Below are 72,089 nucleotides of genomic sequence, written 5' to 3'. Positions count from 1 at the left end.
AAGAAGGTGCAGCAGTGCTTCTTCAACCTCAGGAGGCTGAAGAAATTCGTCTTGTCACCAAAAGCACTCACAAACTTATTATTCTTTAAAAATGCTTTCCTCACAATCTTAAATAAGCATGCCCTATTAAAAATAAATCCATACCTGACTGCCCTTGACCAGCACAAAAACATAATGTGACGTATTGCATTAGCATCGAACATCCCCCGCGATATGCAACTTTTCAGGGAAGTTAGGAACCAATATACACAGGCAGTTAGGAAAGTAAAGGCTAGCTTTTTCAAACAGAAATTTGCATCCTGTAGCACAAACTCCAAAAAGTTCTGGGACACTGTAAAGCCCATGGATAATAAGAGCACCTCCTCCCAGCTGCCCACTGCACTGAGGCTAGGAAATACTGTCACCCCCTAAAATCTACGATAATTGATAATTTCAACAAGCATTATTCTACGGCTGGCCATGCTTTCCACCTGGCTACCCCTAACCCCGTCAACAGCTCTGCACCCCCCACAGAAACTTGCCCAAGCCTCCCCATTTCTCCTTCACCCAAATCCAGATAGCTGATGTTCTGAAAGAGCTGCAAAATCTGGACCAATACATATCAGCTGGCCTAGAGAATCTGGACCCTCTCTTTTCTAACATTATCCGCAGCAATTGTTGCAACCCCTATTACTAGCCTGTTCAACCTCTCTTTTGTATCATCTGAGATCCTTAAAGGTTGGAAAGCTGCCGCGGTCATCTCCCTCTTTAAGGGGGGGACATTCTAGACCCAAAATGTTACAGACCTATCTATCCTACACTGCATTTCTAAAGTCTTTGAAAGCCAAGTTAACAAACAGATCACAGGCCATTTCGAATCCCACTTTACCTTCCCCGCTATGCAATCTGGTTTCTGACCTTCAGCCACGCTCAAGGTCCTAAAATATATCATAACTGCCATCGATAATAGACAGTACTGTGCAGCCGTCTTCATCAACCTGGCCAAGGCTTTCGACTCTGTCAATCACCACATTCTTATCGGCAGACTCAACAGCCTTGGTTTCTCAAATGATTGCCTCGCCTGGTTCACCAACTACTTCTCAGATAGAGTTCAGTGTGTCAACTCAGAGGGTCTGTTGTCCGGACCTTTGGCAGTCTCTATGGGGGTGCCACAGGTATCAATTCTCGGGCCGACTCTTTTCTCTGTATACATCAATGATGTCGCTCTTGCTGCAGACGACACCCTTCTGTATACTTCTGGCCTTTCTTTGGACACTGTGTTAACAAACCTCCAGACAAGCTTCAATGCCATGCAACACTCCTTCCGTGGTCTCCAAATGCTCTTAAATGCAAGCAACACTAACTGCATGCTCTTCAACCAATCGCTGCCCTCATGCACCCGCCCTTCTAGCATCACTACTGTGGACGGTTCTGACTTAGAATATGTGGACAATTGTGGACTATGTGGACTATTCAGTAAATTGGATGTAGTCTATCACAGTGCCATCCGTTTTGTTACCAAAGCCCCATATACTACCCACCACTGCGACCTGTATGCTCTCGTTGGCTGGCCCTCACTTCATTTTCGTCGCCAAACCCACTGGCTCCAGGTCATCCATAAGTCTTTGCTAGGTAAAGCCCCACCTTATCTCAGCTCACAGGTCACCAAAGCAGCACCCACCCGTAGCACGCACTCCAGCAGGTATATTTCACTGGTCACCCCCAAAGCCAACTCCTCCTTTGGCCGTCTTTCCTTCCAGTTCTCTGCCCGCCAATGACTGGAACGAATTGCAAAAATCACTGAAGCTGGAGACTTATATCTCCCTCTCTAACTTTAAGCATCAGCTGTCAGAGCAGCTCACTGATCACTGTACCTGTACAAGGCCAATCTGTAAATAACACACCCAACTACCTCATCCCCATATAGTTATTGATATTTTTGCTCTTTTGCACCCCAGTATCTCTACTTGCACATCATCATCTGCACATCTATCACTCCAGTGTTAATGCTAAATTGCAATTATTTCGCCTCTATGGCCTATTTATTGCCTTACCTCCCTAATCTTACTACATTTGCACACAGTGTATATTGACTTGTCTATTGTGTTATTGACTGTACGTTTGTTTATCTCATGTGTAACTCTGTGTTGTTTGTGTCGCAGGTCGCAGTTGGCCAGGTCGCAGTTGTAAATGAGAACTTGTTCTCAACCTGGTTAAATAAAGGTTAAATAAAATAAATAAATAAATTGCTGCAGTCAATTAAACATTCTTTAATGAATTTGCCCTCAGCGAATGGCTTGTTATGTTTAGCAATTTTGTGGAACAGTACATAGCTAGCTCTCGCAATTCCGTTGTTTGCTGAATGCAGTTTTGTGAAAAGTCAACTGAGAAACTGAAAAGTCATCTTTTGCAACTGAGAAAGCAACTCTTTTGATGCACCTGCCCTCTGCTCAGAAGATATATTCCTATATTTCTCTACATGTTTCATCTGGAAGCGTCAGGACAAGTTGTAAACAGCGATGCTCTCTCTGCACACTAAGCACACAGCTTTCCCTGATACCTCAATAAAGAAGTATGTCAATGTCCACTCTTGCTGGAACATCCTACATTCATTGTCTACTTTCCTTTTCTTAGAAATCTTTGAATTTTTGCACAATTTCTAACTAGCTACTATTTGTAACTGTGTAACTTGTACCTGTCAGTTAGTCTGTCCTCGTGCAGTTATTATTTATATGTGTCTTCATAATGAACGTCCCACTAGCGGTGGGAGTTAAATCATTACACATAGGGGAGTATTCATTGGGCTTTTGATTTGAAGAACAAATACCTTTTTCAAAACTTTACTATCGCAAATTCTTATGTGATCTGAGCATGATTCCGCGGGCCGTATTGATTCAGGTTGCGGGCCGCATATGGCCCATGGGCCCCCATTTGCCCAGGCCTGATCTAGCTAGTCTTTCTCTGTGTTGCTGTGTCCAATGGGCCTGTAACAATGCATGCCGTTGGACTCAAGCCAGACCTAGGTGAAAATACATAGTTATTTAATTATTTTTTATATTAAACATATTTGATGTATTTTCAAATAATTTGGCCAAATCAGCTTATTCTAAATCTTCCGATAAATACATTATTTCAAATACCCCTAGGACCAACCAGACCTTGGTTCAAATGCATATTTGGTTCAAATAAGTATTTGAAATTACAGTTGTTGGTGTATTGTATTTTCAAATAGATTCCAATACTTTCCAAGTGTATTTCCAAAAACTTTCCAATATTGTACTTGTATTTCCATAGAAAAAATATCCAAATACTTATTTCGAAATGTTTTGAAAGTAATTGAAATACCCTAAATAGTATTTAAACCAATGTCTGCTTCAAACCTATATCTGCACATGAATCAAATGTGTATTTAGACTTTTAAACTCATGCAATCTAGCTCGGGAAAATCAATTGTGCAATAGACTTGAACATATCTTGTGGGTTTTTGGGGTCACACTTCAGTGCTACCACAGATGTATTATGTATTGTACTCTTTTCATTTACATGGTTGTGTTTTCTTGGACCTCCTCTTTTGTATTCTTAATTTTAATTAATTGTTAATGTCTGTGCTTTAGCTATTCCACTATACAGTCACTTGCTACAGTACAGTGCCACTGTAATTATGCATAACATAACACCTTATCTGAGTGCGAAACTGGGGCAGAGCACTCACACACTCATGCCACAAACGTGTCATCACACAATTATGTACTTATGATTCTTTGAGATCCTTATAAATACTTTAAAAATACCCTTTTGATCAATCCAATCACTGTGCTCTCCAGAGGGGCAATGCAGGGCATGCCAACGATGACAGGAAAATAAAATATATTTTGATGTTATTAGAGGATGATCACAAGAGATTAGTTGGGGCTACAGGGCTAGTGTATTGTGTAACTCCCTTGATGTGGCTACTGGCTAGTGTTTTGTACATATTCTGAGGAAATTTCTTGCAATGACCTAGTCTGCATCCTAAAAGGCACCCTATTCCCTACATAGTGCACTGCATTAATAATGGATGGAAGCCTATTTGCGTGTGATTTCTGTCACAAATGGTTCTATCTCAGAAGGTTCTATCCCAGTGGGTTATATCCAAAAGGGCTCATTATAATTAAGGGTTGCACTGCAAGGCTCCCTTGAAAAGACACCTTGGTCTCAATTGGGGAAAATAAATAAAAATACAATGCCTTCGGAAAGTATTCAGACCCCTTGACTTTTTTCCACATTTTGTTACGATACAAGCTTATTCCAAAACGGATTACATGTTTTTGAATCAGCAATCAACAGACAATACCCCATATTGATGAAGTGAAAACATTTTTTTTAAACATTTTTGCAAATGTCTAAAAAAAAGATACCTTATTTAGATATGTATTCAGACCCTTTGCTATGAGACTCAAAATTGAGCTCAGATGCATTATGTTTATATTGATCATCCTTGAGATGTGTCTACAACTTCATTGGAGTCCACCTGTGGTAAATTCATTTGATTGGACATGATTTGGAAAGGACCCTCCCAGAAGAACAACCATCTATGCAGCACTCCACCAAAAGGGCCTTTATGGTAGAGTGACCAGACGGAAGCTACTCCTCAGTAAAAGGCACATGACAGCCCGCTTGGAGTTTTCCAAAAGACACCTAAAGACTCTCAGACCATGAGAAACAAAATGTTATGGTCTGATGAAACCAAGATTTAACTATTTGGCCTGAATGCCAAGCGTCAATTCTGGAGGAAACATGGCACCATCCCTACGGTGAAGCATGGTGATGACAACATCATGCTGTGGGTATTTTTTCAGCGGCATGGACTGGGAGACTAGTCAGGATCGAGGCAAAGATGAATGGAGCAAAGTACAGAGAGATCTTTGAAGAAAACCTGCTCCAGAGCGCTCAGGACCTCAGACTTGGGTGAATGTTCACCTTCCAACTGTCACGGTTGTCATATGGAGGAGACCAAGGCGCAGCGTGGTAAGCGTACATACTTCTTTAATAAAGAAAGAACACTGAACAAACTATACAAAACAACAAAACGTGAAGCTAATATGGCTAGTGCAGACAGGCAACTAAACATAGAATAAGAACCCACAAACTACCCAAGGAATATGGCTACCTAAATATGGTCCCCAATCAGAGACAATGATAAACAGCTGCCTCTGATTGAGAACCAATCTAGGCAACCATAGACATATAAACACCTAGACTTACAAAAACCCCTAGACATACAAAACACCTAGACAATTCAAAAACTAAACAAACCACCCTCGTCACACCCTGACCTAACCAAAATAATAAAGAAAACAAAGATAACTAAGGTCAGGGCGTGACAGTACCCACCCCAAAGGTGCAGACTCCCGGCCGCAAACCTAAACCTATATGGTTGGGTCTCGGTGGGCATCTAACTTCGGTGGCGGCTTTGGTTCTGGATGCCGCCCCCCTTCTTTACACTGATCCCGCCGCCCTTGTAGCACTGACTCGTGGATCATCGCCGGAGGCTCTGGACTGCGGATCCTCGCCGTAGGCCCCGGGCTGGGGACCCTCACTGCGTGGATCATCGCCGAAGGATCTGGACTTGGGACCGTCGCTGGAGGCCCCGGGCTGGGGACCGTCGCTGGAGGCCCCGGGCTGGGGATCGTCGCTGGAGGCTCTGGGCTGGGGATCGTCGCTGGAGGTTCCGGACTGTGGCCCATCGTTGGATGTTCCGGACTCTGGCCTGTCGTTGGAGGTTCCGGTCTGTGAACTGTCGCCGGAAGCTCTGGACTGGGTACTGTCGCCAGATGCTCTGGACTGGGTACTGTCGCCGGATGCTCTGGACTGGGTACTGTCGCCAGATGCTCTGGACTGGGTACTGTCGCCGGACGCTCTGGACTGGTTACTGTCGCCAGACGCTCTGGACTGGGTACTGTCGCCAGATGCTCTGGACTGGGTACTGTCACCGGATGCTCTGGACTGGGTACTGTCGCCGGACGCTCTGGACTGGGTACTGTCGCCAGACGCTCTGGACTGGGTACTGTCGCCAGACGCTCTGGACTGGGTACTGTCGCCGGACGCTCTGGACTGCCGAGGCGCACTGTAGGACTGGTGCATGGTGCCGGCACTGGTGGTACCGGGCTGGGGACATGCACCTCAGGGCGAGTGCGAGGAGCAGGAACAGGGCATGCTGGACTGCCGAGGCGCACTGTAGGCCTGGTGCGTGGTGCCGGCACTGGTGGTACTGGTCTGTTGACACGCACCTCAGGGCGAGTGCGGGGAACATAGAATAACTAAACATAGAATAAGAACCCACAAACTACCCAAGGAATATGGGTACCTAAATATGGTCCCCAATCAGAGACAACGATAAACAGCTGCCTCGGATTGAGAACTAATCTAGGCAACCATAGACATATAAATACCTAGACTTACAAAAAACCCTAGACAATACAAAAACTAAAGAAACCACCCTCGTCACACCCGGACCTAACAGAAATAATAAAGAAAACAAAGATAACTAAGGTCAGGGAGTGACCCCAACAGGACAACGACATTAAGCACACAGTCAAGACAACACAGGAGTGGCTTCGGAATAAGTCTCTGAGCCCGGACTTGAACCCGATCGATGTGTGTAGATTGATGAGGATAATTTTATTTTTGAATGCACTGTTTATACTGTATAGGGAATAGGGTGCCATTCAGGACACAACCCTGAAATAGGATGAACATTTTGGGATAGAACCCTTTGAGACCGGAATCACACATGCAAATAGGCTTATAGTCATCCATTATTAATGACTCTAATATAGAGGAAAACACTGAACTTTGACCCAGTTGATGATTACATTACATAAAGGCCAGAACAATAATGAGCGTTTTTCCCCCTCTGGAATTCTGTGACTAGGAATAGAATGGAAAGAGACATTCTGTTCTCTTTCCTGGAACAGCTGATGGGTTAAACAAGGCCAGTACAAAGGGCATAGTAAAAGGCAAGGAGAAAATGCCTTCATCCCAAATGGAACCCTATTCCCTATATAGTGCACATAGAGCTCTGGTCAAAAGTAGTGCACTACAGTATATAGGGAATAGGGTGCCATTTGGGATGTAGGCTATGGTTTGATATAAAAGTCTTGAAAATGGTGAATAATAATTAGAGACTAATGAGTATCAGAGTTGTTACAGCATACATACATGATATACTGAATATACACACACACACTGCATAATCACACCGTTAATTCCTCCCACGTCTGCAACCAGACTTTACAGTAAAGAATGCTGTAGTAATTGTTTTCCCTGGTATAGACCAGTGGCGTTCGGTGCCGTTTAAGATGAGGGAGGATTATCATTTTTTTATGAGCATGGCCTTATTTCTATTACAGCATATTGGATGACTGTCATTCATATTCTATACACCCAGCTCAATGTAACATCGATAGGTTTAGGCTACGACATGATACTAGAATTTTCCCTATACAAATCAAGAGGTTGCTACAACCTAGCCTAAGGAAAGAAAGTTTACTACGTAGGTGCACAGGTCGAGAGAATAATGTAAGTAATCAAGGGGTGTGTTTGTAAATTCACTCTGGCTATCTACTCTGATTTCAGAGCACTCGTCTGTGTGCCAGAGCGCAGAATAACTGATGAATTTATGAATGTGCAACACCGTTGAATATGGGGAGGTGTCAGTAAACATTGACAAAGAAAATTTATTAAATTGTTGACAGCAGCACAGTTACATTCACTAAGGCTCTTGATAATATGCTAGGGCGAGTAAAATGGTCAGAGTGAGTTGTTCTCTCATTTGTGTCTGGAAGTAGCTACCCAACTTTAGCCAATTAGCTTGGGTGCTTGTCTGCCAGCTTACCATGACTTGGAAGAGTTCCAGTGTTGGATAGCCATAGCCAGCTAGCTAACATAGCATCCCTCTCTGTTTGAGCCTGGTGTTTGAACAGGCTAAACTAGCTAGCTGCATTTGATACTAGCTGGGTAAGTGAAAGTGAAACAAATATATACAGTGGCTTGCGAAAGTATTCACCCCCCTTGGCATTTTTCCTATTATGTTGCCTTACAACCTGGAAGTAAAATTGATTTTTGGGGGTGTGTATCATTTGATTTACACAACATGCTTACGACTTTGAAGATGAAAAAAACAAGAAATAAGACAACAACAAAAAATTTGAGAGTGCATAACTATTCACCTCCCAAAGTCAATACTTTGTAGAACCACCTTCGCCAACAATTACACCTGCAAGTCTCTTGGGGTATGTCTCTATAAGCTTGGCACATCTAGCCACTGAGATTTTTGCCCATTCTTCAAGGCAAAAGTGCTCCAGCTCCTTCAAGTTGGAGTAGTTCCGCTGGTGTACAGCAATCTTTAAGTCATACCACAGAATCTCAATTGGATTGAGGTCTGGGCTTTGACTAGGCCATTCCAAGACATTTGAATGTTTCCCATTAAACCACTCGAGTGTTGCTTTAGCAGCTTTAGCAACCTCTGTCCCAGTCTCAAATCTCTGGAAGACTGAAACAGTTTTCTCTCAGGAATTTCCCTGTATTTAGCACCATTCATCATTCCTTCAATTCTGAACTGTTTCTCAGTCCCTGCCGTTGAAAAACATCCCCACAGCATGATGCTGCCACCACAATGCTTCACTGTGGAAATGGTGTTCTTGGGGTGACGAGAGGTTTTGTGTTTACGCCAGACATAGTGTTTTCCTTGATGGCCAAAAAGCAACATTTTTGTCTCATCTGGCCAGAGTACATTCTTCCATATGTTTGGGTAGTCTCCCACATGCCTGTTGGCGAACACCAAACGTATTTGCTTAATTTTTCTTTAAGCAATGGCTTTTTCCTGGCCACTCTTCCGTAAAGCCCAGCTCTGTGGAGTATACGGCTTAAAGTGGTCCTATGGACAGATACTCCAATCTCCGCTGTGGAGCTTTGCAGCTCCTTCAGGGTTACAGTGGGGCAAAAAAGTATTTCGTCAGCCACCAATTGTGCAAGTTCTCCCACTTAAAAAGATGAGAGAGGCCTGTAATTTTCATCATAGGTACACTTCAACTATGACAGACAAAATTAGAAAAAAACATCCAGAAAATGGTTGCACCAGTACTTATTTAGGGGCTTCATAACAAAGGGGTTAAATATATATGCATGCACCACTTTTCCGTTTTTAATTGTTTTGTAAATGTTTTGAAACAAGTTCTTTTTTTCATTACACTTCATAAATTTTGACTATTTTGTGTATGTCAATTATATGAAATATCAAATAAAAATCCATTTAAATTACAGGTTGTAATGCAACAAAATAGGAAAAACGTCAAGGGGGATGAATACTTTTGCAAGGCACTGTATGTCTCTCTCTCTCTCTCTCTCTCTCCCACACTCTCTCGCTCCCTCTCTCTCTCTCTCTCTCTCTCTTGCTTCTCTTTCATTTTGGAAGAAATTAATATTTAATAACTATTCAACTATTGTCTTTCTCTCTATTTGAGTCAACTACTCACCACATTTTTATGCACTGCTGTGCTAGCTAGCTGTAGCTTATGCTTTCAGTACTATATTAATTATCTGATCCTTTGATTGGGTGGACATCATGTCAGTTAACACTTGTTATGGCTGGGGGCAGTATTTAGTAGCTTGGATGAATAAGGTACCCAGAGTAAACTGCCTGCTACTCAGGCCCAGTTGCTAATATATGCATAGTATTAGTAGATTTGGATAGAAAACACTCTGAAGTTTCTAAAACTGTTTGAATGATGTCTAACATAACTCATATGGCAGGCAAAAAACCTGAGAAAAAATCCAACCAGGAAGTGGGAAATCTGAGGTTTGTAGTTTTTCAACTAATTCCCTATCGAATGCACAGTGTCTATGGGGTGAAATTGCACTTCCTAAGGCTTCCAGTAGATGTCAACAGTCGTTAAAACCTTGTTTGATGCTTCTACTGTGAAGTGGGAGCGAATGAGAGGGGAATGAGTCAGAGGTCTGCCAGAGAGCCACGAGCTGGCCATGCTCGTTCACGTGAGAGTTAGCTTGAGTTCCATTGCATTTCTGAAGACAAAATAATTCTCTGGTTGGAACATTATTGAAGATTTATGTTAAAAACATCCTAAAGATTGATTCTATACATCGTTTGACATGTTTCTACGGACTGTAACAGAACTTTTTGACTTTTCGTCTGGACCTAGTTAGAAATAGCATTATAAATATGCACTTACCTTTGATGATCTTCATCAAAATGCACTCCCAGGAATCCCAGTTTCACAATAAATGTTTGTTTTGTTCGATAATGTCCATCATTTGTGTCCAAATACCTCCTTTTTGTTTGCGCTTTTAGCCCAGTAATCCAAATTCATACGATTTTTTACAATATTGCGGACATGCATTGATGCAGAGAATTACGTTATGTTTCTTCTAAGTAACTTTGGGTTACGACTAAGTCATCATCTCCAACCTTGTGACCTACCATCATAAAGCTTCGCTTTAGTGTGGATCGAGGACTATACTTGGTGTCGGCAGGTAGCCTAGTGGTTAGAGTGTTGGGCCAGTAACCGAAAGGTTACTAGTTTGAATCCCTGAGCTGACAAGGTAAAAATCTGTTATTCTGTCCCTGAACAAGGCAGTTAACCCACTGTTCCCTGGTAGGCTGTCATTGTAAATAAGAGTTTGTTCTTAACTGATTTGCCTAGTTAAATAAAGGTTAAATGTAAAAAGATATATAGATACTGTATCTTCATGTCAGTCACCTCTCCTTATTTCTATTGTGATAGTGTTTCTGTGCACCAATGGAAAGTCTACAAAACAACCAGCAAAGCAGCCTTTGTATTGAATACATGGAATTGGATTGTGATGATACCGATGATGAATCCTTATTTATTTTAAAATCAGGAATAATATTTGACATGTATGAAATTATTTGTTGAAATAGGCCTATAATTCTGCTCTTTTGGATAGTACTCCCAATTATTATCATCATGATTTAGTGACTGCTCTACTGGGATTTTTAAAAGACAATTCTAACTTTCTGTTTTGTCTGCTTGGACGCAAAATATGGTTTTATTATGCAGTATGGATTATGCATTAATCTTTTGCAGGCCGTTGTGTTCTTTTGTGGAATCTATTTGCAATTTTGACAGTACAATATTGTTTTGAGAAGGCAACTACATTTTGAAAACACATTGTGAAAGTGATTCTCGATCCGTCTCTCTAGAGAAACCATCCAAGCTCATTAAAATGTGATCTAACCAGGACTGGGTTCAAACTATTTGAAATCATTTCAAATACTTCTGCTGCTCTTGAATGAGCTTGCCAGTTACGCTGCAACCAATAGAAAAGTCCCAAAAGTGTAATCCTTGCATGCCGGGCACTCTAAAGCAAAAACTCAAAGTATTTGAAAGATGTTGAATGGTATTTGAACACCGGTGTGTATGCTGTGCGCTCTAACCAGGAAGTGTAGCTACAGATTGTAACACGAGATGTGATTTAACCAAAACAATTTGGACCATTATACTGGTAGTTACAGATGTGGCTATACAAAAAGTTTGCAGAGATTTGTCAACTAGCCTGGTATAGGGTACGGTGCCATCTTGTCTATTTCAAGTCTTCTCTCATTGATCGAGACAGGTGTCTGACATCATGACATGCGGCAATTTGGAATGGACTGACCTGTCTCGAGAGATTTGAAAAAGACAAGAGGCGGTGTATGCATTGTTGGATTACTTCTTGGACTAACACATTTACTTTAATAAGGGAGCATTTTCTAAATTCAAACTGAGCCCCTTCAACTGGACACAGACTTGAAACTCCCATTTCCACGAATTGAAGACAAATAACAGGTTGGTTGAAAAATCTCTGGCAACATTTTGTATAGCCACATCTGTAACTACCAGTATAATGATCCAAAATGTATTAGTTAAATCACATTGTCTGGTGTTACAATCTGTAGCTAATGGAAGTGTAAGCCATTAGGCTACAAGAAAGCAGGCAGTCTATGGAAAATTACAGAGGAAGATGGCACCATGTGGTTCTCAGAAACATTTAGGATTCTGTCACGAGGTGGAAAAGTGACAAGTTCTTTAGAATCTGGGTTGAACAGACAGCGTGAAGTAGAGGCAGACAAAGGAACAGTTTGCATCATTTTAGGGCATGGTTCTTTCCCTAACATTTTAGGGCATGGTTCTTTCCATAACATTTTAGGGCATGGTTCTTTCCATAACATTTTAGGGCATGGTTCTTTCCATAACATTTTAGGGCATGGTTCTTTCCATAACATTTTAGGGCATGGTTCTTTCCTTAACATTTTAGGGCATGGTTCTTTCCATAACATTTTAGGGCATGGTTCTTTCCTTAACATTTTAGGGCATGGTTATTTCCATAACATTTTAGGGCATGGTTCTTTCCATAACATTTTAGGGCATGGTTATTTCCATAACATTTGAGTGCATGGTTCTTTCCATAACATTGCACTTTTAAGTTGTACCCATAAATTATACTGAACAAAAATAAAGATTTTACTGAGTTACAGTTTATAAGGAAATCAGTCAATTGAAATACATTAGTTAGGCTCTAATCTATGGATTTCACTTTGCTAAGCAGGCGCGCAGAATCAGAATGAGCTTTTCCCCACAAAAGGGCTTAATTACAGAAGGAAATACTAATTTCATCAGCTGTCTGGGGGACTGGTTTCAGACGATCCCGCAGGTGAAGAAGCTGAATGTGGAGATCCTGGGCTGACATGGTTACACATGGTCTGCGGTTGTTAGGCCAGTTGGATGTCCAGCCAAATTATCTCAAATTACGTTGGAGGCGGCTTATGGTAGTGAAATTGCCATGTCATTCTGGCAACAGCTCTGGCAAACATTCCTGCAGTCAGAATGCCAATTGTACACTCCCTCAAAATTGAGACATCTGTGGCATTGTGTTGTGACAAAACTGCACATTTAAGAGTGGCCTTTTATTGTCCACAGCACAAGGTGCACCTGTGTAATGATCATGCTCTTTAATCAACTTCTTGATACACCACTTGTCAGGTGGATGAATTATCTTGGCAAAGTAGAAATGCCCAATAACAGGGATGTAAACAATTGTGGGCACAAAATAAGAAATAATTTGTGTGTATGGAACCTTATTTCTGCTCATGAAACCAACACTTTACAAGTTGCGTTTATATTTTTCTTCAGTATACTTAAAAAACCATGCAAGATAAACACAAAACATACCATAAGGGAGAAAAGAAACAAGCACAGGAAGCGATGCAGCCCAGGAGGCAGGTATTAATTTTCTATAAGCTTCTATTGTCCTCTAAACCCAAATCTCACACATGGCCCAGGAAGCCTCCACGGCTCTGGACTGCATCAATTCCCATGCGCAGCCCCCTAGAACACTTCTTCAGTGAGGTTTAACAGCAGTTGTCATCCAATATGTTGCATTACCGCCCCCAACTCAACTATAGATCTATTACAATTTGACACAAAATTGGAAAGGGGAACCAGGAAAACTAAAAATACATACATTTGAATTACCCTATCAATTAACCCTATACTCATTAAAACCTATCACCTTATTCCATTATTTTAACCCCATCTGATCCTACCCCAGGCCAACAGCCTGAGAGGACGGGACACTACCACTCAACACACCTTGTAACTTCTGAAGTCAAATCTCATAACCCCAAGTACTTCTCTGCAGCTTCCACCACATCTCTTTTCTGTGATTTACTTTAAATTTCTGCAGTACAGTTGATAACCATTGCTGTGAACACTAAGAAGCCAACCTTACCGAAGCATATCACTCATTGGCCTAGACCTCTGCAACATGTGCACCCCTACAGTTGACAACTTTATCCACCGAAACTACACAATCCTCTATCCCAAGCCCTCCTGCACACTTCCCACATCTTGGAATCTCCCTCCTACACTGCTGCGATCTGACCGTAAAGTTGCACTTGAAACAGCGTGGTGGACTCGCTCTAACAGGATAAATGATATCCTAACAAGACCTTGTCAGGTAAAGACTGACTCAAAAGGACTGATGTGATGCCGTTTCACCACACTCACCACCGGCTCTGTGTCGCACTAAACAGCAGGCGTCACAAACACCAGGGATCTTCAACGGCTCCACCTCCACACCTCCACAGAAATCACTCCTTTCAAAAGTGCCCTGTTTTTAAGAGCAAAGCAAGAAACAGATCTTGACCCAAGTTGCATGACACGGAGCGTCCACTCCCTCTGCTCAGAAGAAACAATCACAAGTCCACTACAGGTTACCTTCACTGATTCAACTCCTTTCACACCCACCCTGAAAAGATCCACCAAAAGGCAAGGATCCACTTTCTCAAAAAATATCACTCATACTGGACCAAACGCAACTTTATCATAACCATGTCCATCAACGGCTCAGGCTCCAAGCTCCTCACAACACTTTCTACCACCACCAGTTCACCTCCAGAACTCAAACTGGCATCTGGCTCACACTGAATTTGACACCAATCTTCCTCGACATACCTTCTCCCTTGTTATTGCTAGCTTCAACAGATTCAAACCATCATCTGCCTCCCTCCGTCTTTTCAACCCCCTCTTTTTCCCTCCAGTCCTCCTTCCTTAACCAATTACCCAACTCCTTCTGAACATATTCAACTTTTCCAAACATAAATCTCTTTTAAGCCTCCTCAAGAGACATGCTAAGAACTACTCCCTCCACTTCAACCTCCACCAGCTCCTGGCTTGGCTAGAACTCCCTTTGTAAAGCTCTGGATAAATCCTTATCACATTTTTTTATGAATTAAAATCCATACAGAGCAATAAGCATGAACTCGAAGACAGATACTGTGAGATGCCAAAAAGTCGATATTTACCGGATTTGCTTTTGTATGGAGCTAGATATGACAATTTCATTTTAATTGGAGGCATTTAATTGAATTACAGCACCACCACCACCCACGCAGTTGGTGTGATCTCGTCACCTTTGCTCTCCTCTATAATTCCCTCTTTGAGCAACCTCTTGTTGCGCGAGAAACAGTGGGGCGTTGGGTGGCACGCACTTTACTTACCCGCCCTGCGCGCCTCCTCCCACCCCATTCAATGTATCTTGCGCTTGTTAGTGGATTTAGCTATTTGTGCCAAAGCGCGTGGAGCAACAGCACTCTGTCCGTGTCTGTCCTCTCGGTCGTTGCGATGTAGGCTACGGAGCATCTTCACAGCAACGCTTTCTCATTAACAAGTGGCGCACATACATCTCTTTGGACTTTTGAGTCTTCCATATTCACATTTTGGAAGGAAATATAAATTGGACATCTTTTTCAAGTTACTCAAGGTAAGATCTTTCTTGTTTTTCTTTTTTGAAGGTTTTGCTGATTGAATAATAATACAAAATCTTATAACAACAAAAGCATATTTTAGGAGTGAATGTGAGCAGAAATTGTAATAGCTTAATAATTACATGAAGTATGTTAGAAAATAATAATCAATCATCAATGATTTCGCCTACCTATTGAAAAAGACTTTGCCTTTATTTACTTTGAAATGCATACAGATTGCATCGCCTCTTCAAATCAAGAGAACGACTCTGTTCCGTGGTCAATAATCAACCTAATTATTGACCGTGCTTGATTGCAACTGCAAATTAAAATATTCGTGTCATTTGCTCAACTCTTGCAGAGTTGACTGACGGAGCTCAGTGAGCAGAGGGCTGGCCTACAGTGTATAGTACTGATATTTCTGAACAATGGTAGATGGTATAGCAGTATACACTCTCCCATCCACATCATTTAATGCTAGTTAATAGTTAGTTAGTTTATAGTTAGCTAGTTCAGGAACTGAAATTGAGTTTCTGTGTATGTAATTAAATATGGACATTTAATTACATATCGAATTAACATGTACATGAGTAGAATTTGAATTATTTCCATAACTGTCGTTATCCATTGACCTATGGTGCTGAAGGTTGGAACCTCCGAACGCCGCTATCCCGCTGTCCATGGTTCTGAAATGAAATCTCTCTGGATTTGTTCACATCTGACATTCTGTATACGTGCAGAGGGAGGGTGACTTACTTCTGTTCAGTCATCCTGCTTCTTTACCTTAATATCTCGGTCTTGGTTTTGTCTAGTTGTTGACTGGAGGTTGAAGAGGTTTACGGACAACCTAAGCTCCAATAAAACGCCAACCCGTGCAGAAACATAATTACGCCATGGCTGGACATTGTGGTGCCATATTTTAGCTGTCACAAAATTACGCCATGGCTTGACGTTTTAATTATGCCACGTGGTGCCATATCTTAGCTGTCAGCCAAGCTGTCAGTATACTCTAATTATGGCAAAACATTTCCAAACGGCCCGTCCAGCGAAGGAAAGGCTCCCTGTGTGAAACATTCTATCAGAATTATATATATTTTTATTTTACCTTTATTTAACTAGGCAAGCCAGTTAAGAACACAGTTAGGAACACACTCCGGCCAAACCCGGACGACGCTGGGCCAATTTTGCGCTACCCTATGGGACTCCGAATCACAGCTGAATGTGATACATTATACAATAGCCTGGAATCAAACCAGGGACTGTAGTGATGCCTCTTGCACTGCGTGCAGCGCCTTAGACCGCTGCGCCACTCAGGAGCCCAGCCCGCTGAGAAAGAGTGACACAATCTGAATGACCTAAAATAAAAAATCACAAATTGGTATTTCAGTCAGGCCAAACCAAGCTGTACTGTGCAAGTAGATTAATAGTAGGCCGACTATTGAAACAGAAAATGTAGGCTTTAAACTGAGTCAGAAATTCAGATTTCCGATTTCGCTCTCAATGTCACACTTAAAAAAAAAACAGAAATACAACACAATTGTATATTATAATACCATGACAATGCTTGAACAACATCAGCAGACCACTTTTGAGGTCTCTGAAAAAAATCTAAGAATTCTCTATATTTTTATTTAATTGCCTTTTAATTCAATTGTGCAGGCACCTAGCACTGTTGTTTGATTAGCAGTGTTTCTTTTGAACATGAGAAGGAGTTGAAAAGAAATGGCCACTGGATTGATGCAAATTATATTCTGACAGGTAGGCTTTGTAGCTAGGTAACATTTAAAAGGCACGTTTTTGGGAAAGCCTTGCCATCTACCAGAAAACAGTCAGGTCTATCATTAACGTGGCTATATTTGTCCTGTTCCTTAATTGTTTGACACCTGGATGATTTACTTGATATTATGAGTCATGTCTTGCCTTGCGTCAAAATAGCCCATAGCCAAAATCTCCTGTTTTAATGGTTTTCTTTAAACTTTCTTTCATTGTCTAGCAGCCAAAGGCATTATCCTAAACATATTGGCAACCCATCATAGTTGATACATCTTTAAATACCCCCTCTTCCTAAATTTCTAACGGATATTTCCATCTCTGTCCATGAAACCGCTCGCATGCACATTTGCAAATGCATTTTGAAACGTTCACGCATAGGCCTACTGCCGTGTGTACATTTCTGCGCCTAAAATGTGAAGAAATAATAGTGTATCAACATTTTAAGCTAAACATTCTGATCTGTTCCATCATCCTTAATTGATATGACATATACTTCCACTACTCCACTTTGTGTGAGGATTAAGAAGTGAGCATATGAAAAATAGTGGGTATATGACGCATACCTGCGTATATTCCCATTACACCACTCGGTTAAAGTTAGGGATAGGGTTAAACTTAAGTTTAGGCATTAATTCCGAGTGGTTGAGTTAAGGGTGAAGGTTTGGGAAAGGCTTAAAACAAAAAACAAGTGCCTAGCACTGGGATTGAACATCTGGACCCAGATCTGAGCAGGAGACATCCCTGGAGAATAGGCTGATTGAAATTCTAAATGATTACTAGAGTACATTTGATCAGCAGATCTCTCACCTGTATTTTGAGTTATGAGGTGTTGCAGGTGCACTGACCCTGGAAATGAGCTGCTCATTTCCCAGGTTGGTTTTTATTCACCATCCAATTAAAATTCCTCGCTTACAGTACTTCGGACTTCAAAACAACTTGTCAATTTTGTCAATGTTTCACATGTGAAAGTTAATTAACAAAAGCCCAAGGGAGCTTAGGCCACTTATCAATCATTGGCAGGTTAGAAACTTCAGAGAGAAAGGAGCTTGAAGTCAATAGTTATTCTCTCCAGTTGAGAAGAAACTTTGACCGTTTTTGAGGCAGAGCTGATGTGATTGATGAATAACGTTTTGATGCCATGGTGCTCAGCAGGGTACCAGCACACCAGCAGAATATAATCACTAGCAAAAATACCTTGACATTTTTCACTTCGCTCATTCTTTTGTCACCTGTGTTTGAGTGTGTGTTTGAGTGAGGGAGTGAGTGTGTGTGTGAGAGACGGCATATAGTTGACTGAATCATCACACAATCATCAAGGCAGAAAAATGGTTGTTATGGATTTCTGGAGACTATGTTGTGTTTTATATGTAATAACCAATCAATATCCACTTCCTGTGAGTGTGGTGTTGCCTGTTATTACCTAGGTATTGTAAAGGCTCTAATCTGTCTAAGTATGGGCTCTCTTGATTGGGTGACTTTGTCAAGGGGATGTTTCTAACAAGGTCTCAGCACACGGTCATGGTAATTGAAATCTTATTGATGTGAATGGAAAGGTTATACCTCCACCCATCCACTGTTGCACACACACACACACACACACACACACACACACACACACACACACACACACACACACACACACACACACACACACACACACACACACACACACACACACACACACATACACACACACACACACACACACTATGTACATACATTAGAAGATTATTCACATAAGGTGCACTGTTTGTCAATGGACAGTGCCTTCAAGGTTCCACCCCACCATAGAAAGATGGCTTTTAAAGTAGAAAAAGAAAAAGAAAATAACCAGAAGGTAGCACACCATCTCAGCCAGAACTTCTATTTTGTGAATGACTAAATCAAATCAAATCAAATTTTATTTGTCACATACACATGGTTAGCAGATGTTAATGCGAGTGTAGCGAAATGCTTGTGCTTCTAGTTCAGACAAGGCAGTAATAACCAACAACTAATCTAACCTAACAGTTCCACAACTACTACCTTATACACACAAGTGTAAAGGGATAAAGAATATGTACATACAGATATATGAATGGGTGATGGTACAGAACGGCATAGGCAAGATGCAGTAGATGGTATCGAGTACAGTATATACATATGAGATGAGTAATGTAGGGTATGTAAACATAAAAGTGGCATAGTTTAAAGTGGCTAGTGAATCATGTATTACATAAATATGGCAAGATGCAGTAGACGATATAGACTACAATATATTCTAGAGGTGTCCAATGTGACAAATAATTCACTGCGTGAAAACCACAAAGAAACCCACAAACTAAAACTACCGTATCTCCTCTCTCTCTCTCTCTCTCTCTCTCTCTCTCTCTCTCTCTTTCTCTCTCTCTCTCTCTCTCTCTCTCTCTCTCTCTCTCTCTCTCTCTCTCTCTCTCTCTGTCCTCAGATTCCACCATGACGCACGCTCTGGATCCCATCAGCTCCAACAGCACAGAAGACTGGAACACCACTTTCTTCACCTCTTCCAGGGACCTCCAGCACCCCCCATACCCATATTACCAACAGAACATCACCTACGTGGACCTCTACCTCCACAAGCCCTCGGTAGTGGTAGTCTTCATTGTGTCTTACCTGCTCATTTTCCTGGTCTGCATGGTGGGGAATTGTGTTGTGTGTTTCATTGTGTTGCGGAGCAAGAACATGAGGACAGTCACCAACCTCTTTATACTCAACCTGGCCATCAGTGACCTACTGGTGGGCATCTTCTGCATGCCAACTACCCTGGTGGACAACATCATAACAGGTTAGTAGCCAAAGGCCTCTTAACCCTAATCCTAGCCTCAACCACAACCCTAACCCTAGCTTCATGTCCACACTCCTGCTCAACCATAGTTTAACTGCAATTATAGTATATAATTATTATAATTATTAATAACACAACATGTAAAGTGTTGGTCCCATGTTTCATGAGCTGAAATAAATGATCCCAGAAATGTTGTTTATGCTCAAAAAACTTGTTTCTCTCAAATTATGTGCACAAATTTGTTTACCTCCCTGTTAGTGAGCAGTTCTCCATTGCCAAGATAATCCATCCACCTGATAGTTGTGGCATATCAAGCAGCTGATTATACAGCATGATTATTACACAGGTGCACTTTGAGCTGGGGACAATGAGTCCACTTTAAAATGTGCAGTTTTGTCACACAACACAATGCTACTGATGGCATCATGTGGGCGAGCGGATTGCTGGCGTTGTGAACAGAGTGCCCCACGGTGGAGGTGGGGTTATGGTATGGGAAGGCATAAGCTACGGACAACAAATACAATTGCATTTTATGGATGGCAATTTGAAAGCACAGAAAAATCGTCACTAGATTCTCAGGCCCATTGTGAGGCCCATTTATTTTAAGGAATCTTTGACCAACAGATGCATATCTGTATTTCCAGTCATGTGAAATCCATAGATTAGGGCCTAAAGAATTTATTTAAATTGACTGATTTCCTCATATGATGTCACGCCCTAACCTTAGAAAGCCGTTTTATTTCTCTATTTGGTTAGGTCAAGGTGTGATTTGGGGTGGGCATTCTATGTTGTCTATTTCCTTGTTTTTGGCCGAGTATGGTTCCCAATCAGAGGCTGTCTATCGTTGTCCTGATTGGGAATCATACTTAGGCAGCCCTTTTTCCCACTTTCCCACTTTTTTTCCCCACTTTAAATAATTTTCCCCCAAACAATACCCCATAATGAAAAAGCGAAAACAGTTTTTTTGGAAATGTTTATAAAACAATTCAACAGAAATATCTTATTTACATAATTATTCAGACCCTTTGCTTTGAGACTCGAAATTGAGCTCAGGTGCATTCTCCCTCCATTGATCATCCTTGAGATGTCTCTACAACTTGTCCACCTGTCCACCAGTCCACCTGTGGTAAATTAAATTGATTGGACATCATTTGGAAAGGCACAAACCTGTCTACATAAGGTCCCACAGTTGACAGTGCATGTCAAGCTGGGCCATGAGGTCGAAGGAATATTCAGTAGAGCTCCAAGGCAGGATTGTGTCAAGGGATAGATCTGCGGAAGGGTACCAAAACATTTCTGCAGCATTGAAGGTCCCCAAGAACACAGTGGCCTCCATTCTTAAATGGAAGAAGTTTGGAACCACCAAGACTCTACCGCTCGACCAAACTGAGCAATTGGGGGGAAAGGGCCTTGGTCAGGGAGGTGACCAAGAACCCGATGGTCACTCTGACAGAGCTCCAGAGATTCTCTGTGGAGATGGGATAACCTTTCCTGAAGGACAACCATCTCTGCAGCACTCCACCAATCAGGCCTCAGGTAGAGTGATACGACAGAATCCACTCCTCAGTAAAAGGCACATGACAGCACGCTTGGAGTTTGCCAAAAGGCACCTAAAGATTTTCAGACCATGAAAAAACAAGATGGTCTAATGAAACCAAGATTGAACTCTTTAGTCTGAATGCCAGGTGTCACTTCTGGAGGAAACCTGGCAGCATCCCTACGGTAAAGCATGGTGGTGGCAGCATCATGCTGTGGGGATGTTTTTCATTGGCAGGGACCGCGAGACTAGTCAGAATCGAGGGAAAGATGAACGGAGCAAAGTACAGAGAGATCCTTGATGAAATCCTGCTCCAGAATGCTCAGGACCTCAGACTGGGGCAAAGGTTCACCTTCCAACAAGGCAACGACCCTAAGAAAACAGCTAACACAACGCAGGAATGGCTTCAGGACAAGTCTTGAATGTTGAACCCTATTGAACAACTCTCTAGAACAACTTGAAAATAGCTGTGCAGCGACGCTCCCCATCCAACCTGACAGAGGTTGAGAGGATCTACTGAGAAGAATGGGAGAAACACCCAAATACAAGTAAAAAAGACTACAATCATCAGGAATTCAGCTAGAATTCACTCCAAGACTGCTTCAATCACGTGGACTGGGACATGTTTCGTATTGCGTCAGATAACAATATTGACGAATACGCTGATTCGGTGTGCGAGTTCATTAGAACGTGCGTTGAAGATGTCGTTCCCATAGCAACGATTAAAACATTCCCTAACCAGAAACCGTGGATTGATGGCAGCATTTGCGTGAAACTGAAAGCGCGAACCACTGCTTTTAATCAGGGCAAGGTGTCTGGTAACATGACCGAATACAAACAGTGCAGCTATTCCCTCCGCAAGGCTATCAAACAAGCCAAGCGTCAGTACAGAGACAAAGTAGAATCTCAATTCAACGGCTCAGACACAAGAGGCATGTGGCAGGGTCTACAGTCAATCACGGACTACAGGAAGAAATCCAGCCCAGTCACGGACCAGGATGTCTTGCTCCCAGGCAGACTAAATAACTTTTTTGCCCGCTTTGAGGACAATACAGTGCCACTGACACGGCCTGCAACGAAAACATGCGGTCTCTCCTTCACTGCAGCCAAGGTGAGTAAGACATTTAAACGTGTTAACCCTCGCAAGGCTGCAGGCCCAGACGGCATCCCCAGCCGCGCCCTCAGAGCATGCGCAGACCAGCTGGCCGGTGTGTTTACGGACATATTCAATCAATCCCTATACCAGTCTGCTGTTCCCACATGCTTCAAGAGGGCCACCATTGTTCCTGTTCCCAAGAAAGCTAAGGTAACTGAGCTAAACGACTACCGCCCCGTAGCACTCACTTCCGTCATCATGAAGTGCTTTGAGAGACTAGTCAAGGACCATATCACCTCCACCCTACCTGACACCCTAGACCCACTCCAATTTGCTTATCGCCCAAATAGGTCCACAGACGATGCAATCTCAACCACACTGCACACTGCCCTAACCCATCTGGACAAGAGGAATACCTATGTGAGAATGCTGTTCATTGACTACAGCTCGGCATTCAACACCATAGTACCCTCCAAGCTCGTCATCAAGCTCGAGACCCTGGGTCTCGACCCCGCCCTGTGCAACTGGGTACTGGACTTCCTGACGAGCCGCCCCCAGGTGGTGAGGGTAGGCAACAACATCTCCTCCCCGCTGATCCTCAACACTGGGGCCCCACAAGGGTGCGTTCTGAGCCCTCTCCTGTACTCCCTGTTCACCCACGACTGCGTGGCCACGCACGCCTCCAACTCAATCATCAAGTTTGCGGATGACACAACAGTGTTAGGCTTGATTACCAACAACGACGAGACGGCCTACAGGGAGGAGGTGAGGGCCCTCGGAGTGTGGTGTCAGGAAAATAACCTCACACTCAACGTCAACAAAACTAAGGAGATGATTGTGGACTTCAGGAAACAGCAGAGGGAACACCCCCCTATCCACATCGATGGAACAGTAGTGGAGAGGGTAGCAAGTTTTAAGTTCCTCGGCATACACATCACAGACAAACTGAATTGGTCCACTCACACAGACAGCATTGTGAAGAAGGCGCAGCAGCGCCTCTTCAACCTCAGGAGGCTGAAGAAATTCGGCTTGTCACCAAAAGCACTCACAAACTTCTACAGATGCACAATCGAGAGCATCCTGGCGGGCTGTATCACCGCCTGGTACGGCAACTGCTCCGCCCTCAACCGTAAGGCTCTCCAGAGGGTAGTGAGGTCTGCACAACGCATCACCGGGGGCAAACTACCTGCCCTTCAGGACACCTACACCCCCCGATGTTACAGAAAGGCCATAAAGATCATCAAGGACATCAACCACCCGAGCCACTGCCTGTTCACCCCGCTATCATCCAGAAGGCGAGGTCAGTACAGGTGCATCAAAGCTGGGACCGAGAGACTGAAAAACAGCTTCTATCTCAAGGCCATCAGACTGTTAAACAGCCACCACTAACATTGAGTGGCTGCTGCCAACACACTGACATTGACACTGACTCAACTCCAGCCACTTTAATAATGGGAATTGATGGGAAATTATGTAAATATATCACTAGCCACTTTAAACAATGCTACCTTATGTAATGTTACTTACCCTACATTATTCATCTCATATGCATACGTATATACTGTACTCTATATCATCGACTGTATCCTTATGTAATACATGTAACACTAGCCACTTTAACTATGCCACTTTGTTTACATACTCATCTCATATGTATATACTGTACTCGATACCATCTACTGTATCTTGCCTATGCTGCTCTGTACCATCACTCATTCATATATCCTTATGTACATATTCTTTATCCCCTTACACTGTGTACAAGACAGTAGTTTTGGAATTGTTAGTTAGATTACTTGTTGGTTATTACTGCATTGTCGGAACTAGAAGCACAAGCATTTCGCTACACTCGCATTAACATCTGCTAACCATGTGTATGTGACAAATAAAATTTGATTTGGTTTGATTTGATTTAGAGTGAGTTTAATTTAGGAAATCTGTTCCCAAGTATTCCCACAAAGAGAAAAAGAGATAATGCCTCACTGTAATCAAGGTCTGAAATGATTGTTATTTTCAAATACAATCTGTTTTTGGGATTAGTTGTGTTCAATTAGTTGTGTTCAAAGATGGCCCATGGCTGAAACTAGTTGACTATCCCTGCTATAGAAAAAGCCTAGTTTAATTCTTAATTTCTTAACTAACTTATCAACATGTTTTTTGAAAGATAGCTTTTAGTCAATCCAGATTCCCAGATCTTTATAAGTGGGGACAGGATCAATGAGGGCACCATACAAAGTACGTATGCATAAATCATCAGATACAATTTTACAAATTCATAAAAAATGAAAGCTGAAATGTCTTGAGTCATTAAGTATTCAACCCCTTTGTTATGGCATGCCTAAATAAGTTCAGTAGTACAAATTTCCTTGACAGGTCACATAATAAGTTGCTTGGACTAAGCTAACATATGACATATAATGGATCATTTAGCTATTTAATTTTGAATTTTAGAACATTGAGTTACACATCCATAAATGACAAAAAAAGAGAGTCAAAAAATGTATCATAAGGATTAAGGTTTTCAAATCTTTGTCCTATGTCTAAGAGATAAGAAAGCTCAGGAAATACAGTTGAAGTCGGAGGTTTACATACACTTAGGTTAGAATCATTAAAACTCGTTTTTCAACCACTCCACACATTTCTTGTTAACAAACTATAGTTTTGGCGAGTCAGTTAGAACATCTTCTTTGTGCATGACACAAGTAATTTTTCCAACCATGTTTACAGACAGATTATTTCACTTATAATTCACTGTATGACATTTCCAGTGGGTCTAAAGTGTACATACACTAAGTTGACTGTGCCTTTAAACAGCTTGGAAAATTCATCATCATGTTGTGGGGGTGCTTTGCTGCAGAAGGGACTGGTGCACTTCACAAAATAGATGGCATTATGAGAAAGAAAATTCTGTGGATATATTGAAGCAACATCTCAAGACATCAATCAGGACGTTAAAGCTTGGTGGCAAATGGGTCTTCCAAATGGACAATGACCCCAAACATACTCCCAAAGTTGTGGGAAAATGGCTTAAGGACAACATAGTCAAGGTTTTGGAGTGGCCTTTCACAAAGCCCTGACCTCAATCCTATAGAAAATTTGTGGGCAGAACTGAAAAAGAATGAGTGAGCAAGGAGGCCCACAAACCTGACTCAGTTACACCAGCTCTGTCAAGAGGAATGGGCCAAAATTCCTCCAACTTATTGTTGGATGCTTGTTGAAGGCTACCCGAAATGTTTGACCCAAGTTAAAAAATGTAAAGGCAATGCTACCAAATACTAATTGAGTGTATGTATACTTCTGACCCACTGGGAATGTGATGAAAGAAATAAAAGCTGAAATAAATAATTATTTATTCTATTATTCTGACATTTCACATTCTTAAAATAAAGTGGTGATCCTACATGACCTAAAACAGGGAATTTTTACTTGGATTAAATGTCAGGAATTGTGAATAACTGAGTTTAAATGTATTTGGCTTAGGTGTATGTAAACTTCCGACTTCAACTGTATATTTTTTGGACACATATTTAACTCCTTATATTTTGGGGCACAAAACTACCTCTATACTTCCATTTGTTTGTATGGGTTATCTTCAGATGAGTCCTGTAGAGAAAAACGGAGAACACAATCGTGTTCGTGAGAAATCCAATACAACACATCAATGAGTACCACTCTTTTTATTTTCAAGCATGGTGGTGGCTGCATCATGTTATGGGTGTCAGTGGAGGCTCCTCAGAGGAAGAAGGGGAGGACCATCCTCAGTGAATTTCAGAAAAATAAATATAGTGAAACAATAAAATTATCATTTTAAGATAAAACTATACTAAATATTTCAAATGATTGATTAAAACACACTGTTTTGCAATGAAGGTCTACAGTCGCTTCAACAGCAATCAACAGCATTCTATTCATATTGCCAAATAAAATGTGATTTTAATTTGATGAGGTAGCACCATGGTGTAGCCGGGTGGACAGCTAGTTTCCATCTTCCTCTGAGTATATTTACTTCAAAACAAAACTTTGGAGGCTCATGTTTCTCTCCCCTTTCAAAGACTTACACAGTAATTAGGATAACTTCTGGAGGACGTCCTCCAACCTATCAGAACACTTGCAGTATGAACTGACATTTTCTCGACCCAATCAAAAATTCAAAGAATTAAAACAGCATAAGCTACAGCTAGCTATCACTGCGGTGCAGAGAATGTGACTTTGACTTAAAGAGTGAGAAACACAATATTTGAACAGTTTTTAACAAATTAATTACTTCAAAAATGAAGGAGAAGCAATAGAAAGAGAGAGATTGAGAGAGCTATATTTCCTTGTATTTTTTTTCTCACTTTCACTTACCTAGCTAGAGAATGCAGCTGGCTAGTTTAGCCCAATCAAACCCCGGTCTCAAACAGAGAGGGATGCTATGTTAGCTAGCTGGCTATGGTTATCTAACATGGGAACTTTTCCAAGTCAAAGTAAGCTTTTGGTTTTATAAATGTATTGCCACCGGGGCCTGCCAGTGTAACTGATTTTATGTTGACTCTGAAATAATAATATATAATAATAATAATAATAATAATATGGTGACAATGATGTAGGCCGTGTGTAGTGGTTATGGTATGAAGGTTAGGCTTGGAAAGGATTTTTCGCCTGGTCAATTGCGTAGATCTGAGAAGGAATTATACAACGAGCAAATTGTCATGCTGTTTGCGTATGGCTGCTATGAAAGTGAACTGGCGGTGATCAGGTGTGTATTCATTCCGCCAATTCTGTTGAACGGAAGCAAAACTGGGATGAACATACCGGAATTTGTCCAATAGAAACTCTTGTTTGCAACTGTTGGACTAATGATTACACCCTAGATCAGCTAGATGCAGGCAAGAGTATGCAAAGCAGTATTGAATGTGTCACTGTCTGTCACCTTGATTACAAAAAAATTCCTCTTGACCTGTGCACCTATGTTGTAAACTTTCATTCGTAGCTAGGTTGTAGCAACCTCCATGATGGGTATAGGGAACATTTTAGTATCATGTATTTGCCTAAACCTATCGATGTTACATTGAGCTGGGTGAATGGAATATGAATGACAGTCAACCAATATGCTGTAATAGAAATAAGGCCATGCTCACTTAAAAAAAGTCCTCCCTCATCTTAAACGGCATTGACTGCCATTGATGGGTATGCTTGTCAGGCAAAGACTAGGGAGTTTTTTGGGGGGGGATAAAACAAATGTAAAATCCTAGAGGAAAACCTGGTTCAGTCTGCTTTCCAACAGAGGCTGGGAGACTAATTCACCTTTCAGCAGGACAATAACTTAAAACACAAGGCCAAATATACTCTGAAGTTGCTTACCAAGCCGACATTGAATGTTCCTGAGTGGCCTAGTTACAGTTTTGACTTGTATGTTTTACAGAGTATGGCTTCTATTCAACCCACATGGAAACATCCTTGCTCTCTGCCTAAGTACAATGCACATACAGTAGATCATTCCATCTAACCCATAACACAAAAATTACTACTGGCAGGCTAATTATACAATTATAAACAGATTAAAACGGGCTCAAGTCAGATAGTCTCCAACAAGATCAAGTATGTGTCCCTTGATATGAGTGGGAAAATTGACATGTTGGGTAATATTGAAACAGTCCAGAACAGCAATGAAATTAGAGGTAAGTTTTGAGTTTGATCCACGTACCAAGCAACAGTAAGCGGAGGGAGAGTGGGACCGCAACGGTGAGACAGGAATTATTCATTAGCTTTAGGAGGACAGTACACAAGAATAGTGATCATGGAGCAAGATGATTTGTAAGCAATGTATTCAAATGAGGAGATAGTAGGACAGTTTAGTTATTTTGATTTTGGAGTTGCACAGTACAGCTAGGACGCCACCACGGCCGGTGGAGTGAGGGTGACACTGGTAGCCAAAACCAGCGGGAGTAGCTATTTTTTTGTAAATATATATTTAAAAAAAAATAATAATAATAATTTCACCCCTCCACGGAGGACAAATATCTTCGTTTTTTTTACATACATTTTACCTATACATTTTACATACACATTTTACATATACATTTTACATACATGGTACTTTTACATATAACAACAATACATTACCAAAAAACGATTTAATCCCAACCCTCAGCCACTCTCAGCCCATCCCACCTACAGTATCACCATAGACCGCCCTTGTTCGGTTTCTATGTGCCATATATTTTTCAATTGTGCTGTGCTGTTTTACAACATTTTAAATCTTTCTAATTGTGTATTTTCCACAGATTGTGAGCTAAAGATGAAAACCTTTCCTACGAGTATTATTATATTATTTATTGACTGACTATGGCTTTCCAGATCGCACAACACTGCTATTTGGAAGGTTCATTTTAAATGCATGTTGTGATTTTTTAACGATTCCTGAACCTGCGACCAGAAACAAGCTACATAGGGGCAACACCAGAATAAATGATCTATTGATTCTGTCTTTTCGCAACAAAATCTACAGAGCTGAGACTGTTGTATGCCCCATATATATAGCATTCTGCTGCAAGAATTTGAAATAATAATTTAAATTGAAAAACTCAAATTGTTGAGTCAAGTGTAGTTTTTTGTACCATTTCATAAACCATGTGTCATGGTCAACATTTTTGTCCTGAGATAAAACTTGTACATTTTTACATTTATGCCAGTTCCTTTCAGCCAATTTGTATCTTTAATATATGGCAGTCAAACAAGTTCCCTACCTTCTCCCTTTTCCACTTGCCAGCTCCATTTTTGTGGTAGTGCTGCAATCAGTTGGAAATAAATTTGGATAGAGCAGATATTCCCATATATTTTTGATAACTGCATGTGTGACATAACTCCTCCATTTATATTCATAATATCATTAATAAATATAATTAAAAAAATTAACATTTTTTCCATAAAGAATATTTTTTATTAATCAATATATTTGAGTTTGTTGTAATATTTGTTCTGTCTTTTCTGGAGGATAAAACTGAAATTGTAACCAGCTTTGTATGGCTTATTTAAGAAAGGGCGATACATTAAACAAAATTTAATTTTCAATTAGTCGGAAATGAGAAGTTTTAATCTGTATATAGGCAAAAAAGCTATTTTGAACAAAGGATGAGCTTTTCTTAATTTTTTTTATTTATTTTTTATTTCACCTTTATTTAACCAGGTAGGCTAGTTGAGAACAAGTTCTCATTTGCAACTGCGACCTGGCCAAGATAAAGCATAGCAGTGTGAACAGACAACACAGAGTTACACATGGAATAAACAATTAACAAGTCAGTAACACAGTAGAAAAAAATGGGGAGTCTATATACATTGTGTGCAAAAGGCATGAGGAGGTAGGCGAATAATTACAATTTTGCAGATTAACAACACTGGAGTGATAAATGATCAGATGGTCATGTACAGGTAGAGATATTGGTGTGCAAAAGAGCAGAAAAGTAAATAAATAAAAACAGTATGGGGATGAGGTAGGTAAAAATGGGTGGGCTATTTACCGATAGACTATGTACAGCTGCAGCGATCGGTTAGCTGCTCAGATAGAAGATGTTTAATAATCTACTGGAGAACCATTTTGGGGTTTAAGTATAATTTTGGGATGAGTGAAGCTTTTAGTGAGAGGTTTAAAGCTTTAATATTGTATAATTTTAGCCCCCCAAACTCATATTCACTATATAAATAGGCATGTTTAATTTTGTCTGGCTTAGCATTCCAAATAAAAGTATATATTCATTGCTCATATGATTTTAAAAACAAATAATATGGAGTAGGCAATATCATTAGTAAGTAAGTAAACTGTGATAGAACCAAAGAGTTAATCAATGTAATTTTTCCATTAATAGACAAGTATTTACCACTCTGGGGTTGCAAAATGATATCCATGTTTGCTAACTTTCTCTTGAAATGAATTGTGTTAAGTTCATTTATATTTTTTGAGAGTATGTCTACCTCATCATCCACCCATTTTATTGGTCAACTACAAGGTAGTGTAAACAATGTATTTTTAAACGATCCAATAAGTAATATGGTACACTTGTCATAATAAGATTTTAATCCAGAGAGGCTAAAAAAGTGATCAGATCTTCAATGAGACTGTGCAGGGATCCAGATTGCGGACTTAAGAAAAAAACTAGAGTCATCAGCATACATTGACACTTTTGTTTTTATCCCCTGGATTTGTAACCCCTTGATGTTCCTCTTGGAACTAATTTTAATAGCTAGCATTTCAATGGCCATAATACATAGATATGGTGACAATGGACAGCCTTGTTTTACTCCTCTTAAAAGCTCAATACTTTCTGAGAGGAACCATTGTTTACTATTTTACATATGGGGTTGCTGTGCATAACTTTAACCCAATGTATAAGAGATTCACCAATATTCAAGTATTCCAGGCATTTATATATAAATTATAATCGTACTTTATCTGCTATGAAGACCAGACCTGGTATCTTCAATGTTCCATAATGTTCAATTGTTTCAAGTAATTGTCGTATGTTATCTCCAATATATTGTCCATGCAAAAAACCTGTCTGATCAGGATTAACAATATCTGGTATAACTTTTTTTATTCTATATGCTATGCATTTTGCCAGGATTTTCACATCACAACATTGAAGTGTTAGAGGTCTCCAGTTTTTTTAATGGACTGGATCTTTATACTTACCACCTGGGTACTGTTTTAGTAGTAATGATATCAGACCTTCTTGTTGAGTACCTGAAAGTCTACCATTTGTATAACAGTAATGTAATTAAAACATTCTAATAATGGATATTTTAGTACATCAAAAAAGGTGTTTTTCCAGACTGAAAAGATTGTATTGCCTCAAAAAGTTCCTCTTCTGTAAATTGGCATTCACACGGGTCTTTCTGGAAATTTGTTAATTTTACATTATTATTATTATTAGTAGTAGTAGTAGGAAATAAATCCTTACAGTTAACATAATTCAGTGGAAATGGAGTAGACTGAAAAGAAAACGTATGCTTAAAATATTTTGCTTCCTCTTTCAAAATATAATTTGGTGAATCATAGATAACTCCGTCATTTGTATCGAGTTTCTGTAAATTATTTTCGGTAGAATTTCTGTGTTGAATATTCAAGAACATTTTTGTGCATTTTCCCCCATTTTCCATCCAATTCGCTTTATTTTTGTACTGCATTACACTTGATCGTTCTTGAATAAGTACCTCCATTTCTTTTTGTTGTTCCTCTAACCTTTTTTGTGCCTCTATAGTACAGTTGCCATTAACGTCTACCTGCGCTATTACTTCCTCTATTTATTTTATTAGTCTAATCTCTTTTGACTTTGTACAAAACAAAGTTAATTATGAATAATTTTGTCTTAGTTAAGAACAAATTGTCATCCAATAGGCTTTGATTAAATTTCCAATATCCCCGTCCACGTGGAAATTATGTAAGAGTTCTATGGAGGCCAATTCCTATTAATACTTTTTAAAACTTTTGATGCTAGCAAGAATGAGACTAGGAAGTAATCAAGACGACTAGGTTGATTAAGCCTCCTCCATATACATCTCACTAGGTCAGGGATTTTCAACCTCCATATATCCCCTAGTTCTCATGTATCCATGATCTTTGTGATCTCCTTAAGTGCTTGAGGGTGATAGTTTGTAGAATGATTTCCTTTACGATCCATTGAGGTACTTAAAACCGAATTATAATCTCCCACCATAATAATAGATTATTTTGTTGCTTGTGAGCTCAATAGATTATTATATATATTTTCAAATATTTTCATCATTTTTGGGCCAATATAGATGAATTAGTCAGATCTGTTTTTGGTCCAGTAGCATATTTAAAATAATCCATCTTCCTTGTGGATCTGTTTGCACAGTTTGCACAATCAGATCAAAATGTGTATTAATTAGTTAAATCCCCCCCCCCCCCCCCCCCCCCCCTTTGAGTTTCTTTGCCCATGACAAATATATATTTCTCCCTCCCAGTCCTTTTTCCACCCAACCTCATCTATATTCTTAGAATGAGTTTCCTGTAAACAATATATATTATATTATTTATCTTTTAGCCATGTAAAAATGTAGCTTCTTTTTTTATGATCTGCTTTACAATTATAACTTGCTATACTTATTTTCCCACTTAATGATACTCAAGTTTCAATTATACTTACCACAACCAATGTCTGTAAACTTACCATTAAAAAGCACCATGATGATTAAGTGTCCATATAATTTGCACTGTTAAGCATACTGTAGCTGCAACTTTGTAAACCAATTGTCCTAATATTTCACCCACTAAAACCTCCCCCCATATCTAGGTCTGTTGTCACTAAGACCATCAGACCATCTCCCTGACTCACGATGCACCTTTGCGTCCTAAGGCAAACCCTTGGCCGCCAATTGGCGTTGGCCAGAGGGAAATGTGGGCAGTCCCATGATAACATAATTATCTATTAGGATGCCTAAGAGAACTAACCAAATAACATGGAAAACAGTCAGAAAAGAATTGTAACAATAATACATAATATTAAAATAAATAATAACAGCACACAGCACAATCTTATACATGCATGCTCATATTTGAAAGTCCTAGCTGCCTGCACCCGCACGCCTGACTAGCATCACCACCCTGGATGGTTCCGAACTTGAATATGTGGACATCTATAAGTACCTAGGTGTCTGGCTAGACTGCAAACTCTCCTTCCAGACTCATATCAAACATCTCCAATCGAAAATCAAATCTAGAGTTGGCTTTCTATTCCGCAACAAAGCCTCCTTCACTCACGCCGCCAAACTTACCCTAGTAAAACTGACTATCCTACCGATCCTCGACTTCGGCGATGTCATCTACAAAATTGCTTCCAACACTCTACTCAGCAAACTGGATGCAGTTTATCACAGTGCCATCCGTTTTGTCACTAAAGCACCTTATACCACCCACCACTGCGACCTGTATGCTCTAGTCGGCTGGCCCTCGCTACATATTCGTCGCCAGACCCACTGGCTCCAGGTCAGTCCATGCTAGGTAAAGCTCCGCCTTATCTCAGTTCACTGGTCACGATGGCAACACCCACCCGTAACACGCGCTCCAGCAGGTACAGTGCCTTGTGAAAGTATTCGGCCCCCTTGAACTTTGCGACCTTTTGCCACATTTCAGGCTTCAAACATAAAGATATAAAACTGTATTTTTTGTGAAGAATCAACAACAAGTGGGACACAATCATGAAGTGGAACGACATTTATTGGACATTTCAAACTTTTTTAACAAATCAAAAACTGAAAAATTGGGCGTGCAAAATTATTCAGCCCCTTTAAGTTAATACTTTGTAGCGCCACCTTTTGCTGCGATTACAGCTGTAAGTCGCTTGGGGTAAGTCTCTATCAGTTTTGCACATCGAGAGACTGACATTTTTTCCCATTCCTCCTTGCAAAACAGCTCGAGCTCAGTGAGGTTGGATGGAGAGCATTTGTGAACAGCAGTTTTCAGTTCTTTCCACAGATTCTCGATTGGATTCAGGTCTGGACTTTGACTTGGCCATTCTAACACCTGGATATGTTTATTTTTGAACCATTCCATTGTAGATTTTGCTTTATGTTTTGGATCATTGTCTTGTTGGAAGACAAATCTCCGTCCCAGTCTCAGGTCTTTTGCAGACTCCATCAGGTTTTCTTCCAGAATGGTCCTGTATTTGGCTCCATCCATCTTCCCATCAATTTTAACCATCTTCCCTGTCCCTGCTGAAGAAAAGCAGGCCCAAACCATTATGCTGCCACCACCATGTTTGACAGTGGAGATGGTGTGTTCAGGGTGATGAGCTGTGTTGCTTTTACGCCAAACATAACGTCTTGCATTGTTGCCAAAAAGTTACATTTTGGTTTCATCTGACCAGAGCACCTTCTTCCACATGTTTGGTGTGTCTCCCAGGTGGCTTGTGGCAAACTTTAAACTACACTTTTTATGGATATCTTTAAGAAATGGCTTTCTTCTTGCCACTCTTCCATAAAGGCCAGATTTGTGCAATATACAACTGATTGTTGTCCTATGGACAGTCTCCCACCTCAGCTGTAGATCTCTGCAGTTCATCCAGAGTGATCATGGGCCTCTTGGCTGCATCTCTGATCAGTCTTCTCCTTGTATGAGCTGAAAGTTTAGAGGGACGGCCAGGTCTTGGTAGATTTACAGTGGTCTGATACTCCTTCCATTTCAATATTATCGCTTGCACAGTGCTCCTTGGGATGTTTAAAGCTTGGGAAATCTTTTTGTATCCAAATCCGGCTTTAAACTTCTTCACAACAGTATCTCGGACCTGCCTGGTGTGTTCCTTGTTCTTCATGATGCTCTCTGCGCTTTTAACGGACCTCTGAGACTATCACAGTGCAGGTGCATTTATACGGAGACTTGATTACACACAGGTGGATTGTATTTATCATCATTAGTCATTTAGGTCAACATTGGATCATTCAGAGATCCTCACTGAACTTCTGGAGAGAGTTTGCTGCACTGAAAGTAAAGGGGCTGAATAATTTTGCACGCCCAATTTTTCAGTTTTTGATTTGTTAAAAAAGTTTGAAATATCCAATAAATGTCGTTCCACTTCATGATTGTGTCCCACTTGTTGTTGATTCTTCACAAAAAAATACAGTTTTATATATTTATGTTTGAAGCCTGAAATGTGGCAAAAGGTCGCAAAGTTCAAGGGGGCCGAATACTTTCGCAAGGCACTGTATATCTCACTGATCATCCCTAAAGCCAACACCTCATTTGGCCGCCTTTCGTTCCGGTTCTCTGCTGCCTGTGACTGGAACGATTTGCAAAAATCGCTGAAGTTGGAGACTTTTATCTCCCTCACCAACTTCAAACATCTGCTATCTGAGCAGCTAACCGATCGCTGCAGCTGTACATAGTCTATCGGTAAATAGCCCACCCATTTTTACCTACCTCATCCCCATACTGTTTTTATTTATGTACTTTTCTGCTCTTTTGCACACCAATATCTCTACCTGTACATGACCATCTGATCATTTATCACTCCAGTGTTAATCTGCTAAATTGTAATTATTCGCCTACCTCCTCATGCCTTTTGCACACAATGTATATAGACTCTCCTTTTTTTCTACTGTGTTATTGACTTGTTAATTGTTTACTCCATGTGTAACTCTGTGTTGTCTGTTCACACTGCTATGCTTTATCTTGGCCAGGTCGCAGTTGCAAATGAGAACTTGTTCTCAACTAGCCTACCTGGTTAAATAAAGGTGGAAAAAAAAAAAAAAAAAAAAGACACAATAAGCAAACAAGAAAATGCTCACCCAAATACGACACTCCAAGTGGCCAGGGATTTTAATGCAGGGAAACTGAAATCTTTTACCTCCTTTCTACCAGCAAGTCTACTGTGCAATTAGAGATGAAAAAAACTCTAGGTCACCTCTTTTCTACACACAGTGACGCAGACAAAGCTCTCCCTTGCCCTCCATTTGGCAAATCTGACCAATACTCTATCCTTTTAATTCCTGCTTACAAGCAAAACCTCAAACAGGAAGTACAAAGGATGCGTTCAAAATGGAAGTGGTCCGATGAAGCGGACGCTAAACTACAGGACTGTTTCGCTAGCACAGATTGAAATATGCTACGGCATTCATCCAATGGCATTGAGGAGTTTACCATATTAGTCACCAGCTTAATTAATAAGTGCATCAACGACATAGTCCCCACACCGTATGTACATATCTTAACCAGAAGCCATAGATTGCGAGCAACATCCACACTGAGCTAATGGTAGAGCTTCCACTTTCAAGGAGCAGGACACAAATCTGGACACTTATAAGATATCCACTATGCCCTCCGATGAACCATCAAACAGGCAAAACATCAATACAGCACTAAAATCTAATCCAACTCTGACACTTGTCAGATGTGGCAAGGCTTGCACACTATCATGGACTATAAAGGGAAACCCAGCCGCGAGCTGCCCAGTGACGCAAGACTACCAGAGGAGCAAAAATCCTTCTATGCTCGCTTCTGGCAATCAACGCTGAATCATGTATGAGAGCACCAGCTGTTCCTAACGACTGTGTGATCACACTCTCCATAGCCCATGTGAGTAAGATCTTTACATAGGTTAACATTCACAAGGCCGCAGGGCCAGACGGATTAGCAGGATGCATATTCAGAGCATGTGCTGACCAGCTGGCAAGTTTCTTCACTGACATTTTCAACCTTTCCCTGACCCAGTCTGTAATACCCACATGTTTCAAGCAGACTACCAAAGTACTCATGCTCAAGAACACCAAGGTAACCTGTCTAAATGACTATTGCCCCATAGCGCTCAGATCTGCAGCCATAAAATGCTTTGAAAGGCTGGACCCACTCCAATTCACATACAGCCCCCACATATTCACAAATGAAACAATCTCTATTGCACTCTACACTTCCCTTTCCCACTTGGATTAAAATAATGCATACGTGAGAATGCTGTTTATTGATTACAGTTCAGTGCCCTCTATGCTCATCACTAAACTAAGGACCCTGGGATTAAACACCTCCCTCTGTAATTGGATACTGGACCCTCTGGCAGGCACAACCCAGGTGGTGAGGTTAGGCAACAATACGGTTCTCTACGCTGACCCTCAACATGGGTGCCCCTCAGAGGTGCGTGCTTAGCCCCTTCCTGTACGCACCCACAACTGCGAGGCTGTCACACAACTCCAATACCATCATTAAGTTTGCTGACGACACAACGGTGATAGGCCTGATCACTGACTACAATGAGACAGCCTACAGGGAGGTCAGAGACCTGTCAATGTGGTGCCAGGACAACAAACTCTCCCTCAACGTCAGCAAGACAAAGAAGATTATCGTGGACTACAGGAAACGGAGGGCCAAGCACACCCCATTCATGACAACACCTTTTTCCCCCTCAGGGGGCTGAAAAGATTTGGTATGGGCCCTCAGATCCTCAAAAAGTTCTAAATCTGCACCATCAAGAGCATCTTAAATGGCTACATCACCTCTTGGTATGGCAACTGCTCGGCATCAGACTGTAAGGCGCTACAGAGGGTAATGCATACGGCTCAGCTCCCTGCCATCCAGTACCTCTATACCAGGCGGTGTCAGAGGAAAAATTGTCAAAGACTACAGCCACCCAAGTCACAGTCTGTTCTTTCTGCTACCGCAGAGCGTTACCGGAGCACCAAGTCTGGGACCAAAAGGCTTGAGAACAGCTTCTACCCCAAAGCCATAAGAATGCTGAACTGTTAATTAAATGGTTACCCGGATGTTCTGCTTTTCGCCCCCTACCTACATGTACATAGTACTTCAATTAATCAATCAATCACCTAACCAAACCTACATGTACATATTACCTCAATCAATCACCTCAACTACCACGTACCTCAGTACACTGACTCGGTACCGTTACTCCTTGTATATAATCTGTATATTGCCTCGTTATCGTTATTTTGTTGTGTTATTTTGTGTTACTTCTATTTTCTTTTTATTTCTTTGTTAATTTTAAAACGGCATTGTTCGTAAAGTGGCTCGTAAAGTAAGCATTTCACCTTAAAGGCTACACTTGTTGTATTCAGCGTAACTGACAAATAACATTTTATGTGAAAAGAGATTCAACCTCAGAATCCATTTCACATGAAAATATTTGTCCCAGATATCTCCTTTCTTGTATATTCTAAATATCTCTTCTTTTGACAGGCTGGCCTTTTGGGAGGTTAGTGTGTAAGCTGAGTGGGATGGTTCAAGGCATATCAGTGTCAGCTTCAGTTTTTACTCTGGTGGCCATAGCTGTGGATAGGTGAGGTTTCTTTCAACTGATTAAATAATTTTATTACATTTATTGTGCGTGTTTGTGTGTGTTTAGAAAATTTCAATGCAATTTCACAGCACAACAGACAATTTCACAATACAGACATTTTACAGAATGTTCTCCCCCTCACCTCCCGTCTGAACAGGTTCCGCTGCATCGTATACCCCTTCAAGCAGAAGCTGACAATCTCCACCTCCACACTGATCATCATCATCATCTGGGTGCTGGCTATCTCCATAATGTGTCCCTCAGGGGTCATGCTCCAGGTACACTGTCTAATGCTGGTGCATGTCAGGTTTTATTAATCAACGGATTTGAGAGGGACACATCAACATGTCAAGTTTAACATCAATGTAAAGCGTAAGCATCAGACACATTCTCATCCCCTTCTGTTTTTTTATGTGACTCTGTATTTCCAAGGTGACCAAGGAGCAGCGTGTCCTTATCCTACTGGGGGACGGCTACAACAACACCCGCCCCTTCTACTGGTGCCGTGAGAACTGGCCCAATCAAGAGATGAGGAAGATCTACACCACCGTCCTATTCGCTAACATCTATCTAGCCCCATTATCACTCATTGTCATCATGTACGCCCGCATCGGATTCACCCTCTTTAAGACGGCCATTCCCTCCTCCGGCGGGTGCAGTGGTAGTGGCAGCAGCGGTGGGACGAAACCCAGCCTGGACAACCACCGTCAGTCGAAGAAGAAGAAGAGGGTGATCAAGATGCTGTTGGTAGTGGCGCTTCTCTTCATCCTGTCATGGCTCCCGCTGTGGACGCTGATGATGCTAAGCGACTACGCCAGCCTGACGGCAAGCCAGCACCGCATCATCAACATCTACGTGTACCCGCTGGCCCACTGGCTGGCCTTCTTCAACTCCTCCGTCAACCCCATCATCTACGGCTTCTTCAATGAGAACTTCCGACGGGGGTTCCAGGCCGCATTTAAATTCCAGCTGTGCTCCGCAGTCATGGAGCGCCAGAAGACCTACTCGCATCGTATCCAAGGCAACGCAGTGTTACCAGCGAACCTGCACCTGCCCACCGGGGCCGGCTCAGGGGGGTCGGAATTGGCTTTGGTGAACAGGAAGGGGCTGGGTCGGGAGGAAGTTGTCGGGCGGACATCCGGCGGGCGATCGTCAGAGAGCGACGTGAAGGAGCAGGATCTGATCATGGAGGATCTGGAGAAGGTATCCCAGATTTGAACATTTCAAAACATACTGTATTGGGACATGTACAGGACAGATTTAAACATTTCATAGATACTGTATGTGCCATTGGGACATGTAGTGGACAGATTTAAAGATGTGATTTTAATCACATATACTGTAACACACATACTGTACTGTACATGCCATAGAGAGACATTCACATAACCTGGAGTAGGTATCAGATTTAAACATGACATTTAAACATGTACTGTTACATTTACTGCAATACCCATACTGTGCTATAGACATTCAGGAAATGCAGAAGGTATCCCAGAATACACACATACTGTACCTGCCATAGAAACCTGAGGCAGACGCTGCACTGAGAAGACCCTAACACCATGGAGAAGATATCCCAGATTTAAACACTGAATTTTAACATGTACTATAACACATACACTGTACGTGCCATTGCCCATTAGGACCGGCCAGAGGAGCCAGACCCTGCAATGAGCACAGAGGATACAGGCTGGGTCCCAAATTGCACCCTATTCTCTAAATTATTGCAACAACTTGCCATGTGGCACCGTTTTTAAAGGATTGTGGGTAATTCCAATTTTTTTGACTTCATGACACTTTTACACAATATTATATGCATGTTTGAAGAAAGAAAACTATAGTTCTGTATTAGTATTAAGCAGTTTGTTGTGCTTTGAGGTGTACTGGATCATGGTACATGGATATCAAAGCCGATGACACAACATTTTCCCAACATCAATAATGTCATGAGCACCACCCTTAATGACCGAGGCAAATGCAACATTCCACACTGTTTGCAGCTCTACCACCACTTATTATACTGCTAGTGGATTGAGCATTATGCTCAACAATGCCTGCGAAAGTGGGTTAAAATGACTGATAATCAAAAACATAAATCAATGTTAAAACAATAAGACACAATCACTGAAAGTAACTAATCAAAATTATGAACTAGATCTAACAGATAACAGTTTTGGAATTGATCAAATTAAGTTGGATCTAAGGCATTTTTTAGATGCTGGACTTGTGAAACACCAAATGTTAAGTATATTATACGTATGAATACCTCAGCTTGGAAATACTCAAAATGTTGAGTATTTTTCAAAATACATTTACATCATTTAGGAGACACTCTTATCCAGAGCAATTTACAGGAGCAAAGCCTTGCTCAAGGGGACATTGACAGAATGTTCACTTAGTCACATCGTGGATTCGAACTAGGGACCTTTTGGCCATAACCGCTAGACTACCTGTCACTAAACTAGCACAATATTTTTTACGCTGCAGGCACATCTCTGCTTAGCAGAAGTATGTACAATCTGTCTAAACATCTCTTTCTGAATGTCATGAATATGTTTCATTATTGTGTCCGTGTTTAGTGGATGGTGGATTAATCCATACAGAGACACTGATTGTGGCGAAGAGGGAAGATGGTTAACAGGGAATTCTTTTTATACACAATTCTTGATTATGTTCAATTACATGCCAATCTCTCTATGGGGAAAGTCTGATTGGAAAAGACAACATTAACCATAGATGTAAGAAAGATTTGATTTGAGCATCATCTTGTATCATACTGCACTTTGATTGTCTTGTCTCAAACATTGCATTCCATTTGCTTGCACCAAATATGCAACCTTCCATTCCAGTACCTCTTTTGTATTGAAAACCATAAGTAGAACACATTGTTCTTAAACTGATGTTTAAGGGGGCACATTTTCTCCTTTTTTTTCTTCCACAGGTTATATATGACCTATGAGACACACTTAATGTCACAAAGAAATTGTGCAGTCAACCTTCATTCAGCCGTGCAGTAGCCAGTGGACATCAATTTCCTCATGGCTCTTTAGGGTCATGACTGACTGGTGACATTTAAGGATGACATCTCACACTTAAGAGGGACATCTTATTGAATGTCATATGATATGCATGGATTCATCCTTACCAGTGGACAATACCTGTGCCTCTTGCTGGGCTATGCTCAGTCAATGCTCAGTGGGAGGGTGGATGGATGCAGGGGGACACTTGTTGTGCTCCGCACCTCTGTCAAAGATGGGAGTGAGAGGATGGATGCAGAGGGACACTTGTTGTGCGCCACACCTCTCAGTCAAAGGGAGGGGCACTCAGAGCCGAGGCGAACGCAGTGATGTGCCTATTCAGTTGCCTTGGGACTGATTAGAACATGACAAGAGACCATGCAGGGATGAGAGATGCCTCCTGCTGCTGCACACTTAGACAAGAGGACTGGGAATAAAAGGGAATAGAATCAACCAACCACCAACAATTAAGCAGTGTACTTATGAGATACAGCGAAGGATATTATTTTATGTCGTTTTGTTTGTATTTTAATAGTGATTGTGAATATTCATTTTTAACGATCAGTGTCTTGCACCAGAATTTTATGCTGCTTTTCTGTGTGCTAAAATATTGTAAACTCTTCTGCTGAACAGGAATAGTTGTTCTGACTAATTTATCCTTGTTAACAAAGAAAATATTACTTTATGACTGACAGCCTACTTAATTTGGATAGATTAGGCTATCTATATGTCATATAAATACAGTGGCGGTGGAATTTTGTAGCTGTATTCATGCATGTTTTACTCTTTTGGAAAACCTTTATGATGTTGGAAAACCTTTATGATGTTGGAAAACCTTTATGTTGTGGAAAATAACTGGTAGCCTAATATTTCACTTCCATCATGGTTTCTAGTTCCCATGCAACACTGTGTCTTAACATAGTAACATAACATTCACAGTTATGTCAGTCGACACAATGACACTCTTAGGAAACAGGGAATTATGGATCTAGACCAGGGCTCTCCAAACTTGTTCCTGGAGAGCTATCCTCCTGTAGGTTCTCATTCCAACCCCAGAAGTATAGCCTGATTCGGCTTATCAACCAGTTCGTTATCAGATTAAGGTGTGCTAAATTAGGATTGGAGCAAAAACCTACAGGAACTGTCCCGTTCGTCATATGAATCGGACCAAGTCGCAGCGTGGTATGCGTACATTCTTTATAAGGATGAACACAGAACAAACCAACCAAAAAAACAAAACGACATGTGACGCTATACAAATGAGTGCTAACAGGCAACTACACATAGACAAGAACCCACAAACACAAAAAGGAAAATGGCTACCTAAATATGATCCCCAATCAGAGACAACGATAAACAGCTGACTCTGCTTGGGAACAATATCAGGCCACCATAGACATACAAATTACCTAGACCTACAAAACCCCTAGACATACAAAAACCTAGACAATACAAAAACTAGTATACCCACCCTCGTCACACCCTGACCTAACCAAAATATAAAGAAAACAGAGATATCTAAGGTCAGAGCGTGACAGGAACAGGGTTTGTCATCAAATGTCATCAAATGTCATCAAATGTTATGATAGGTTGTCTGTTGTTGTCATGAAACTGACAGGGCTGTGATTTGTCATGAAGTGTTGTCACAATAGCGGTGTTGTGATTGTCCGGTTCAAGAAATGTGTAACATAAAAAATAAATACCTCAGCTTATCGGTTGAAGATGAGTCCACCCAGCCTCTGAGATTGTACAATCATTTGAAGTGTTTACAGCTGCTAAGTAATCGTAATAAATCAGTTAAAAATGATTTAATTTTGAAGATGTCAAAGGCGTGTGTTCCCACATGAAAAAACAGTTTAGTATTCACTGTAGTGGTTTTGCGGACTTTACTGTAGTATTCACTGTAGTGTTTATGCAGACTAAAGTACTGTAGTATTTACTCTAGTGTTTTTGCAGACATTACAGTAGTATTTACAATACTGCTTTTGTTATATCATTGACATAGCAGTGGTGGCTTTGTCTTTGAGGAAACCTACTGGACAAAATACTCAAAGAGCAGATTTTCCATAACACGTATGTAGGATTCAGAGCTTCTGCTCTTTTTTTAATAAACTGTAGGAAACACATTATATGGTCTATACTTGGCATGTAGGTTTCGTATGGGTGGCACACATTGGGATATGGGTTAATGGGCAGTGTATGTGCAAATAAAATACTTGAATGTATACTATAGTAATTACTGTAGTGTTTTTGCGGATATTACTGTACTATTAAAGTGTTTTGCAGACTAGTGTTTTTGTGAACATTACTATATTTTTTGCTGTGGTGTTTTTGTGGTCTGCAGTATAATGTAGTATTTACTCTACAGTATACTACAACATTCTATATATAGTAAGTACTACACATGCTCGAGGTATACTATAGTGTGTAGTATAGTATTCTACAGTTTACCACAGAATTCTATAGTAAGTACTGTAGTATTCTATAGTAAACTGTAAACTTTTACATGTGGGTTGTTATGTTGTGTTACTGGGCTTCTGCGTAAATGCTTTGTACTCTGTATGAGCTTATCATTGCTAATGGAGGAGAACATTGTGGCTTCAAAATAAACATGTTATAAATCTACATGGAAAAGAAGTTGTTGAGTCAGTGAGTTTGTGGACGAATGTATGATTTGAGGGACTTGTAATTCACCATGAAATTAATTTTCACTTATCAGTTTCACATCACTTTTTCAATATATCAATGTTCTGTTCACTAGCAAAATCCAGGAATCTACTATATGCTATGTCTGGAGATGAAACATAGAGAATAGTGAATAGTATAACAAGTCTGCTGTGAGATTTGGACTGTGCTGGATATTTATAAGAGGAGTATGGAGTCAATTGGGTTTTAGAGAGCTCAAATAGTTCCTAGAGTTTCATCATCCTTGTCTGAGTTTTGGCTAGTAGTCATATTCAGAAGTAGTATAAAAGTAATTCCATCTTAATGCCCCCCTGGGACTCAATAAAGTTGTATTATTGTCTATTCAACAAGGACTCCACCACATTTAGACATGGAATTCACCACATTGCCCTTGTTGTTGGCAACACATTTCACAGGAATGGCACAGAGCATTATAATTACTGAACCTACTGTAGTAGCACTTACCATTTTTGGAAAGTGAAGTGAAGTGCTACTGCATAATTGCACACCTAGTCTACTTATAGCCTACTAACGGTATTATATGGTTCTGTTACAGGGTAATAAACTGGCAGCTACACTTGTATAAGATCTATGGCATGTTAAGTGTGGCTGTTCAGTTCAGTAAACCCTGTAGCGATTCCAGCCATCTTAGCTAAGCTAATGGATTCTGTAAATTTTCTATTTAAATAATACCTAATTCCAAAATAAACAGACCAGACTACGGATGAAACAAGGGGATGAAACAAATGTCAAAAATAAATGTGCAAACCTTTTTAATCCACAGATGTTTTTAATCCTAATGGATGAACATGGAAGGTATACGGTATACGCTGTCAATGAAAACCCTGAGACTTGCCCTCTCCTTCTTTCTCTCTCTCATTCTCACTCATTCTCTCTCTCCTCTCTCTCGTTCTCTCTGCCTCTCTCTGTTATCTCTCTCGCTCTCTCTCTGCCTCTCTCCACTATCTCTCTCTCTCCCTCTCTGCCTCTCTCTCTCTCTCTCTGCTGCTCTCTCTCCCACTCTGCCTCCCTCTCCCTCTCTCTCTCCTTTATCCCTCTCCCTTCCCATCTTTGTCTGTCTTCCAACTAATCCTGCAGGATTACACACTCACGGCCCTCCTATGGCACATTGCCAAATCACATCCACCGGTGCCTGCTAATGCTTAATCAAACCTAGCAAAGTACTCTGCATGTTTGCTGCTGTTACAGTTGTTATTGTTGTTGTTCTTAATTCTCCACATACTGTGCCTCGTTGAAAGGTAAATCACTTGCTACAAGGCTAAGGCAGTGCAGCCTGCACCTCCCCATCTGTTCACAGGCATGTGTTTAGCTCTCATCACATAGGCCAGGACTCTCAAACCCTGTTCCTGGTAGGCTAATGCAACTTTAATGTGAACTCACAACACCATTGACATAGTAAATCATGAATGCAGCAGGCGGGTGCTTCTATATGTGGCTATATAGCTTGGATCTCCTTTCCACAATGTGTAATTCATTCTGATTCCTTTATTTGGGCATCTGCTTATCAGCAACCCAATGGAGAAATTAGACTTTAACAATCAAAATTGTGTGTTTACGGATATAGTAGCATCTTATTTCATTATATAGACGGCAAATAAGTTAAAAAATAATGGTTCCATAGATGACGTAAATCGTCATTATATATAGTAAAATACAAAACAACAGCCTTATGATAAATATGATAAACACATATAGCTACAGTGTATGTCAAAATCAAGTACATCAGTCACGAACCATAGGGCGTGTGAAGGTACATTCTGGTACTCTGTGCAGCATTGTGATTTTAAACCTCCCCTTATTGTCCTGTATTTATTTATTTGTCCTTCAACCTGAAAAAATAAAGTTTCAATGCATCAGTGATTTCAACGGTCGTAAGTGCATAACATGAATCCGAGAACAGTACTAAATGGCAACTCCGCTACTTTTCAACCTCATATTTATTATCTCCAGCATCAATCCAATGTCTACATACAGTGCCTACATACCCCTTGACGTATTCGGTGCTTGTACACCGCTGCTATTCTCTGTTGTTATCATCTATGCACAGTCACATTAATACTGTAACTCTACCTATATGTACATATTACCTCAACTAACCGGTGTCACCGCACATTGACTCTGTACCGGTATATAGTCTCGCTATTGTTATTTTACTGCTGCTCTTTAATTACTTGCTACTTTAATTTCGTATTCTTATCCATATAAGTTTTAACTGCATTGTTGGTTAGGGGCTCATAAGTAAGCATTTCACTGTAAAGTCTACTGTAAGGAGCATTTCACTGTAAGGTCTACTGTAAGGAGCATTTCACTGTAAGGTCTACACCTTGTTACACTGATGCATGTACAAACTTGAATCTCGTCACAGAGAAACACAGCAAGCAGAGGTAAAGGTACTTAAAGTCTTGACAAAAACAAGGCAACAGCACAAGAGTGCACTGAACAAAACATAAGACCTAAGCACAGATACAAGCAACAAAGGAACCTAAATAGCAAGGCAATTAGGTGAACAGAGAAGGTAATCAAAACCAGGTGAAACCAATAAGTAATAATTAGGGTAACCTGGAAACTAGAAGACAAGGCAAGGGTGCCCTCCAGCGGTAACCTAAGGGAATGGCTCCTGACGTTCCCTTGGGGGGTTATGGTCCCAATGAATGGCTCCTGACGTTCCACTAAGGGTAGCAGAGAGGCGACGGAACTCCCAAATGAGTCCGGGGTCCAGAATGTCCGGAGCCGGAACCCAGGATCGCTCCTCAGGACCGTAAACCTCCCAGTCCACGAGATATTGAGTCCCATGCTGGAAATGGTGACTGGAGAGGATGTGTCGCACAGTGTAGAATGGCTGTCCTGCTATCCTGCGAGGCGGAGTTGGAGGCCGAGTGGCCGGAACCAGAGGATTGAACACCACCGGCTTGTCTGGAGATGTGGAAGGTGGGGTGAACCCTCATGGGCCAGGGAAGACGAAGGCGATAGGCCACTGGATTGATGCACTGTAGAACCTTGAATGACCCAACGTTCTGGGGTGCCAACTTCCTAGATTCCACGCATAGATGCAGATCCCTAGCAGACAACCAGACCATCTGGCCTGGACGCAGGAGATGGTGAGAACGGAGATGACGGTTGGCCTGTCGTTGAGCCCGGGCAGAGGACCTCAGGAGCGCTGAACGAGCCCTCTTCCAGTCCGGCGGCAACAAAAGATGAGATGTTGAGCGGATGGAACCACCACTTCAATCTCCTGATCTGGAAACAGAGGAGGCTGGTACCCGCACAACCCCTAGAATGGTGACAGGCCGGTGGAGGAATACTGGAGAGTTTTGTGTGCGTACTCCACCCAGGGACGATGCTGACTCCAAGTGGTGGGGTTGGTGGACACACTGCACCGCAAGGCGGCCTCCAGATCCTGGTTCACCCGCTCCGGCTGATTACCCCAGAAGAGTACAGAACGCCCTCCAGAATCTGGAGGCAAACTGGGGGCCCAGGTCAGAGACAATGTCCAGAGGAAGATCGTGAAGGTGGAAAACATACTGAATAACTAGCTGAGCAGTCTCTTGGGCACATGGAAGCTTAGGCAGTGGAACGAAATGTGCCGCCATGGAAAAGCTATCCACAATGACCAGGATGACAGTGTGGCCCTCTGAGGATGTGCGCCTCCCTCACTACAGTCTCTATACCCCAGGACACTGTTGTGAGGATGAGCGACTTAAGGATGATGGATCCCAAGCGGCCGATCCTCACTGGAGTTGGGGAACTGGCAAGACAGAGCATCCGGCTTCACGTTCTTAGACCCTGGGCGGTAGGATAACATGAATCTGAACCAAGTGAAGAAGAGAGCCCAATGAGCATGTCGGCGATTGAGGCTTTTAGCCTCCTGAATGTAGGTTATGTTTTAGTGGTCCGTCCAAACCGTAAAAGGATGTTCCGAACCCTCCAACCAGTGCCGCCACTCCTCCAAAGCCAGTTTGACTGCAAGCAGCTCCCGATTGCCGACATCATAGTTCCTCTCCACTGGAGTGAGAAGTCTGGAAGGCATAGGGATGAAGCTTTTGGTTTTTAGACAGAACCGCACCAACGCCAATGTCAGAGGCATCCGCCTCTACCACGAAGGGAAGAGAAGGCTCTGCATGAACTAGAATGGGTGTAGAAGAAAACCGACATTTCAGGTCCGGGAATGCCCTCTCAGCAGCAGAGGTCCAGCTTGCATGCCCAGCCGAGCCCTTGGTTAGCCCTGTCAATGGCGTAGCCACAGAACTAAAGTCTCTCACAAATCTAGAAGTTAACAAAACCCCAAAAACGCTGGACTTGCTTGACAGTGCTGGGCCGCGGCCAGTTGACCACCACTTCTACCTTTTGGGAATCCATCCGTACACAGCCTTGAGACACAATGTACCCCAGGAAGGAGATGTGAGTGGATAAGGTCCGCATGGTAATCCAGAACTCATAGCTGAATAGGCATGGTGAGTTGCTTCACCTTCCCAGACCCTAGGGATTGATCATCAAGCGCAGTGACTGACAATGGAATGTCCAGCTTAGTGAGAGGCAGCCCGTGGTGTCGAGCTAATGTGCGATCCAGAAAACAGCCGGTAGCCCCAGAGTCTATGAAAGAAGGAATGTCCAATGTCCCGGGAAGCCAGTTCATTCTTGAGATTCTCGCTGAGTCCGTTCAGAAAGGCTGAGTGAAGTGCCTCTGTATTACAACCGCTCTCAGCGGCGAGCGTCTGAAAGTCAATAGTGTAATCTCATACGCTCCGGCTGAAATTAGTATTTTATTTATTTTTTTTTATTTTAATTTTTTTTAACCCCTTTTCCTCCCCAATTTCGTGGTATCCAATTGTTTAGTGGCTACTATCTTGTCTCATCGCTACAACTCCCGTACGGTCTTGCTCTCTCCAGACGAAGCCGCACTGCTTCTTAACACAGCGCCCTCCAACCCGGAAGCCAGCCGCACCAATGTGTCGGAGGAAACACCGTGCATCTGGCAACCTTGGTTAGCACGCACTGCGGCTGGCCCGCCACAGGAGTCGCTGGTGCGCGATGAGACAAAGATATCCCTACCGGCCAAACCCTCCTTACCCCGGACGACGCTAGGCCAATTGTGCGTCGCCCCACGGACCTCTCGGTCGCGGCCGGTTACGACTGAGCCTGGGCGCGAACCCAGAATCTCTGGTGGCGCAGCTGGCGCTGCAGTACAGCACCCTTAACCACTGCGCCACCCGGAAGGCCCCTGAAATTAGTCTTTGAGCAGCATTCCTGCCTGCTTTGACAATTAAAACAAATGTCTGATTGCTGCTCCCATATGGCCATGACCCGGGCCAGAGCCGTCCTGAGAGCAAGGAGATGACGTATGCCACACTGGAACACTTGGTTGAAAACGTTGATGCCTGCAGCTCGAAGACCAGAGAGGAGCAGGAACCCACGACACCTCCCAGGATGCCCCTCATAGCGCTCCGGTGCCAGGAGAGGAGGCTCCCGAAGAGAGGAAGATGTTGAGCTGGTAGGGAGTGGAGGATTAGGAACAGCCACAGCAGATGTTGCTCCCGTCTGTTCTGTCTGCAGAGCAAACACAAGAGTTCTTAAATCATCCGATAATTTCTGCATCCGTGCCTCATGGTGGCCAATCACAGTTCCATGGTGGGTGAGAGCCGACCGTAAATGGTGGAGTTCGGCATGTAACACGCCATTGAATTCTGCGGCAGTCCGCAAGGTGTGCTGCAGTATGACCTGCTGGCAAGGTTGGTAGGTTGGTAGAAAAGCAAGCGATAACTAAATGTACCGAATAAGACTCACATTCCTTCTAATCTTTTATCAACATTTTGGAGTGATGCAGAGAAGCATATTTTGTTTCTTTATTAAAAAAAGAACCACCAGGATACAGACAGCTCAAGAGGTATGCTTAGATATGCAGAAAAATATAAATATTTTTTGTACATAGATTTAAGCATAATGATTATAGCTCTAGATTCCAGCTGTTTCAGTTTTTTTTTTTTATGGAGATAATGCATATGAAGTTAAGAAGGAAAATGAGATGCAGGGCAGGTTACTCTCCTGCATTCTCTCTCTCTCTCTCTCTCTCTCTCTCTCTCTCTCTCTCTCTCTCTCTCTCTTACTCTCTCTCTCTCTCTCTCTCTCTCTCTCTCTCTCTCTCTCTCTTACTCTCCCTCATTCTCCCTCTCTCTCTCTTACTCTCACTCAATCTCTCTCTCTCTCTCCTCTCTCTCTCTCTCTTACTCTCCCATTCTCTCTCCCTTACTCTCTCTCTCTCTCTCTCTTACTCTCCCTCATTCTCTCCCTCTCACTCCCTCCCTACTTCCCTCCATCTATCCCTCTGATAAGGTTAGACTGATTATGTCTGATTCCACCACAGATTTCCCACTGGCTCTACTATACCTAGAGAAACACAGTGCCCCAGCTGAATCAATATATATGTCTCTCAGATTGCCATGTAGGAATGTTGCTGATAAAGTCCACAAAAAGTCTCACGTTAAATTAGTTTCAGATTCTTTCACATATGCTTTTACAGATAATCATGCTGTAGATGACTCAGTCTGATTGTGGTACAATCACAGAGTAAAATAGAATACAAAAGAAGAAAAAAGGAACGTAGTGCTCTAGTTCATTATGTGGAAACAGTTGTCTCACCATGATATAGTAGGTGTTTAAAGGGATACTGCGAGATAAAAAAAGTCAACTTACCAGAGACAGACAAACTTGTGATACCATTTGCATGTTTCTGCGTGCAGTATGAAGGAAGTTAAAGGTAGTTTCGCATGCAAATGATGTCTAGCATTAGCGCAATGACTGGAAGTCTACAGGTACGCTTGTGTATGTATCGCAGTTTCCCTTTAGAAGGGGATTATACTGTAACAATATGCTTATCTCAAAACACAAGAGGATTTATAATTGAGCACATTCTCTTCCTTTACTGCAACTATCCCAAAACATCCCCTCTTCGTTCTCTGTTCCCCTCTGTTTCTCTGTGTGACCTGTCACTGTGCCAAACTGTCCTGTATCTAAACCATCTTGTATCCAAACCATCTTGTATCCAAACCATTCTTTATCCAAACCATCCTGTATCCAAACCATCTTGTATCCAAACCATTCTTTATCCAAACCATCCTGTATCCAAACCATCTTGTATCCAAACCATCCTGTATCTAAACTATCCTGTGTCCAAACCATATTGTATCTAATATCTCCTGTATCCAAACCATTCTTTATCCAAACCATCCTGTATCCAAACCATCTTGTATCCAAACCATTCTTTATCCAAACCATCCTGTATCCAAACCATCTTGTATCCAAACCATTCTTTATCCAAACCATCCTGTATCCAAACCATCTTGTATCCAAACCATCCTGTATCTAAACTATCCTGTGTCCAAACCATATTGTATCTAATATCTCCTGTATCCAAACCATTCTGTATCTAAACCATCCTGTATCCAAACCATCCTGTTTCCAAAATATAATTCATCCAAACCACTCTACTACATTACACCTCACAGTGGCCTGTACACATTTAGGTTTTACAACTGATGCACAGTGCATTTGTGATTCAATGGAGAGTTAGTCTGCTAGTCTGCACAAAAATGTTTACAAAACCATTGTTTGGTGTCTCCACTATGTTTGTGTAATTATTTTGATAAAGAAAAACAATTCCTTTGTATCACAACTGTTTTGTCAAATATGTTATACATCAGTTGTACAACAAAGAGTGCATGGGGTAAAGTCTCTGTGCCAAACCATTCTCTATCCAAGTCATTCTGCATTCAACATCACACCTCACAGGGTTTTGTAACAACTGATATGACCCTGATGTGCACTTTGAGGCCCTTTTCTACACTAGGAGCTAAGATACAGTGGAGTACAGCACCCACAGGCCCCACAGCGCCTACAGCAACCACAGGCCCTGCAACCCCTACAGCACCCACAGGCCCCGCAGCCCCTACAGCACCTACAGGCCCCGCAGCCCCTACAGCACCTACAGGCCCTGCAGCCCCTACAGCACCCACAGGCCCCGCAGCCCCTACAGCAACCACAGGCCCCGCAACCCCTACAGCACCCACAGGCCCTGCAACCCCTACAGCACCTACAGGCCCCGCAGCCCCTACAGCACCTACAGGCCCCACAGCCCATGCAGCCCCCTCCGCGATGCCTCATGGCAAAATTTGTAGAATTGAAAGATGTTAGCTGTTTTTCCCAGTAAAAAGAACTTGCTCGGTCCTAGTGGGCGGCGTAGAGAAACTGCGCTACTCCACTGCTAAAAGGAGTAAAGTGATCTACACATATTAAATCATGGAATAAATCAAACAAATTATCAATGGTTGTGTCTTTTAAAGGCAAAAAAAAGTGTTTTGTTTGCAGTTGAAAAGAGCAACACATTTTCACAATGTAGTCGTGCATATTCAACTAGATTCAGCTGCAGGCGATTTTTTCTTGAGCGGATGGTCGGAGAGCCGGAAGATAATTACAAATAATTTATAGACTGAAAATGGACTGCAAGAAGACCAAACAGATGTCCAATTTGACTAAAACATAAGCATTTAAAATCTTGTTGACACATGTATACAATCACGTATCTCTCTATAAAGCGTGGGAACACTTGGGGGGCCAGATAAAACTAGTTTGACCCTCGGGCTGCCAGTTGGGGAGCCCTGTAGCAGTGTATATCAACCATTTGTTTTTGGTTCTGGTTTTGATGGTGAATTGAAATGGAACCTTTGGAATATTTTAAATGCTGTCCATTTTATGTTCTACTCTGAAAATACAACACACTATTCCACATAGAAGTAGAGTAGTGTTCAATCGATTCTTAAGTGTAATACTGTCTTTTATTATTTATCTGAAGCATTATAGAAGCTACACATCACCATACAGTGTTTTGCCAATTTGGAAAATGGCTGCCTAGACTGAGTGCTCTTTTCTTCGTGAAATCCTTTGTCCCAAGTGTGGCTCAGAAAGTGTCTGAAATTGTGTAGTCTTTTTAGATTAAACTAAGCCTTAATTAAAGCAAATGTATCCCACTCTGTTTTGTCATTAAACGATCACAGTAAAATATTCAGCTAATGGGGTTGTTATTGATAATAGTTAAGGATAATAGCATAATATCAGGAGAAGTTTGGTTTCACTCCTTGGTTGTTGGTACATTATGTTAAACAAACCACCAGATGCCAGGGGCATTTTGGGGATTTGAAGACACCCCGTGGCTTAGCTCAAAGCCAGTAGGGGAGTCTGGGGGCATCCTCCCCAGACAAAAAATAAGGAATTTCAACAGCTAAAAGCATGAGTTTGGTGCACTTTGAGATGAACATTGAGAGATTAGAACATTGAGAGACTAGGCTTTTTTCAGGTACCTCTTCCCACCTGACACAGCAGACACTAACAGAATTCAGTTACAGTAGGTATTGTGGATCGCTCTACTCTGGAACACTCTCTACTCTCTTCGATGGAACACATACATCTACAGTGTATTGCCAAAAACCTCTATATCACTTAGCAACTTGTGTCTTGTCTGTTGTGTCTCTTTCCATCACCTATTCTTCTGTTGCTGTCTCTGTGTCAGGTCTGGTGTCTCTCTCCATCACATATTCTTCTGTTGCTGTCTCTGTGTCTTGTCTGGTGTCTCTCTCCATCACATATTCTTCTGTTGCTGTCTCTGTGTCTTGTCTGGTGTGTTTCCCACCAGTTTTGCAATCCAAAATGGTCAAGGGGATACTGGGATAGCTTAACTTGTTTTGGGCCTGTGTCTGGGTCACCAACATCTTCCCTACCAGTTGTCCCTGGCTGCTGCTTTTCTAAATGCTCCACTGGCCTGCTGTTCTCATCCGTCCTCTTCTGTAGCTCCTCTGCAAGGTAGGATGGAAGAGGAACAACATGTCTGGGCTCCTGAGTGGCGCAGCAGTCTAAGGCACTGCATCTCATTGCAAGAGACGTAACTAGAGTCCCTCGTTCAAATCCAGGCTGTATCACATCCGGCCATGATTGGGAGTCCGAATAAATTACTGTATACTGACATGACCAGGGCAACTCAACTGTAAAGAAACATTCAAGTCTTTGCATAACAGAGAAACACAACTCCAAACATGGCAGATAAGATGCTATATAGCCCCAAGTATAAATGAATATAAAGAGACATGAGCCAAAACAAATTCCTGTAGAATGGAATAAGTTATAAGACCCCTATGATTCACTTAATTGTATCAGTTCTACCAGGTAATTTGAGATTTTTAGGAGACACTGGGTAGGTAGGTTCAGTGAAATATGTTGTTTTACAGGGTCAGCCATAGTAGTACAGGGCCCCTGGAGCAAAGTGCCTTTCTCGAGTTCTCAGATTTCTCCGATTTTTCTGGGTATTCGAACCAGAGACCTTTCAAGTTTTTTTTTGCTTACCCAGAGACATATAAACTCGTGGATAACATTTTTATGTCTCTGCATACAGTCAGCCAAGTATACCTGGAAATAGAGGTTATAAAACCCTCCTCCTGACCGGATCTTCTGTCACTTTGCCAAACTGTCCATTATCTAAACCCTCCTGTATCCAAACCCTCCTGTATCCAAACCATCTTGTATCCAAACCATCCTGTATCCAATCCATCCTGTATCCAAACCCTCCTGTATCCAAACCATCCTTTATCCAAACTGTCCTGTATCCAAACCATCCTGTATCCAAACCATCCTTTATCCAAACCCTCCTGTATCTAAGCCACCCTGTATCCAAACTGACCTGTATCCAAACCGCCCTGTATCCAAACTGTCCTGTATCTAAACCATCTTCTATATAAACCGCCCTGTATCTACACCATTTTGTATGCAAACGATTCACGATCTAAACCATTCAATTACTTTACACCTCACAGTGGACTGTACACTGAGGTTTTACAACTGATGCACAGCATATTTTTGATTCAACGGAGAGTCACTCTGCACAAAAATGTTTACACAACCATTGTGTGGTGTCTCCACTATGTTTGTGTAATTATTTTGATTCAGAAAAACTATTTATTTGTACCTCAACTGTTTTGTCAATGTGTTGTACATCAGATGTACAACTTGAGTATTTAGTATTTTTAAGTCACTGTGGCAAACCATTCTGCATGCAACATCACACCTCACATTTTGGAACAACCGATATGACCCTGATGTGTACTTTGCGGCAGTAAACAATTGTTTTAACAGTAATATTACAGGCTTTTTCACCTCACCTGCAAATTCTTTGTAAACCATGTTTTTACTTTTTCACTCTGTATTTCATCTGCTATCATTTTTGCTAATAAATACAACAAATTTGAATCTGTAGAGCAGCTTGAAGTAATACAATCTAATGTGTGCTCAACCCACCTAAAGTTAAATCTAGACTTGGTTTCCTCTATCATAATCGTTCCTCTTTCACCCCAGCTGCCAAACTAACCCTGATTCAGATGACCATCCGACCCATGCTAGATTACGGATAAATAATTTATAGATTGGCAGGTAAGGGTGCTCTCGAGCGGCTAGATGTTCTTTACCATTCTGCCATCAGATTTGCCACCAATGCTCATTATAGGACACATCACTGCACTCTATACTCCTTCGTAAACTGGTCATCTCTGTATACCCGTCGCAAGACCCACTGGTTGATGCTTCTTAAGCCTCACTCCCCCTTATCTGAGATATCTACTGCAGCCCTCTTCCTCCACATACAACACCCGTTCTGCCAATCACATTCTGTTAAAGGTCCCCAAAGCACACACATCCCTGGGTCGCTCCTCTTTTCATTTCGCTGCAGCTAGCGACTGGAACGAGCTGCAACAAACACTCAAACTGGACAGTTTCATCTCAATCTCTTCATTCAAAGACTCAATCATGGACACTCTTACTGACAGTTGTGGCTGCTTTGTGTGATGTATTGTTATCTCTACCTTCTTGACCTTTGTGCTGTTGACTGTGCCCAATAATGTTTGTACCATGTTGTGTTGCTACCATGTTGTTGTTATGTTGTGTTGCTGCCTTGCTATGTTGTTGTCTTAGGTCTCTCTTTTCTAGTGTTGTGGTGTCTCTCTTGTTGTGATGTGTGTTTTGTCCTATATTTATATTGCATTTTATTTAAAAAATGTATCCCAGGCCCCCGTCCCAGCAGGAGGCCTTTTGCCTTTTGGTAGGCCGTCATTGTAAATAAGAATTTGTTCTTAACTGACTTGCATAGTTAAATAAAGGTTAAATGATTATTTTTTTAACTGTTATTTCTCTATCTGCCCTCTTCTGTCACTTTCTCTGTGTCTTGTCAGTTGCTGTCTGAGTCTCCTTTGTCCACTTTTTCTTATGGCCTGTTCTGTTCTTCTGATGTCTCTATCCATCATATCATATTCTTCTGTTGCTGTCTCTGTGTCTTGTCTGGTGTCTCTCTCCATCACCTATTATTCTGTTGCTGTCTCTGTGTCTTGTCTGGTGTGTCTCCCACTAGTTTCGCAATCCAAAATGGTCAAGGGGATACTAGGGTAGCTTAACTTGCTTTGGGCCTGTGTCTGGGTCTTCTAAATCATCCTCTTCCCTACCAGTTGTCCCTGGCTGCTGCTGTTCTCATCTGTCCTCGTCCTTGGCTTATCTGCAAGGTAGCAAGGCAACATGCCATTAGTTCATAATAAAAGTTTCTGTATACTGACATGACCAGGGCAACTTAACTGTAAAGAAAAATGTAAGTGTTTGTGTAACAGAGCAACTCAACTCCAACACATGACAGATAAGAAGCTCTATAGCCCCTAGGCTATATGAACATGGGCGGTAATTTAGAATGCATAAGATACTGTATTTACGATAGCACAGCATCGCCCTTTGTTCCTCAGTCTTCCCGCTCTTTCACTCAAACCCAGCCCTTTTCTTTTGTGTAACAAGCTGTCATATCTGTTCCGCCCGCTAGGGACGTTTTCCTTTATGACGTAATTTGTAATCAAGTTATGATTTAATTATGTGCATGTGTAATTCTGTGTGATTAGTTAGGTATTTAGTAAATAAATAATTAAACCCCATTTTGTATTGCTGATTCAACTTGTTAGCCAGGGTTCGTGCAGATAACCAAGAATTTACAACTTTCAGATGAGACTGAATTAAGATGACGATTAATATTGACTGCTATTGATGTAAAATATTACTAGGTCTTGAAGAGTTTATTCGGAAGATAACAGCTCTATAAATATTATTTTGTGGTGCCCCAACTCTCTAGTTAATTACATTTACATGATGAGCTCAATCAGGTAATATTAATTATGGAGAAATTATTTGATAGAATAGCATGTCATATCACTTAATCTGGCATAGCCAAAGACACGACACTTGCTTTGGCTAATGTTAGCTATTAGCTGTGTAACATTACAAGACCAGGGGATGGTTTGAAAGAGAAATTCACATCTACTTCTATGAGAGATAGTACTCCTTTATTTCTGCTTATCACCTCATCACCTGTTATAAAATTACAACAATGAATTGCTAGTTGACTTACTTTTCCACTTTCGAAGTACTGTTTCCGGAAGCAATCTGCCCTGTTCTGAAAGAACTCCCTGGGTTTACCGTCATGTTGTGCCTGGATAAAACGTGTCGTTTTACTAATTTGTTTGTTTTGAGAGACTCATTACTAAGCACTTCCCCACACAAAACACATTGTGGACGCTCCTCGTTATTTCTTAAAGTTTGTATGAAAGAGACAAAAAGTCATCACTGTATTTGCGTTTCATGACGACTGAGGTCAGTCAGAACTTGTGGCTAGCATGAGTCCACTTCATGACAGCGGTGAGTGATGACGAGTGGGACTGGGTATAACAAGTCAGTGGCTTGAAAGACAGCGCTGCAGCGTGTGGGTCACAGAGTGATTTTCAAGAAAACTGCAGAAAATAATCAGTTAAACAGCGAAGCATATGGGCATCTCCCTCTACCTCTCTCACTCCCACTTGCGCAGCTGCCAAAATGTGCAGAGACCACTGATAAGCAGAGAGTGCACTGAACCGAGAGCGCAGTTGCACTTGGCCAAATCAATTCCAGTAATTAATGAAATAATGATACATTTACGTCGCGACCCATACTTTAAGAAACGCTGCTCTACAATCTTGGCACACCTGTATTTGGGGAGTTTCTCTCATTTTTCTCTGAAGATCCTCTCAAGCTCTGTCAGGTTAGATGGGGAGCGTCGCTGCTATTTTCAGGTCTCTACAGAGATGTTAGATCGGGTTCAAGTCCAGGCTCTGGCTGGGTCACTCAAAGACAATCAGAAGCCACTCCTGGTTTGTCTTGGCTGTGTGCTTAGGGTTGTTGTCCTGCTGCAAGGTTCTCCCATCTCCACAGAGGAACTGTGGAGCTCTGTCAGAGTGACCATTGGATTCTTGGTCACCTCCCTGACCAAGGCCATTCTCCCCCGATTGTTCAGTTCGGCCGGGCGGCCAGCTCCAGGAAGAGTCTTGGTGGTTCCAAGCTTCTTCAATTTAAGAATGATGGAGGCCACTATGTTCTTGAGGACCTTTAATGCTGCAGAAATATTTGCTACCCTTCCCCAGATCTGTGCCTTGACACAATCCTGTCTCTGAGCTCTACGGACAATTCATTAAACCTCATGGCTTGGTTTTTGCGCTGACATGCGCTGTCAACAGTGGAACCTTATATAGACAGGTGTGTGGCTTTCCTATCATGTCCAATCAATTGAATTTACCACAGGTGGACTCCAATCAAGTTGTAGGAACATCTTATAGCAAAGGGTCTGAATACTTATGTAAATAAGGTATTTCTTTTTTAAATTTGTAATAAATTTGCAAAAATGTCTAAAAACCTGTTTATCCATTTTCAATATGGGTTACTGTGTGTAGATTGCTGAGGATTTGTATGTATTTAATCCATTTTAGAATAAGGCTGTAACGTAACAAAATGTGGAAAAAGTCAAGGAGTCTGAATACTTTCTGAAGGCACTCTATCTGCTTCAATCAGAAAAAAAGTGATGTCATGTCTTCGGGTTCAGCTAGCTACACAGACCGAAATGGCTAGCCAGTCAAGCTAGTTACAGAAACAAAACACATAAAATATACTTGCTGGAAATAAACACTTTTCCAAAATATCATGACATACACTACATTACAAAAAGTATGTGGACACCTGCTCATCTGACATCTCATTCCAAAAATAATGGGCATTAATATGGAGTTGCTCCCCTTTGCTACTATAACAGCCTCCACTCTTCTGGGAAGGCTTTCCACTAGATTTGAAACATTACAACGGGGGCTTCTGTTCAGCCACAGGAGCATGAGTAAGGTCGGGCACTGATGTTGGGCGATTAGGCCTGGCTCGCAGTTGATGTTCCAATTCATTCCAAAGGTATTTGATGGGGTTGAGGTCAGGGCTCTGTGCAGGCCAGTCAACTTCTTCCACACCAATCTCGACAAACTATTTCTGTATGGACCTCACTTTGTGCACCGGGGCATTGTCATGCTGAAACAGGAAAAGTCCTTCCCCAAACTGTTGCCACAAAGTTGGAAGCACAGAATTATCTAGAATGTCATTGTATGCTGTAACGTTAAGATTTTCCTTAACTGGAACTAAGGGGCCTAGCCCGAACCATGAAAAACAGAATCAGACCATTATTCCTCCTCCACAAAACTTTACAGTTGGCACTATGGTGGCACAGGTAGCGTTCTCCTGGCATCTGCCAAACCCAGACTGCCAGATGGTGAAGCGTGATTCATCACTCCAGAGAATGCAAGTCCAATAGCGGCAAGATTTACTCCATTCCAGCTGATGTTTAGCATTGCGCATGGTGAGCTTAGGATGCTCGGTCATGGAGACACATTTAATGATGCTCCCGACTAGTCAATTTGGAACTCGGTAGTGAGTGTTGCAACCGAAGACAGACAATTTTTTCAGCACTCGGCGGTACCGTAAGCTTGTGTGGCCTACCACTTTGCGGCTCAGCCATTATTGCTCCAAGACATTTCCACTTCAAAATAACAGCACTTACAGCAGCTCTAGCAGGGCAAAAAAGATGATGAACTGGCTTGTTGGAAAGGTGGCATCCTATGACGGTGCCACTTTGAAAGTCACTGTGCTCTTCAGTAAAGTCATTCTACTGAGATTGCATGGCTGTGTGCTCAATTTTACACACCTGTCAGCAAAGGAAAAAAGCTTTTACCAGATAAATCACGTACATAATACAGATAGATGTATCTCAATGGCTTAGACCATGACCTAGTGCAATGCTACATGACATTCTCCAAGATAACTTTCATTAAGAGAGAAATCACTTACTGTTACTAGAAGTGACATACAACAGTGGCAAAAAGAGACTTGGGTCCTCAGATCCTCAAAAGGTTCTACTGTTGCACCATCGAGGGCATCCTGACTGGCTGCATCACTGCCTGGTATGCAATTGCTCAGCCTTCGACCGCAAGGCACTACAGAGGGTAGTGTGTACGGCCCAGTAAATCCCTGGGGCCAAACTTCCTACCATCCAGGATCTCTATACCGGGCAGTGTCAGAGGAAGGTCCTAAAAATTGTCAACAACTCCAGCCACCCTAGTCATAGGGTGCTGCCGCACGGCAAGCGGTACCAGAGCGCCAAGTCTAGGTCCAAGAGGCTTCTAAACAGCTTCTACCCCCCAAGCCATAAGACTCCTGAACATCTAATCAAATGGCTACACAGACTATTTGCATTGCCCCCCCCCCCCCTTTTACACCGCTGCTGCACTCTGTTGTTATCATCTATGCATTGTCACTTTAATAACTCTACCGGTGCCCCCGCACATTGACTCTGTACCGGTACCCCCCTGTATATAGTCTCGCTATTGTTATTTTACTGCTGCTCTTTAATTACTTGTTACTTTTTATTTCTTATTCCTATTTTTTATTTTGTATTTTTACTGCATTGTTGGTTAGGGGCTCGTAAGTAAGCATTTCACTGTAAGGTCTACTGTAAGGAGCATTTCACTGTAAGGTCTACTGTAAGGAGCATTTCACTGTAAGGTCTACTGTAAGGAGCATTTCACTGTAAGGTCTACTGTAAGGAGCATTTCACTGTAAGGTCAACTGTAAGGAGCATTTCACTGTAAGGTCTACTGTAAGGAGCATTTCACCTGTTGTGTTCGGCACATGTGACTAATACAATTTGATTTGATTTTAAACATATAAATGTAGCAAACCAGACATCATGATGGAACATTTTTTGCTGAATGTTCAGGGACACTATGTTGTGTTCATACAAAGTATTTGCCGTTGTTCTCATTTTTCAAGGGGAACTTCACTCGTTATCATATGATGCAAAACGCATCATCATGATGACGTGGCTGGAGACACTTTTCTTCTTAAAAGTCCAATATCTTGACAACTTGACTTCTGACATGAAAAACATTTTGTCAACAGTGGACTAACGAAACATTTACCAAAATATAGTTTTTGTGATATTCCCCTTTACGGAAATTACATAAAAGTAGCATAAAAGGCCCCAAAGTGAATCAGCGGTTCTCATCGTCAGACTTCTATCATCAATCCCTCTCTTTATTTGGATAAACATCAGTAGATCTATTTTCCCTCATCCCCCAAATCATCTAGCGGAACATAGACCGCTTATAATTGAAAACAGTAATATTTTATTAACACTTTAATTTGAATCACATAGTTTTTGAGTTAACATGATTCATAGAGCTTTTGAGCCAACATGGTTTTTAGATTAAAGCTACCCACTAGGAGGACCAGTTTATTACAATACATGGGACCCTGCATCTATTTCAATCCACTCATTTACTGCTGTAAACCTCCATTATAATCAGGAGGCAATAGAATTAAATTCCAGATGCTAGATGTTTTATGAAGGCCCTTTTATATAATGACACATCATTGGTAATATTGCATGGAGATGACACCTCATTTGTAATATTGCATGGAGATGACACCTCATTTGTAATATTGCATGGAGATGACACATCATTGGTAATATTGCATGGAGATGACACCTCATTGGTAATATTGCATGGAGATGACACCTCATTTGTAATATTGCATGGAGATGACACCGCATTTGTAATATTGCATGGAGATGACACCTCATTTGTAATATTGCATGGAGAGGACACCTCATTGGTAATATTGCATGGAGATGACACCTCATTTGTAATATTGCATGGAGAGGACACCTCATTGGTAATATTGCATGGAGATGACACCTCATTGGTAATATTGCATGGAGATGACACCTCATTGGTAATATTACATGGAGATGACACCTGATTTGTAAAATTACATGGAGATGACACCTCATTTGTAATATTGCATGGAGATGACACCTGATTGGTAATATTACATGGAGATGACACCTGATTTGTAATATTGCATGGAGATGACACCTGATTTGTAATATTACATGGAGATGACACCTCATTGGTAATATTACATGGAGATGACACCTCATTTGTAATATTGCATGGAGATGACTCATCATTTGTAATATTGCATGGAGATGACACCTCATTTGTAATATTGCATGGAGATGACTCATAATTTGTAATATTGCATGGAGATGACACCTCATTTGTAATATTGCATGGAGATGACTCATCATTTGTAATATTGCATGGAGATGACACCTCATTTGTAATATTGCATGGAGATGACTCATCATTTGTAATATTGCATGGAGATGACACCTCATTTGTAATATTGCATGGAGATGACTCATCATTTGTAATATTGCATGGAGATGACTCATCATTTGTAATATTACATGGAGATGACACCTGATTTGTAATATTGCATGGAGATGACTCATCATTTGTAATATTGCATGGAGATGACTCATCATTTGTAATATTACATGGAGATGACTCATCATTTGTAATATTGCATGGAGATGACTCATCATTGGTAATATTACATGGAGATGACTCATCATTTGTAATATTGCATGGAGATGACACCTCATTGGTAATATTGCATGGAGATGACACATCATTTGTAATATTGCATGGAGATGACACCTCATTGGTAATATTACATGGAGATGACACCTGATTTGTAATATTACATGGAGATGACACCTCATTTGTAATATTGCATGGAGATGACACCTCATTTGTAATATTGCATGGAGATGACACCTCATTGGTAATATTACATGGAGATGACACCTGATTTGTAATATTACATGGAGATGACACCTCATTTGTAATATTGCATGGAGATGACACCTCATTTGTAATATTACATGGAGATGACACCTCATTTGTAATATTGCATGGAGATGACACCTCATTTGTAATATTACATGGAGATGACTCATCATTTGTAATATTGCATGGAGATGATACCTCATTTGTAATATTGCATGGAGATGACACCTCATTGGTAATATTACATGGAGATGACACCTCATTTGTAATATTGCATGGAGATGACTCATCATTTGTAATATTGCATGGAGATGACACCTCATTTGTAATATTGCATGGAGATGACACCGCATTTGTAATATTGCATGGAGATGACTCATCATTTGTAATATTACATGGAAATGACACCTGATTTGTAATATTGCATGGAGATGACTCATCATTTGTAATATTGCATGGAGATGACTCATCATTTGTAATATTACATGGAGATGACTCATCATTTGTAATATTGCATGGAGATGACTCCTCATTGGTAATATTACATGGAGATGACTCATCATTTGTAATATTGCATGGAGATGACACCTCATTGGTAATATTGCATGGAGATGACACATCATTTGTAATATTGCATGGAGATGACACCTCATTTGTAATATTGCATGGAGATGACTCATCATTTGTAATATTGCATGGAGATGACACCTCATTGGTAATATTGCATGGAGATGACACCTCATTGGTAATATTACATGGAGATGACACCTGATTTGTAATATTACATGGAGATGACACCTCATTTGTAATATTGCATGGAGATGACACCTCATTTGTAATATTGCATGGAGATGACACCTCATTGGTAATATTACATGGAGATGACACCTGATTTATAATATTACATGGAGATGACACCTCATTTGTAATATTGCATGGAGATGACACCTCATTTGTAATATTACATGGAGATGACATCTCATTTGTAATATTGCATGGAGATGACACCTCATTTGTAATATTACATGGAGATGACACCTCATTTGTAATATTGCATGGAGATGATACCTCATTTGTAATATTGCATGGAGATGACACCTCATTGGTAATATTACATGGAGATGACACCTCATTTGTAATATTGCATGGAGATGACTCATCATTTGTAATATTGCATGGAGATGACACCTCATTGGTTATATTGCATGGAGATGACACCTCATTGGTGATATTACATGGAGATGACACCTGATTTGTAATATTACATGGAGATGACACCTCATTTGTAATATTGCATGGAGATGACACCTCATTTATAATATTACATGGAGATGACACCTCATTAGTAATATTGCATGGAGATGACACCTGATTGGTAATATTACATGGAGATGACACCTGATTTGTAATATTGCATGGAGATGACACCTGATTTGTAATATTACATGGAGATGACACCTCATTGGTAATATGACATGGAGATGACACCTCATTTGTAATATTGCATGGAGATGACTCATCATTTGTAATATTGCATGGAGATGACACCTCATTTGTAATATTGCATGGAGATGACTCATCATTTGTAATATTGCATGGAGATGACACCTCATTTGTAATATTGCATGGAGATGACTCATCATTTGTAATATTGCATGGAGATGACACCTCATTTGTAATATTGCATGGAGATGACTCATCATTTGTAATATTGCATGGAGATGACACCTCATTTGTAATATTGCATGGAGATGACACCTCATTTGTAATATTGCATGGAGATGACACCTTATTGGTAATATTGCATGGAGATGACACCTCATTTGTAATGTTGCATGGAGATGTCACTTGTTCCAGGTGTGATTTCTGTAGCCTGTCCTCCTCTCCTCTTCAGAGAGAGTGAAAAGAGCCTTAACATCAGAATGCATGTCCATCACATCTCACCCAGGCATCAGCATTCAAGCGTGTCAAAGCCAGCGGGCCTGGAAAAGTGTCCAGGGAAGAGAGAGGGAGAGAAAGGGAATTGTATATGGTTCAGTACAGTGTGGTGCAGAGCAGACATCATAGGGCAGAAGTGGAGAAGCACACTGTGTATTCTCTCTCAGGATGTATAGGAAGGGAACAGAAAGTATGGTATAGTACTGTGTGGTGCAGAATAGGAAGACAACGGTACGTGTGGTATGGAAGTCCCCACCCCCTGTTACAGTAAATGGACGTATAGTACAGTTGGCCTGGAAGAGCACACTGCGTCTCCTCTCTGAAAGACCTGTGAGGGCTCCACCTCCTCTTAACAATTTGATAACCCTGGTGTTGGTCAACTGGTCTGTGGCGAGTGAGAGGAAGTGTTTGACGCAATGAGGGCACACACACACACACACACACACACACACACACACACACACACACACACACACACACACACACACACACACACACACACACACACACACACACACACACACACACACACACACACAGACAGACACAGACACACAACACACATGCAAAAGCTGGGGAGACAGACAGACAGACAGACAGACAGACAGACAGACAGACAGACAGACAGACAGACAGACAGACAGACAGACGGACAGACAGACAGACAGACAGACAGACAGAGAAAAAGACAGACAGACAGAGAAAAAGACAGACAGACAGAGAAAAAGACAGACAGGGACAGAAACAGAGAAAGCGAGTCAGAAAGACCAAGGGCAAGATAGAAAAGTGAGAGCTGCGGTGTGAGATTTTTTTGTCCTTCCTATTCTATGGCTGCTTGCTTCAGTGAAACAGAGCACTGTGTGTCTCTAAGGATAACCAACAGTGGAATGGAGAAGGGACTTTTATCTGAGGTTTTGTCTGATAGTATCTGATTTCATTCAGTGCTTTTTTCCCCATTATCCAGCATCCTGCTAGTTCATATTTCCTCAGGTCATTCCTCACCAAACAACTTTGCTGCTCCATATTCCCTTTATGGGTGTCACACATTTATTTATTGAATATACTTTCCCTTATCTCTTTTGAGATATAACACACACACACACACACACACACACACACACACACACACACACACACACACACACACACACACACACACACACACACACACACACACACACACACACACACACACACACACACACACACACACACACACACCTCTCTTTATAAGTGCATTTCTCAGCTTTGGGATCAAATGCATCATGTCAGGGAGAGTGCTGACTAACTTCCTACTGGAGTGGTGTTGGGTAAGAGGAGAGAGAGAGAGAGATGTTTAGTGATGATGACGTAAAAACAACCTGACATTATGTCCCCTCAGAATGCTGCTTTATTCTTTTTATCCATACCTGATGCATTATACTTAACATAGAACAGAAGGACAGCCGTGCAAAGGCATTCAAGTGTGTAGCTGATATCATATTCAACAACGTGAACAGGTTTTATTGTGGAACTTTCGCCCTTGGAACCTTCAGACCACTTCAGTCACTGTGAAGATCATAAGTCAGTCAGCAAGGGCAGACTGAGACATCCTATGGGCCCAAATCTAGTGCACTATATAGGGAACAGGGTGCCATTTGAGACGCACTCTGACAATAGTATGTAAGGTTGTGACTGAAAAGGTGTTTGAATCTGAATGCCTGAGTTGTTTTAATCCGAGACTTTGTGTGATCTAATAAAAAGAAAGGACATGAAAAGGAAATAAAGACTGTTATCAGATGTCAGGGTGATACCACTACCTCCACACTACCTCCACACCGCCTCCACACAACCTCCACACTACCTCCACACCGCCTCAACACGGCCTCCACACGGCCTCCACACTGCCTCCACACCGCCTCCACACCACCTCCACACCACCTCCACACTGCCCCCACACCGCCTCCACACCGCCTCCACACCGCCTCCACACCGCCTCCACACGGCCTCCACACTACCTCCACACTACCTCCACACCGCCTCCACACCGCCTCCACACTACCTCCACACGGCCTCCACACTACCTCCACACCACCTCCACACCACCTCCACACTACCTCCACACTACCTCCACACCGCCTCCACACCACCTCCACACTACCTCCACACTACCTCCACACCGCCTCCACACCGCCTCCACACGGCCTCCACACCGCCTCCACACGGCCTCCACACCGCCTCCACACGGCCCCCACACTACCTCCACACCACCTCCACACCGCCTCCACACGGCCTCCAAATCGCCCCCACACCACCTCCACACGGCCTCCAAATCGCCCCCACACCACCTCCACACCACCTCCACACGGACTCCAAATCGCCCCCACACCACCTCCACACGGCCTCCACACTACCTCCACACTGCCTCCACACCGCCTCCACACAGCCTCCAAATCGCCCCCACACCGCCTCCACATCGCCTCCACACGGCCTCCACACGGCCTCCACACTGCCTACACACTGTCCCCACACCGCCCCTACACCGCCCCCACACCGCCTCCACACCGCCTCCACACGGCCTCCACACTACCTCCACACTGCCTACACACTGTCCCCACACCGCCTCCACACGGCCTCCACACTACCTCCACAATGACCCCACACCGCCGACACACAGCCTCCACACCGCCTCCACACGGCCTCCACACTACCTCCACACTGCCTCCACACTGCCCCCACACCGCCTCCCCACGGCCTCCCCACGGCCTCCACACTGCCCCCACACGACCTCCACACTACCTCCACAATGACCCCACACCGCCCCCACACCGCCTCCACACGGCCTCCACACGGCCTCCACACTACCTCCACACTGCCTACACACTGTCCCCACACCGCCTCCACACCGCCTCCACACGGCCTCCACACTACCTCCACACTGCCTACACACTGTCCCCACACCGCCTCCACACCACCTCCACACGACCTCCACACTACCTCCACACTACCTCCACACTGCCTACACACTGTCCCCACACCGCCTCCACAGGGCCTCCACACTACCTCCACACTGCCTACACACTGTCCCCACACCGCCCCCACACCGCCTCCACACCGCCTCCACACCGCCTCCACACTACCTCCACACTGCCTACACACTGTCCCCACACCGCCTCCACACGGCCTCCACACTACCTCCACAATGACCCCACACCGCCCCCACACCGCCTCCACACCGCCTCCACACGACCTCCACACTACCTCCACACTGCCTCCACACTGCCCCCACACCGCCTCCCCACGGCCTCCCCACGGCCTCCACACTGCCCCCACACGGCCTCCACACCACCTCCACACTACCTCCACACTACCTCCACACCGCCTCCACACCACCTCCACACTACCTCCACACTACCTCCACACCGCCTCCACACCGCCTCCACACGGCCTCCACACCGCCTCCACACGGCCTCCACACCGCCTCCACACGGCCCCCACACTACCTCCACACCACCTCCACACCGCCTCCACACGGCCTCCAAATCGCCCCCACACCACCTCCACACGGCCTCCAAATCGCCCCCACACCACCTCCACACCACCTCCACACGGACTCCAAATCGCCCCCACACCACCTCCACACGGCCTCCACACTACCTCCACACTGCCTCCACACCGCCTCCACACAGCCTCCAAATCGCCCCCACACCGCCTCCACATCGCCTCCACACGGCCTCCACACGGCCTCCACACTGCCTACACACTGTCCCCACACCGCCCCTACACCGCCCCCACACCGCCTCCACACCGCCTCCACACGGCCTCCACACTACCTCCACACTGCCTACACACTGTCCCCACACCGCCTCCACACGGCCTCCACACTACCTCCACAATGACCCCACACCGCCGACACACAGCCTCCACACCGCCTCCACACGGCCTCCACACTACCTCCACACTGCCTCCACACTGCCCCCACACCGCCTCCCCACGGCCTCCCCACGGCCTCCACACTGCCCCCACACGACCTCCACACTACCTCCACAATGACCCCACACCGCCCCCACACCGCCTCCACACCGCCTCCACACGGCCTCCACACTACCTCCACACTGCCTACACACTGTCCCCACACCGCCTCCACACCGCCTCCACACGGCCTCCACACTACCTCCACACTGCCTACACACTGTCCCCACACCGCCTCCACACCACCTCCACACGACCTCCACACTACCTCCACACTACCTCCACACTGCCTACACACTGTCCCCACACCGCCTCCACACCGCCTCCACAGGGCCTCCACAGGGCCTCCACACTACCTCCACACTGCCTACACACTGTCCCCACACCGCCCCCACACCGCCTCCACACCGCCTCCACACCGCCTCCACACTACCTCCACACTGCCTACACACTGTCCCCACACCGCCTCCACACGGCCTCCACACTACCTCCACAATGACCCCACACCGCCCCCACACCGCCTCCACACCGCCTCCACACGACCTCCACACTACCTCCACACTGCCTCCACACTGCCCCCACACCGCCTCCCCACGGCCTCCCCACGGCCTCCACACTGCCCCCACACGGCCTCCACACGGCCTCCACACTACCTCCACACTGCCTCCACACTGCCTCCACACCGCCCCCACACCGCCCCCTCACCGCCTCCACACGGCCTCCACACCGCCCCCACACCGCCTCCACACCGCCCCCACACGGCCTCCACACCGACCCACACCGCCTCCACACGGCCTCCACACCGCCTCCACACCGACCCACACCGCCCCCACACGGCCTCCACACCGCCCCCACATGGCCTCCACACCGACCCACACCGCCTCCACACGGCCTCCACACGGCCTCCACACCGACCCACACCGCCTCCACACTACCTCCACACTAACTGCAGACATGCAACAGGGACAGATTCATTCACTGCTTTTATTTCATTCAGTGAGACATGTTCAATGCCATGTTTCCACATCTTTTATTATCTATAGGGGTAAATTGTGTGAATGAATCTAGCTAATCTTGATGGTACACTGGTACATCATTATTCCGATCACACTGCTCCTACACATAATCATTGGTCATACACAGGCACAGGGTTCCGGATTGTTAAGGCAGTAGATCAGAGGAAGTTCATTCACAGCCTGATTGGTACTGTGGTAAGGCCAGGGATATAGTGGAGAGCTACTGTAGCAGAGCATGACTGTGGTCTGTCTGAGTGCTAAATGGCTTTTACAGCCTATTTGATTGGCGAGGTTGTTTTAGGTCAGACATCAGGATTTAGTTGGGTTCATTCATCGTGACCGCACCTGTGAAGGCTTTGTCTTCACTCACCCGAGGCTAGAGGCTACAGGCTAGAGCCCTGCACGGGCATTCATTTTATGCTCGAGCCCTACCAATGCCCACAACATTCAGGCCCTACCCTACCCAGGCCTGATTGGTTCTGCCCAAAACCCAAAATCAGAAATAACGTCCTCCGTTAGTAAATCCATTAGCTGCTCCTCTGTCTATCACTTCGTGCAGCTTGCAGTGCATGCGCTTTGCTCTTGGTAGCTCTGAGTCTGTGAGTATCCATGGCAATGGCTCAGCTTGGCCTGCTCTGCTCAATGAAGAAACATTATTATTTTCTGTGAAATAATCGCTTCTCTTATGTTTGACAAGGTTGAAGCACTTCTGACACCATGTTATGATCTTAGTCAGTTAAACATGACTGTACTGCACAGAAGAGCACAAGCAAATGGCTCAGCTTCAAAATGTTAGTGAACAATTTAGTGTTCCCTAGCCCTAGTTATTGATGAAAAAACAGGTCCTACCCAACCTTAACCTGATGTATAATGTCAGAGCCCGTCGGACTCAGGTTGGGTATGAGAGCTCTAATGTAGGCTACCACCAATCCAAAACAGAAACCACAGCTTCTCTAGCTCTGGAGGATGTGTCTTTTGAAGTCAAAGAAAAGACACATCAAAGAAGTCAGTCCTGGGTAATAAATTGAGATAGATCCCTCTTCTCTAAAACAATCCAAGCCTAGATGCTATCAGTGAAGAGGGATCTCAATTTACCTCTTGGAGATAAAGACAGGCTTTGCAGGGATAGAGACAGCCCCTTTCATCCTCTCTCCTTTTAGAGGAGAGATGCGGGAAGAGGAGGGATGGGCGGGTGATAGTCTTTCAGGGTCAGATAGGACATACAGGTGTTAGAGGTGCACAGAATAACAACAGGAGGAGGAGGAGGAGGAGGAGGAGGAGGAGGGATTGGCCTTTCTCATTGTCAAATAGGATATACAGGTAGAGATGGTTGCACAGAATAACAACTGTCATTTTAAAAGGTGCCAGTTTGGTGGGTTGAGAAGGAGGGACGGTCTTTTGTCTGTGTCATATACTGTAGGGCATACAGGTAGAGTTAGTGGTGTGCAGAATAATAACAACAGGTAGAGTAGGTGGTGTGCAGAATAACAACAATAGGTAGAGTTAGTGGTGTGCAGAATAATAACAACAGGTAGAGTCAGTGGTGTGCAGAATAATAACAACATGTAGAGTTAGTGGTGTGCAGAATAAGAACAACAGGTAGAGTTAGTGGTGTGCAGAATAAGAACAACAGGTAGAGTTAGTGGTGTGCAGAATAACAACAACAGGTAGAGTTAGTGGTGTGCAGAATAAGAACAACAGGTAGAGTTAGTGGTGTGCAGAATAACAACAACAAGTAGAGTTAGTGGTGTGCAGAATAATAACAACAGGTAGAGTTAGTGGTGTGCAGAATAAGAACAACAAGTAGAGTTTGTGGTGTGCAGAATAAGAACAACAGGTAGAGTTAGTGGTGTGCAGAATAAGAACAACAGGTAGAGTTAGTGGTGTGCAGAATAACAACAACAAGTAGGGATATATATATAGCGGTTACATTATTTTTGATAACACACAGTACACAAAGGATAGTTATTTAAACATGCATAGAATTCCCTTCACTAACTCCCTTGTACCTTGAAAAAGAACTTGTTTTACAGTACATTCTTGAAGATCATATCGTCTCTCTTCTCGTAAACAACTTATTGTTAATGTCCCCT

General features: G+C 42.6%; 2 protein-coding genes across 2 annotated transcripts; both read left to right on the top strand.

Moving 5' to 3' along the window:
* Positions 1–19,510: 19,510 nt before the first annotated feature.
* On the top strand, positions 19,511–41,230 carry LOC139409875 (neuropeptide FF receptor 2-like). The gene is made up of 5 exons (XM_071155268.1): positions 19,511–19,859; positions 38,169–38,268; positions 38,426–38,546; positions 38,701–39,471; positions 41,213–41,230. The coding sequence occupies exons 1-5, from the start codon at positions 19,511–19,513 to the stop codon at positions 41,228–41,230; spliced, it is 1,359 nt and encodes a 452-aa protein (XP_071011369.1).
* A 9,552-nt stretch (positions 41,231–50,782) lies between these two features.
* Positions 50,783–69,061, top strand: LOC139409643 (uncharacterized). The gene is made up of 3 exons (XM_071155063.1): positions 50,783–50,800; positions 51,835–52,173; positions 66,773–69,061. Exons 1-3 carry the CDS (start codon positions 50,783–50,785, stop codon positions 69,059–69,061), a joined length of 2,646 nt encoding a protein of 881 aa, XP_071011164.1.
* The last annotated feature ends 3,028 nt before the right edge of the window (positions 69,062–72,089 follow it).

The sequence above is a fragment of the Oncorhynchus clarkii genome, chromosome 5 (genome assembly GCF_045791955.1).
Source record: "Oncorhynchus clarkii lewisi isolate Uvic-CL-2024 chromosome 5, UVic_Ocla_1.0, whole genome shotgun sequence".
In the NCBI taxonomy this organism is placed as follows: Eukaryota; Metazoa; Chordata; class Actinopteri; order Salmoniformes; family Salmonidae; genus Oncorhynchus; species Oncorhynchus clarkii.
Note: the sequence above shows the minus strand (reverse complement) of the source record. Positions and strands in the feature narration are given on the sequence as shown.

Coding starts and splice junctions, on each gene's coding strand:
- LOC139409875 (XM_071155268.1), top strand. CDS start 19,511: ATGACGCACGCTCTGGATCCCATCAGCTCCAACAGCACAGAAGACTGG. Junction 19,860..38,168: donor GGTGGACAACATCATAACAG/GTTAGTAGCCAA, acceptor TTCTTTTGACAG/GCTGGCCTTTTGGGAGGTTA. Junction 38,269..38,425: donor GTGGCCATAGCTGTGGATAG/GTGAGGTTTCTT, acceptor CCGTCTGAACAG/GTTCCGCTGCATCGTATACC.
- LOC139409643 (XM_071155063.1), top strand. Junction 52,174..66,772: donor AATTTGTAGAATTGAAAGAT/GTTAGCTGTTTT, acceptor TCTAATAAAAAG/AAAGGACATGAAAAGGAAAT.